Consider the following 72,089-nt stretch of genomic DNA (forward strand, 5'->3'; position numbering starts at 1 on the left):
TTGGATGTCACACAGTTCTAAAGAGGAAACCCGCTACATCTGTCCATTAGTAGCAAAGGATCTTTTATATGCACCATCCCACAAACAGGATAGCACATACTACGACCTTTGATATACCAGTTGTGGTGCAGTGGCTGGAACGGGCAATAGCCCAATGGGTTCACTGACTACATTAATATAAGACAAAAATAGTAGTGAATAGTACCGACATGATTTGTCGCTAATGCAGTCACAATATCAGGTATCTATCCCAGGTTTACAAGTTTTACACGTTTATTTATTGCCTTAAGTTTTAAAACTCATCAGCATACATAATAAATATATGTTTATATAAAATATGTACAGTATAATGGTGGGGTGTGATTTGGTATGATGGTAATGACAAAAACAACAACAACAAACATACAAATATAACTACATATACAATCTAAAACTAGATTAAACAAGTTATTTCTTAAATTATTTGTTCGAGTTAAATATTTTCCAAGCTTATTGATATTTTCAGTAGTTAGTACTTGGATTAGATTAAATACACTAAGTCGTCTGTAATAATACGCTTTAATAAATATTTGTCTTAGATCATTATATCGGTGACATTGGAGTATAACACGGAATTCATCTTCGATTTCATTGGAATTACAACTATACATAGTCTTTGTGTAATTATATACGCCTTGTTTTGACCATATGCCTCACTCATATTATTTTCGCACAGTTCTTTACACTGTGTTTTTATTTAACTTTTGAATTTTTATATTGATGTTTCTCATCACATTATTGTTGCATTTACCATAGTTTGACACCCAATAGCCGATGTATTTTTCGTGCTGGGGTGTCGTTATACATTCATTCATTCATTCATTCACTCACATTATAGCAAAAATGTGCCAAGGAGAAACATCAATTCACAAGCTAACAAGACTAGATTAAAATAATGATGATGATGATGATGATGATGATGATGATGATGATGATGATGATGATAATAATAATAATAGTAATATAAAATAATAATAGTAGTAATAATTATAGTAGTAATAATAACAACAATAATAATAAAGCAAGTCATTTCAATAATGGTGCATTACACAAAACAGCAACCCTTCATTTGAAACACGCTAGGAAAAGTTCTATAATACGTTTTACACACAGTTTCTCCTGTTTTCAATATTTTGATTTTTACAATTGAATACATAATTGTGTTCAGCTTTAATATCACTATTATAAAGTTCACATAGCATGTTTTCATTAGGAATGTTAAACCGACCACTGGCTATACTGTTTGTGTAACTGGCTTCTGGACATAACTTTCTTTCTGAATACTTGTAAATGTAAACGTAAAGTTACAATATTTCCTTCTAGACAGCAGTTTCTGCATGTAACAGATACAGATACTTGTAAATGTGGGATTGATAAACATAACATACTATTATGTTTTTTGAAACTGGCTCGAGGTCAAAATATGGCATTGCAGTCTTGTGCATGGCAGTCCTCCTTAAGGCGAGGGAGTAACAGCATATCAGCCTGGGAAATGACTGTCTTATAGATCAAACAATTGACCAAAACTCATTGAAGAATACCTTTACGACATTATGAAAACGTGGGGCGGGATTTAGCTCAGTCGGTTGAGTGCTCGATTGACGTGCTTGCGTCCCAGGATCGAACCGCCTCGGTGGATCCATTCAGCCAATTGTTTTTTCTCTTGTTCCAACCAGTGCACCACAACTGGACAGAGGACGTGGTATGTGCTTTTCTGTCTGTGAGAAAGTGTATATAAAAAAACGTTCTGCAGTAGGGAAAATGTAGCAGGCTTCCTGATGACTATGAATCAGAATTACCAAATATTTGTCATCCAATAGCCGATGATTAATTAATCAATGTGCTCCAGTGGTGTCGTTAAAAAACCCATTTATTTTTATTTTATCAAAACTTCATTTGGTATCTGCTTTGTTAATAGAAGTTTTATTTTATTTAACGACACCACTAAGCACATTGGTTTATTAATAATCGGCTATTGGATATCAAACATTTGGTAATTCTGACACGTAGTGTTAGATAGGAAACACTCTACATTTTGTTTTTAATAGTAGAAAGGGTATTTAATGTTATATGCACCATCCCACATACAGGATAGCACATACCATTGCCTTTTATATACCAGTCGCGATTCACTGGTTAGAACGATCCTAAAACGAGTGCGCATCAATCAAGTGATCGCTTTACCACTGGACTACATCCCGCCCGTTTTGTTCACAGACACGAGCATGTACATGTCCGAGTTAGATGTTTTAGTTCTCTCTCCTTTTTATGTTCTTTTTTAACACTAACATTTGCAGCTGTGCACCTCAGGTATCGAAACTCGGTAATAACCTACATGTTTCAAGTTTATGAGAGTAATGAAATTATCTGGACATACTTCATCATCATATCATCATCATCAGCTGCAGCAGCAGCATAACCGGCAGCAGCGGACGCAACTAGATCATCAGCGCTCGCAATTTTACTGTTCGCGAGATCACATGCTGTTTTCCCATCAATGTTTGGTACGTCAACAGAACCCGCATTTAACAGCATCTCCACAGTCGTCACCTGTGCTCGGGCCACAGCCTCATGCAGCACAGAGTTACCTTCCTTGTCTACAGCTGCTATATCAGCACCTCTCTCTAATAACATCTGTAGATTTTCTAGCTGATCATATTCAACACAAACATGCAATGCTGTCTGTCCTGCATTGTTATGGGCGTTGATGCAACACCCATTTTGTAGTAGCATATCCACGACGTTGGTTGTTGCTGGCTTGTTATCAGAAGGTGGGACGCTTATTGACCGTAATGATGGGATCCAGTCTGAAAGAGGATTCTTTATAAAGCATACATTCCCAGTTGTATGACTTCCAGTTACTGCTTCATTGGACAGTGATGATACATCACTGGATAAAGCACTAAGGGACTGCATCAGTGATAACAGTTTTGGATCTGTTGGACAAAACATTCTCCCGGTATCACGTTGCAAACTCTTACGAACAGCAGAATGAAGTGGAGTGTTTCCCAAACTCGAGACAACATTAGTGCTTCCTCCTTTGTCCAGAAGATGCTGTAAAATGTCTGGAAAATGAAGTCCTGCAGCGACATGAATTGCTGTAATTTCTCCATCTCCATGGTTAGGATTTGCACCATTTTCCAGTAAAATATTTACTCTCTCCAGCTTGCCAAGTGAAGAGGCAATAATCAAGGGTGTATTGTTTTTATTGTCTTCACTGTCAATATCTGCACCTGCCTCCAACAAAAGTTTTATCAAGCGCACTTGCCCACATACTGTTGCTGGATGAAGAGGAGTTTCTCCGGTCTTGTCTTTCCACGCCAGTGAAGCACCCCTCTCTAGTAAGAGACGAATATTTTGTTCTTGTCCCAATGAGCAAGCCTTGAAAATGGGAGTCTGATTGTTTGCATCAACACAGTTTGGATCCATGCCATTATCCAGTAAAACGCGGAGGGCATCATGCCTCTGAAATGTAGCTGCATGGTGCATGCATGTTAATCCATTACAGTCCAGAAGATACGGATCTGCTTTGAAATGTAGCATAAGTGGTATTGTGTTTGTCTGTCCAGTAATTGCTGCCAAATGCAGCGAAGTCTGCTGTGAGTTATCCTGTTTGTTAATGTCAGCACCAGCTGCAACCAACAGTTTTACCAGGGCTTCACGGCCACACAGTGATGCGTTCATCACTGCTGTTTGTCCATTCCTATCTGGTCTGTTTACATCTGCCTTTAGGCTGATCAAGACTTCTGCAGCATCAATAAATCCATTTAAAGCAGCTCTATATAAAACTGTAAATCCACCGTTGTCTTGGCTGTTAATGTCAGCACCTCCTTTTAAAAGTATCCAAAGCTTTTTTTTATCACACGACATTCCTGCATACTGGAGCGGAGTTAATCCACGTTTATTCTTTAGTTCAGTTTTAGCTCCATGATCCAACAAGACCTTTACTGTCAGAGAATCAGCAAAAAGACAGGCATCGTGTAACGGAGTTTGCATGTTTTTGTCTGAAATATTCACCGAAGCCTTGTATTTTAGCAATAACTTTATCACTGGTCCATCGCCTAGCCTCAAGGCTGAATGAAGTGGAGATTTACCTTCCATGTCTAAAGTGTCTGGCTTCACACCTTTCTCCAACAAAAACCTAATGGACATGATGTTGCCAACACGTGTAGCCCTGTGCAGCAGAATTGCAAACAAATCTGATGCTTGATCGACTCGTTTATTAAAAAGAAACTGTGCAACATCAAAACATCCCGGGAGAGGGTACCTGTTAAAGCTTTCATATGAAATAGGACATGGTCCTTTCAAATCTGATCTACACAGTACAAGATATTGTATAACATCAGCTTTGTTGTAATGTACTGCCATGTGAAATGGTGTCATACCTTTATTGTTTTTCAAATCTACTTTGGATTCCTCTTCTACCAGATATTTTATGAATGCCAAAGAATTGCATTTACAAGCAATATGAAGCGGGGAGTCCCCAGCCTCATTTACCATGTTCACTTTAGATCCCATTTCGACTAATTTTATAGCTGACTGTAAGGAATTGGCACGGCTGGCCAAATGTAGAGGAGTGTTCTCGTCTTCATCTAGAGAATTAGGATCTGCTCCTTCCAACAGAAGACATTCGACCACATTGGATGCATTGTGTTCTGCAGCCAAATGCAGTGCCGTTTTCTTCTTTATGTTGGTATCATTGATTTGAAGTCCAAGATCTATCAAATATTTCACTGAATCGGGGCATCCATAACGTGAAGCTGTATGCAAAAGAGTTTCATTTCCACTTAACACACTCAGACAGGTTGAATCTGTGTTGATGATTTCTTTAAGAATACCCACGTCATCAAACGCAGCTGCCAAGAATACACATAGTCTAGGATTCATTCCTGATATATATTTGGATGACTGCTTAAACAGACCTTCTGCTCCAACAGTAACGCTAGTCGGAAACTTATGATAGCGATATCTGCATAAATCTGAATGTCTCCATCCCCCATGACACTGCAGCAGCAGTTGTTTTAAAGCCCTTTCCAGGATAGGGTGACTGGAATCCATTTTGCTTATTTTATCAATCAACAGATTTGCTATGTTTCCATTTCCTTTCTCGAGTGCTACAGCCAACATGGATTCCAAATCCTGTATGCTCAGTTCTACGTTTGTATTGAACGTTAACAACTTTTCAAACATTGGGCTATCATCTAGGCTTGATGCTGCCACAGCAGTGAATGCCGCCATAGTTGGAATGACACCAGAATTTAGCAAAAGGTTAATGATTTCAGTATTTCCCATGAGACAAGAAGCATTGAATACCTCCTGCTTACGTTCAGCCACGCCGTCTTGTAACTGGCAGATGCCATTCACAAAGTATGTGGAGAGTGTGTGCAATCCTTCAGTGACAGCTACACATGACACTGTTGTTGATGAGAAGATAAACGTCTGCTGAACTGTTACTGACTCGTGTGCTTTGAAATCTGGGAAATATCCATTTTGCTTTTCAGCGTCTCTCCACATGTTGCTCAGGTTCAGCTCATTAAACACGACCTCAGTTACATGGTCATGATGGTCAAGTTTCTGAGACAGAATGTCAGTTGGTACGACAGATTTCCAGAATTTGTTTATCAGATACTCTACAAATTGTTCATCCTTGAATGACTGGTGTGAAAGAATACTTCTAGCCCTACTGGTCTTCAACAAGTCTGTAAACCTTTGTGCAAGAACTGAATAGTTGTTTTCATTTACCACCATCACCACATCACCTTTCTTCGGCACACCTGGTGTGGTGATGTACTGTAGAAGCATCGTAACAGAACATATCTTGATTCCTTGTTTAGGGTACTCTGACGAAAACTGCAGAAACAAAGTGTCAAACACCGACTGGTGAATAAAGGAATATGCCCTCGTCTTGTCATTGCGCTCCAAGTAAAGTCCACAGAGCGAGTTAGCAGATGATTTTATCTGCCCAAGTGAGACATCACAGTTTATTTTACAGACATGCTTAAGTTTATCCCTTAGATAAATTGTCTCAGTCTGATCTTCAAATGGATCGAGTGAGTCATATGTCAACATTCCCTGCTTAAACATCACGATCAAGAGAACGAGGTACTGATACTGGCATTGCTCTGATCTGTCTGATTTTAATTTATTAAAGTGATCCTTTAGATATTCAATAGGCCTTTTGAAGAATTCAACACCCCGTTTCTGTGCTTCCAAAGAATTTACATAGAACCTACAACACTGGGGGAATCCCAACTCGGTAAATGTATGATTTACAGCGGTCTCCTCATCTTCATCTGACATTGGTATCCATGCATGTTTAAGATGTCGCTTGAGAATATTTAACTTCTCGTCATTTGTCAAGCACAGGCCAGGACCATGTAAATCAATTTGGTGAACCTTACTAAAGGCTGCGTACGCATTCAAGCTTTCTTCACAGTCTAAAAACGTCTGTGTTCTAAATGTAATTATGAGCTTGATGAAGCCAGACTGAACTAGGGACCACACCTTATCAAATTTCGTTTCCCACGATCGTTGAAATTCAGTCACAAGATTGCTCTTTCCATAAATATCATCAAGCAGTACAACGAGTTTCTGCTCTCGCTTGACATTCACCGCATCCTTGGGAGTCACGATGTCTTCAAACTGTGAGTGATGAGTCAGGACAAGAGGCTGTCGCTTCTGAAGATCAACAATTCGTCCCATCAGACTCAGACCAATAGTCGTCTTCCCAGATCCTGGACTTCCTATCAAGACCACCACACCGAAGTTTAACAAAACTTCCTCAGCCAGCATACATGCTCTGGTTGGAACGTAGATATCAGGTTTAACTTCCCTTATTTGATCAGATGCAGTTCCTTTAAAAACAAAAAAACATTAGAAACGTGCATAAATAGAGAATACTAAATGAGTGACTATTAGGAATAATCTTCTCGAGAAATTGCTTCAAAATAGGCTAGTATCTAGTGAACAAGTGAGTTGCGTATGGTTTTCAACAACCAGTTGTAAGATAGATATAATCTAACTTACAGAGTGCAATATTATATTTCTTATATATCCTGGAACACAACATTGTGTTTGCTCTAACTAAAATGCTTCTTCTGACACAGTAACATATACATTATGCATAAAAACTGATTTCGATAAGTGTTAACTGCAGTGGGTGCTGTGGCGTTGACATCTAGGACATCATAATCGAGCAGCAAGTCAGGTGTGTTAAAATGGATCTATGATGATAATGTGATGTTGAATACTGTGTGACTTATATAATAAATCTGACACTTTGCACCCAAGCATCATGAGGCGAAGGGATGGGGTCCAAACACACTCGCTCACACACACACACACACACACACACACACACACACACACACACACACACACACACACACACACACACACACACACACACACGATTCCATCTGTTTCCTGTGGAACATATATACTCTTTAAAAAAAGTAGGGGAACTCTAATAAGAATTTACCATTGCCAAAATTGTAAGGTATTAGCTGTGAGGAATGGTTATATAATAGTAGTGAATTAATTGGGCAAACATTACAACCGGTAGTTCAGTATTACAGTAAGTTTTATGACCACCAAAGAACTTGAAGGGCGACTTGGGTCAGAAGTTAAATTTGAAAGATGACGTTTGTTTTACCAGCAAATTCAAACAATAAAAATAACTAAAAGAAAAGAAAAACAACTGTATGATCAACAGAATGAAAAGGAGATATATATATATATATATATATATATATATATATATATATATATATATATATATATATATATATATATATATGACTCCATCTGTTTCCTGTGGAATATATATATATATATATATATATATATATATATATATATATATATATATATATATATATATATATATATACTTTGTGATGTTTTGACGTCTTAATAACCTTTTCATGAAAATCTTAATTGTATTTCAACAAATAAGTGTTTGTATACAATGCATCATCTCAAAATTAAATATGTCTTTGGTTTCAATTTCTAAATAAATAATAATTTACAATGATAAAGACGTACGTTTCATGTTGGTGAACCTGTCTGACGTGGCTTCTGAAAGAGATAGGGAAAGCCTTTAACTCATCACCACAATAAAATTAAAAAAAAAATTAAAAAAATTAATTAGCCTACCACTATCATAAAATCATATTTAGAAGCCTATCACTACCATGCCACTATTATCGAATTATATTAATTAGGCTTATCACTACCATCAAATCATATTAACTAGCTCATAATTACAATATCCTTACAATAAAATCAGGTTAATTAGGCCATCACTCCTATCAATCAAATCAGATTAGTTAGCTGATCACTACAATATCATTACAATAAAAATCGGATTAATTAGTCCACCACATTCATTTTAACTTATTTTTGTGCTTATATCCAATTAAGGTTCAAGCACGCTGTCCAGGGCACACAACTCAGCTGTCTGGGATGTCTGTCCAGGACAGTGGGTTGTTCTTAGTTGGTTAGTGGTTAGTGAAAGAAGACGGTGTAGTGGGTGGGATGTCTACGTATGGCCAACGTCGTTTACAGTGTGGTCAAGACATCCTCCCATGGAAAATGTATTGAAAGAAATAGAACTTTTGCTAAGGACCCCTCAAACCCTCCCCATACACACGCGCCTGTTATTGCATAGCATGCTACATAACGACTATCTCACGACGTTCATTGGACTCATTTTGCACAGTCACAGATCTGAACCTAATGCTGTCGTCCAGATTTACAGGAAAAATATCACTTGATTTCCGATAACATTAAATACTTACTTGGCTGTTTGATTGAACGCATATCTGGTTGCATCCCCGTGTCACCGAGTGCTACAGCATTTCCCCCAAAGTTCAGTCCCCCAAACGACATCAGTCCAGGCTGGTTTTCAGCTACAAATTAATGACACAACAGTTTAATTGTTTAACGACACCACAAGAGCATTCTGATTAATTAATCACCGGCTACTGAATGCTAAACATTTGGTATGTTTGATACGTGGTCTTAGAGAAAACCCAGACAGGATAGCACATACCACAACATTTGATGTACCAGTCGTCATGCACTGGCTCGGACGAATGAACCGCAAGCACCTCAAGTGAACAATGGATGAAGATATAATTTATCAAGTGGGTTAATTTGAAGTGAAATAGTGGTGGTGGTTGTTGGTTTTTGTTGTTGTAGAATTGCAGCACTTGAAATTTGCGACGGTAATCAGTAGTGTCAAAGCAAAAAACAAAAATACCAAAAAAAAAAAAAACACCCCCGCAAAAAAACAAAACAACAAAGAAAAAAAAAGAAAAAAAAAAAGAAGACGTTTGCAAAAGGGATCCGAGATGGCATTTGTATCATTATCGGGTATGTACTTTGCTATAAGTGTACTAAATTACCCTCGCAAGATGATCTCAATTTTGAAGGCTGGAATAATGATCATCATTATTTGCAGTTTTGTGAACACTAATTACCATAAATAGCATACATATTTTATTCTAAGCTAAATTGTTATAAATTATCGCTTGGCGCATGCCGGGTAGTGCACTAACAAGTGGGTATATTGCGAGATGAAGTGATATTGAGAGTAATGGTAGTTTCTTGTTGTCACAATGAAACTATATTAATATCACACATACAAGGTGACAATAGAAGAAGAAACAAAACTACAAAACCCAACACAATTATGACTCACCAGATTCAAACTGTACTAATTTTTGTGTGTTATTGACTTCTTGAACTGTGTCCTGTTCTGTTATCATATATACTTGTCCAGCATCACCAGCATCACCAGCGCAGACATCATGATCTCTATGGACAGGCTTTGAGTCTCCAGAAGGAAAACTACTTTCAGATGGCACGTTACAATCCTCATTTTGTTTTACTGACGTTGAATAACATTCGGCACCTTCCTCGACAATATCAACACTACAGATAGTTCTTGGATCGATCCCGGAAAACTTTCCTTTGGTCTGGATGTCTAATTCCTTAATCGGTTGTTCAACCTTCTCTTTGTTGGTATCAAGATCCCTACGTTCTGCTTCTGTATCATCTGCTACTGAACTTCTTTGAGATTGACCGCTCAGTACCTGTACGTCTTTGTCTGGCTGAAGCAAATCAGTGCCAGTATTTACACCACAGATACTAACATTAACACCGTCGCCATCAATCTTAAACGCAGTTTCTTCTTCAGAAGGCGATGCCACCATGTTCTGCATTTGTTTTGACTCATCACTTTCTGAGCCACCAAGAACCTCACCGTCTAAATCGTCTCCCGCATTCATTCCATCTGTTAAATGCCTTGACGCAGCAGTAAATATGTTTGTTGAACGTTCATCTTTTAAGGTGTCTACATTTTGCTGATCTGACGTTGGACATAACACCATTTCGTCTTTCATTTCATCTTTTGGCAAACTTCCATCTGTCGCTTTAACACGACAATCCCCAGACGGAGAGTCATCACTGCCTTCTGTGTCGATATTTCCTTTTCGAGACAGAGGGTCATCATTGCCAGCGGTGTCGATATTTCCATTTCGAGACAGAGAGTCATCTTTGCCAGCGGTGTCGATATTTCCTTTTGGAGACAGAGGGTCATTATTGCCAGCGGTGTCAATATTTCCTTTTCGCTTCCTCAGCTCAAAAGTAGATCCAGCTGGTGACACTTTTTCTTTCCCGGTAGCTTCTTCAGAACTGACATCATGTTGAATGGCAGATTCGTGTTGACATGTATCAGTATTATCATACGAAGGTGCTTCTAGAGGTATAGTAGATCCTTGTCCTGTGAAAATTAAAACAGCAGACAAATGAAAACAAGACACAAACAGAAAAAACAAACAGTTTTGTTTTGGAATTTATTATTCAAACAGAAAAGCATACTACTACTCAGTAAAACAAAAACAAAACCCAATACTCTGTTTATTTATACCCAAATAAAAACAGTGGCCTATCGGTCTACATAGCTCCACTATTTAATTTCCAATCTTGTTAGTAGTAGATAAGTTATAAATTTGTAAAGACCACCTTAGAATATCCATGTGTCAAATTTATGAATTATCAAATTAAAACAGTACGAGACATATTGTGAGAATTGTAAAATAACGTTTTATTATAAAGTTTATTTTAACGACACCACTAGAGCACACTGATTTATTAATCATCGGCTATTGGATGTCAAACAGTTGGTAATTTTGACGGAGTCTTAAAGAGGAAACCCGATTTGTGTTTTCATTAGTAACAAGCGATCTTTTATATACACCATTCCAGTCAGGATAGCACATATCACGGCCTTTGATATACCAGTCGTAGCCGGAACGAGACGTTATAATAAACGTTTATGAAACTTGTTATCTTTGTTACTTTTTGGAGACTTTCCTTGATTATAATAACTTCTTTCAGAACTAATAAAAATGTTCAATGTTATATTTTTATTAAAATTAAAAACATATCTTAAAAAGGTGAAATTCCAAAAGATCTCAATATGAATTTGTGAATATTGACCTTGAGATTACGTACTACACAGCCAAATGTTAGGAGAAGATAAACTTTTAAACTTTCAAGTTAAATTTCTATTTAAAATCTTTAAATTTATTAAATATTCAAAAAGTTTAAATTTTCAAAATATTAGTTTGTGAAGACTGCCCCTGAGACTATTTATACTAAGTTTTAGATCTATCCAGTCAAAATTCTAAGAGATGATAAACTTTTACATTTTCAATTTCTACTTAAAATGTTTAAATATATTAAAAATTTACAAATTCAAAATTTCCAAAATATATCTCTATTTGTTTGTGACGACTGTAGGAGAAGATATATTTAAATTTCAATGTTTAAATTTCTATTTCAAAATATTTAAATTTAATAAAAAATCACAAATTCAAAATTTTCAAAATGTCCACCCCACAAAATATTCCTTGAATTCGTCCCTGTATATAACGGTTGATGAATCACTTACTATTCCTCCAGTATATAAGGAACACTATGGAGACGACTCCAAGCACTATAAACTGAAGAATGATGACCAATTCCAGAATCATGGTGCAAGGATATGTCTTCTTGTCCACATTACAAAAAGGAAAGATACTGAAAACAAAAAATGACATCAGATACACTATATATTTACCGGAACATATTTACCAATATCTATCTAGTAACAGGGACGTATTTACCAGTGTTAATCTAGTAAAAGGGACGTATTTACCAATATTAATCTTGTAACAGGGACGTATTTACTAATATTCATTTAGTAACAGGGACGTATTTACCAATGTTAATCTAGTAACAGGGACGTATTTACCAATATTAATCTAGTAACAGGGACGTATTTACCAATATTAATCTAGTAACAGGGACGTATTTACCAATATTCATTTAGTAACAGGGACGTATTTACCAATGTTAATCTAGTAACAGGGACGTATTTACCAATATTAATCTAGTAACAGGGACGTATTTACCAATATTAATCTAGTAACAGGTGCGTATTTACCAATATTAATCTAGTAACAGGGATGTATTTACCAATATTCATCTAGTAACAGGGACGTATTTACCAATGTTCATCTAATAACAGGGGCGTATTTACCAATATTCATCTTGTAACAGGGACGTATTTACCAATATTCAACTAGTAGCAGAGACATAGGCTATGGGTTTAGTGGTTCAGATGACACACCTGCCACCGCCACCACTAGGCTGAATCAATTTTTACCGGAAAATATTAGGCCTTTAATATAGGTGTTAAGGAAAATGTAGGCAAAACGGTCAACTATGTTCATATTCATATTCGCCTCATCCCTGATGTCCCGACCACACTACGCCCCTGAGTATAAACTTTTGACAGTAACTATAACTACAAATATAGCATTGAAAAAAAAAGATAAGCGGGGGTGGGGGTGACGCTGATTAAAATTTCAACAATCAAGTTTATAAGAAGCGAAATCTCCTGCGGAGAATATCGCAGGAGATATTGCAAATTATAATGCCAGCGATATGTCCTACAAAAGCCTTTAATGAATGATAAAATAAAATAGAATAAATAAATAAATAATAAATTTTAAATTAATTTGATAAAAGAAATAATATACGATCATGGATGTAAGATCATTAATATTAATAATTATCAAGTTCTGATAGTGTGTGTGTTTGTGTGTGTGTGTGTGTGTGTGTGTGTGGTTTTATATATTTATAAAATATAATTTATTTTCCATTAATTATTAAACAAAAATTATTAATTAATATGCTGTTGTCACGAGAGAACAATTATCACGTAAAGACTGAGTTTAAAGATGTAAAACAAAAACGGAACTAAATTTTTAATTCTTATTAAATCATAAATGTGTCGAACAATTGATAAATAATCCCCCCCCCCCCCCCCCCCCCCCCCCACAAAAGAAAAAAAAGAAAAAAAGAAGTTTCCATCATCCAATCATTTTGGTTTTGTTGAGTTTCTCATATGACATGTAGGATTTTTATAACCGGATAATCAAACAGGTCATGTTGACCTGATTATTAAAGGCGCGTTATCACCGTGTGACTTACAACGAAGCTCTAATAACAAAGTGAAAGTTTGTTTAAGTTTTTTGTTAAACGGTACCACTAGAGTATATCGATTTATTAGTTACTGACTATTGGATGCCAATGACAGGAAATGGAATATATGTGGGAATTGAATATTTTATTTGTAAGGTGCGTTCTCACTGTGCAACTTGGTATAACAATCTGCCGAGGGATTCCAGTGATTGACCACTGATGATAATTAGTAGGAAACAGAGCACAAATTAAATATAATTTTATTCTGTTAAGACCACTCTAAAATAAATACTAGATTTAAATCCCCTCTCGCACCAAGGGCGGCCCCATTTAAAAAAAAAAAAAATTAATTTTTTATTCTTACTTTTTTTGGTTTGGTCCCTTAAACATGATGTATGGTGTTCTATGTGCGACAATGTCCTGAAAATGTAGAATAAAATTTCACCCCCACCCCATTCCCCCTTCACCCCCCAAAAAAACCCCAACAAACAAACATACCCAAAACCCGGATCTAATTTGATATTTATTTTATTATGGCCCTGTATTCATAACATGAAATGCGATTACACTCATTACCATTTGAGTGTTTTCACGTAAACACTTGCTCGTATATGCAAATCGTTAGTATAAATTGTATGGTTTTGGCGCACCTTTAGTCACCAAGTTAACCTGACATAATATAAAAAGTATAATACTTAGTAAAGTAACTATTTAGATGGAACGGCGAGGTGGGTGTACAGAAAACAGGTGCTTCTCTATCGAGTTACCTAATAACATAATATGATATGGTAAATGGGAGAATGGCTAACAGTTACGCTTTTAAAGTCAACTTTCATTACTTCCGCGTTCCGACAATTCGTATCGAGCATATCATATGTCCTAAAAGTTAATATATCATAGCGTTGAATACAATAAGAAAATCTGTCATGTGACTACTCAATTGATTTTGTTATTTACATATTATCAAACTCATTGGATATATATTTTTTTTTACCTTGGTGCCTTTTTCGAGAATCTTTATTCCTACCAGTGACAGTTGTCGACAAGTACCTGTAACGATAATGATTATGCCCCTTTGCTAGAGAATGTGATCCGTGAACTCAGGCTTTATAATAGATTTGCGTTTATCAAATAAAAGCACGTCCAGTGTCCCAGTTTCAAATTCCTCCCGTATTCAAGTTACTCCCCGGTAATTTGAACCTAGTTTCAGATTACCGGGGGTTGTTTGAACCTAGTTTCAGATTACCGGGGGTTGTTTGAACCTAGGTTCAGATTACCCCCACCCCTTAGTTTCAAACGACCCCCGCGGGTAGCCTGACCACATCCATCCATCGCATCCATCCATCACATCCATCACATCCATCGACGACATCCATCCATCACATCTATCAAGCTATCTATCACATCTATCACTCATCGTGTACAATGTAAGATGTCACATTTGGGTTTGTATTCTCGAAATATTTGCTTAAACGTAAATTCTGATATCCACTCTATCTAGGTTTCCATACTTTTTATGCAAAATATGTGTTCGTGTAATATGAATTTTCATATTTTATAGGAATACTTAATATATATATCAACGTTTCGATGTAATTATTTTTACCCTATTTGTGAACATTTACTGGTTGTTGGGTGGGGGTAATTTGAAACTACGGGGGGGGGGGGGGGGGTGGGTAACCTGAACCGGCGGGTAATTTGAACCTATTACACGGTGTAAAAGGAACGCAAGTCCGTGGGAACCGAGGTCTGTAGGACCTCGCTTCCTAGGAACAGTAGTCCTATCGGATCTCCACAGCTTAGGAACCATAGTCCTACCCGGACCTTCATTTCTGGTTTATTTATAAGTTGTTCCTATCCTAGGACTTGTATTCCTACCGGACTTAAATTCCTTCTACAGCAGTGACAGAAATTAGATGTCCGTGTATTATAGTCTGCAATTTGCACGAGCTGCCAGAAAGACACGAGAAAAAAGTGAGTATTTGGCGGCCTTCCCTCGTAGTGTGATGGATAAATGTACGAGTCTCTTAAGTTTATTTTGGGTTCAAATCTCCATTTCAAAAAATATTTTTAAGTTTGAGTATCAACTTAATTTTTTTTTATGTCATAGACTTATGGATCAGACACGTGAGTGAATTTTTCTTAACATACTGAAGTAGGACGAAAGTGTATAATGCAACTACATATATAAAGTAGGCCATGTCCATGTCTTCAACACGAAGAAATATACCCCACCCCAGTATGTAGCCCAAAATTGTTTTTAAAATATGTACATGAAAACTGGTAACTCCAAAAAACTTAACATTTGGTGAACAGCAAAAGACAATTTCTATATACACCAACATAGTTTTTAATAACATGTTTTGTAAGTTTATATTTTGACGGTAAGTCACAATCTGATTAAGTGTGATTTTCTTAATCTTTGTCCGATCGGACTTCCATTCCTCGGAATCCTAGTCTGTGGGACTTGTATTCCTAGGCATTTAAGTCTGTGGGACGTACATTCCGAGGAATGTAAGTCCGTGGGACTTTTATTCCTGGTACTCCTAGTCTACAGAACTTTCAATCCTAGTGTACCTAGTTCTCTGGAATTTATTTCCGATATTTTGCTTATTACATATATATGATTCCTGAAAATCCCTTAAATAAAACTTTGAAAACTGTACTTAGTTCTAGTAGTTAGTACTTATAACTAGTACTATAATGACCAGTTACTTCAATATAAAATAACAGGAATAATAAGCATGAAAATGTGACTTTTATTGATGAACAATTAAAAATAGCATCAAAACACTTGAAATTAATTATCACTGACTGCCTTACGGCAATTTGCACCATAAAGAGCAAAAACGATGAGTTGGAGAAAGGGTCTGTATTATTATACCTGGCCGTTAGAAACATCATAAGCGTTCGAGACTGGGTGGAGTTGGTGGCGGGTAGGGATTGGTCACTCCCCCAGTGGTGGTGGTGGTGGTGGTGGTGGGGGGGGGGGGGGGGGCAATGGACACGTTCGGGCAACATGAGCTGGCCTAAAATCTCCACCATGCATTTCCATCATTTTCCTCACAATATTAGTTGTAATCCATGTAAAAATGCAGACTGATTTGTTTGGAATCCTATATAGCGTCTTGGTAGTAATGCGAATATAAATATACGTTGTGTTCCAGATTCGGACATTTTCGTTTCATTCGGGCAATAAAAATCAGCATGCATCCCCCACCCCTTCTCCCAAAAACAGGGAGCCTGAATGCCTATTGCAACCAAAACTGTCAGGTCTAAAAGTCTCATGAGTAGTTCGTCTGTTTAAAAGGATCTTTGTAAATTGTGTGTGCACATTATTGACAGTATGATAATTGTTCAGATGTTACTGTTTTGATTTAGTCGGTGTAGTAGCCCACTGAGCTGCTAAAACCCACTCTCAGTCATTAATATTTCTATTAATTAATAAACATTAATGAAAACCATTTAACATATTTTTTTTGTCGATGGTATGGTTTGTAGGGACAAAGATATCATAAAGACTAGAGTCTGATATGTCTTAAATGTTATGTTAGACCAAATTAATTTTTAAAAATTAGCAAAATTGACAAAGCAGGCACATGTTCAGTAAGTTATGCAGGTTGAGGTCTAAACTGTGGCAAGTAGAAATTTGCTTTGAAGAGGGGTGTTTAGAACACACCACCCCACCCCAAACCCTATGTACACATAATGTGCAGCATTATTAACAAAAAGGCACAAACTTAACATTATATAATAACAAGACAATTTATATAACGCAAATATCACATTTTTATAGTTAAATTATTATTATTATTATTATTATTATTATTATTATTATTATTATCAAATACCAGTGCATAATGTCTAACATATAATTGTGTTGGTATATCATATGGGCAAGTTATACTTATTTGCGAGGACAAAATTTTAATATACTTCGAATTATGGAAAATGTTTTTGAGTTACTTTTAAATGTTGAAAAATGTGTTAGTTGGAACAATACGCAATGAATAAATACCTAATTGGTTCTGCTCATGTAATAAGGTCAACACAATGTGTACAAACTCTTGCAAATGATATAAATGGAAAATATTGGATTACATAGAAAATACTTAAATAAAGAGAGGCGCTAGTATCCTAAGTTAATTAAATAAACCAAAAAGGAAATTGTTTTTCGTTTTGTTTACATTTATAATTTAATTTTTATGTGTACAACCGGACTTAAATTTTGATTGTCCAGGAATGCATGTCCGGCCCGGACTTGATATCTTAGCAGTCAGACCAGTATTCCTAAGGAACGTAAGTCCTAGGACTTGCATTCCTAGGTATATTAGACCTTGGACATGCATTCCTAGGAGATTAAGTCCGAGCCGACAACTGTTCCTATGGACTTGCATTCCGTTTACACCGGCAACGCTTGCTGGCACTTAGGAAGCGGCGGACGAGGGGAGGGTGGTGTGTGTATGTGTCGGTGTGTGTGTCTGCGTGTGTGTGTGTGTGTGTGTGTGTGTGTATGTCGGCGTGTGTTGTGTGTGTGCTGTGTGCGTATGTGTGCGTGTGCGCGTGTATGTGTCGGTGTGTGTTATGTGTCGTGTGTGTGTATGTGTGTGTGTCTGTATGTGTTTGTATGTCTGTGTGTGAGTGTGTATGTGTATGTGCGTGTCTCTGTGTGTTTGTGTGTGTGTCTGTTTGTGTGTGTGTGTTTGTGTGTATTGTGTGTATTGTGTGTGTCTCTCTGTCTGTGTGTTTGTGTGTGTTTGTGTATGCCTCTCTCTGTGTGTATGTATCTGTGTGTGTCTCTCTGTGTGTGCGTGTGTGTGTGTTTGTGTGTGTGTTTATGTCAGTGTGTCTGTATGTGTGTGTGTCGGTGCATGTATGTGTGTCTGTGTCTGTGCGTGTGTATATCTGTGTGTCTTTGTGTGTGTGTGTGTGTGTCTGTGTCTGTGTGTATGTATGTGTATCTATGTGTGTCTCTCCGTGTGTGTGTCTGTGTGTCTGTGTGTGTGTTTGTCTGTGTATGTCTCTCTCTGTGTGTATGTGTTTGTGTATGTGTCTCTCTGTGTGTGTTCGTGTTTCTGTGTATGTATGTGTGTGTGTTTGTGTGTGTGTTTGTGTCAGTGTGTCTGTAGGTGTGTGTTTGTGTCAATGTGTCTGTATGTGTGTGTGTTGGTGCATGTATGTGTGTCTGTGCGTGTGTGTATTTGTGTGTATGTGTGTGTGCGTCTGTGTGTGTGTGTCTTTGTGTATGTATGTATGTATGTGTGTGTATGTATGTGTGTGTCTATTTGTATGTGTGTCTGTGTGTGTGGTTGTGTTTATGTGTGAATTTGTCTGTGTGGTTGTGTGTGTGTCTGTGTGTTTGTGTGTATGTGTGTGTGTGTGTGTGTGTCTCTGTGTGTACGCACGCGCGTGTGTTTATCAATGTGTGTGTGTGTGTAAGTGTTTGTGTGTGTGTCTCTGTGCGTTTGTCTCTGTGCGAGTGTGTCAGTGCGAGTGTGTCAGTATGTGTGTGTGTCTGTGTGTGTGTCTCTATGTGTATGTGTCTGTGTATGTCTCTCTGTGTTTGCGCGTGTCTCTGTGTGTGTGTCTGTGTGTGTGTCTGTGTGTGCGTGTCTCTGTGCGAGTGTGTCTGTGTGTGTGTCTATCTGTGTTTGTGTGTGTGTGTGCGTGTGTCTGTGTGTGTGTGTGGGTCTGTCTGTGTGTGTCTGTGTCTGTGCCTGTGCTTGAACCAGTTATGGATCACTGGTCGGTGCAAGTGATTTACACCTACCCATTGAGCCTTGCGGAGCACTCACTCAGGGTTTGGAGTCGGTATTTGGATTAAAAATCCCATGCCTCGACTGGGATACGAACCCAGTACCTACCAGCCTGTAGACCGATGACCTAACCACGACGCCACCGAGGCCGGTAGACATGTTCAAAGTTATGACATATAAGAGTTGTAATTTTGTTGCCCAGGATTTCAACTACACGACCGGACTTTGAGAAATCACATTTATCCATAGGTGTATGAATAGCATCTTCTCCAATATAAGCGTACGATACAGGGGTCAGGGGGTCAACTACACTTCCCCCACCCCCAGTGCTGGAGCAAATCTTCGCATTTACCGCCCACCCCCCAAAAAAAATACAAACAAAAAAACAACCCCAAACAAAACAACAAAAAAGCCCCCAAAAAACAATGAAGACTTTCGAGCATCATAGGCTGACAAGAAAACCTCTGACTATGCATTTCCATCATCTGCTCGTAACAATAGATGTAATCCATGTAAAATACGTAGTTATTTGTTCGGAATCCTATATCTATATCGCAGACAATTTATAGTATTTTCCTTTAAGACGGCATTTTCTCGGTTTCTCTCCACTCAACCAATCGGATATCAACATTTCGATCGTCTTAATCGTGAAGACACACCAAAAAGCCGTCTTAATAACAAGTCACGTGATCCAAATTACTTCGACACAATTGGCCAGACATCATTGCCAAGAGCTGTACGAATGACGTCAACTGGCGCGAACACGCAATGACGCTTGCCCCACCCATATCAAGTAACGAACCTATGAAGTGCCGTCTAAATCGGTTAGAAGTTTCTTCTGAAGAAACGTCTTAATGCCTTCTAACTTGAGTCTAGCAATGTGTCAGCGTGTTTGATCGGCTGACAGCTAGTATGTTTTGTGCAACTGCACGTGCGTGTTGTGTTATATCAAAAATGAAAGAAAGGCACTAAGTAAATTAATAATGGATGATTCAATAGTCATAAAAAACCGACAAATGTTCCACCGTTAAAAGTATGGACAAAGACAGTTACAGATATACATACATTTTATTATAGTCTCAGCTAATATATACATAGTAAAATATACGAGTAACATTCTTAAGAAACAATATAAAGACCACTCCTTGTGGAGGTATGAGATAATAAAAAATAAAAAATCACATTTCCATAGTAAAATACAGGCATATATATATATATATATATATATATATATATATATATATATATATATATATATAATAATAATAATAATAATAATAATAAAATGACATAAAATACATAAGAAACATTCTTATTAAACAATATAAGGATCAGTCATCATGGAAGAAGTTAACAGACAGCTACCAGACAAGCGTTTCTACAAAAAATAACAAAACCCCCACCACACACACACACACAAAACAACAGCAACGGACTTAATCGAGGCTCATGTAAAAATGTTAGCAAACTGATACATCAAATGCGTAAAGATCACGAAATTATCGAGGAGATATTGAAATGTTTAAAGCACGAGAAACCTCAGGGTCCAAAAGTTTGCATTATTCCCAAAGTACATAAAACGGTTAATAAAGATCCCTCTCTTAGACATCAGCACAATCACATCCAGGTATAATTGTAATTATCTCGCGTCTCGTGTCTTTATAGATGACCTTACGAAGCCATATGTAGTAACATTAGACCCATAGGTACGTGTCGCATCGGGAATTTCTTACAATACCGTGAAATATACCAAACGTATCAAAAGAAACATTCCTCGTAACTATAGACATTTCAACTTTATACACAACGTTCCCCACAACGAAGGAATCGAAGCACTAGAATGGACACTAACTGGTGATAGTTTCAACTCCAAAATACCCATTAAAATAATGACTAGTTGTAACATTATTAGAACTGAATTATTTTTAACTTAATGGCCAAACTTACTTCAAATACAAGGCACTTTAATAAGAATGGACCCTAGGCATGCTAATGTATTTATGGGTTGTTTGTATACAGTCCTACTAGCAAATGTGTTAAATCGCCGCTTCTTTGGCTTAGATATATATAGATTACATATTTTTTATTTTGCACCATTCTAAACAAGATCTTAATAAATTCATCCAGTCAGCAAATCAACAGCAAATTATCTTTGTATCTACTACAGATCCTGAACATAATGTTAATTAAACAATCAATTTGTTTTTGTAATATATATAATATACATGCACATATACATATACAGAGGCTCGAATAATACCATTTGTATTTTATTATATATTTTATTGACGATAAAAAAACACACACTGTGGTGCAAATCGTCTAATAATGTTTATGGATGACAAAGAAATAATTTGTTGAAAACGATTTGATTTTTAATTAAATACCGTTAAATATATACATCGTGCAATAGAAGTTTGTTTTGTTTAACGACACCACTACGAGCACATTGATTTATTTGTGCAATAGATGCACATGAGTTTGTTTTCGGGAATATTTAAAGCAACAATTAGGTATTCTGTGCATAGAAACGTAGGTATATATATATATATATATATATATATATATATCTGTACATCAAATGTGTTTGAATAGCAGTATCTGTGTATCCAATGTGGTTTTGGTCGCGTGGTAATGTTTGTAGCAGTCACTTTTCATTTTTACTTCATAATATATTTTTTATTTGTACGTTCACAATTAGTGGGCCACTACAAACATCAGGACAACAACAAACACCTTGATAACCTGAGGATTCTGATCATAAGAGGGCAATACGGACATTTCGACAGTTGTGACGCTCTCATTACCTAATGAGAGCGTCACAACTGTTCACGTGTCAGCCGTGCTCTCTTACAGTCAGATTACTCGGGCTAACACCTTGGTTAAACAGATTCTGATATTCTAAACAGGGAAATATAATTAATATGTAATTTTAGTGATAAAAAACTTTGTTAGTCATGAACATCCAATGATATTAAACTCTGAATAGTCACTTTTAAACACTATTTCAAGTGCCTAGTTTCCATCAGTGGGGAGCGAACCCATGTTACTGAATCACTGTTACGTGTAAAAACACAACTTTTTTTTTATTAAATCCATGAAGGTGGGACACAATTAATCACAGTCAGAACCAGAGACGAAAGATGGTTACTACGTTTTAAAAGAAAACAAACACGTATTTTCTACCCTTCAATGGATAATCTGACTAAACACTACCAGTTTTCCATCAGGGAGATTTTAAGATAATACTAGGTATACTATTATCTAACAGAACAACTGAAAACCCCCACCCCTGCAAACAAACAATGAACGACAAATTGTTTTTTTTTCTAACCTCAAACGCCCATACTACAAATATTTACAAAGCTTATAAGCAAACAATCACTTTTAAACTTCAAGTGGCCATTTAAAAACAAAATGGCTACAAGGCGTTGGGTACGAAACATTGACTATTATACACTCGGGCACTAATATTACACAAAATACTAAGTTTTCAAACATCTTTATACATGTTCCATGAACTTCTACAACAGAATAATTTATATAATCGCCGCTGCAACACCATGGAGAATGTTACAGTCACATCAAGCATAAGTTATGGTTTCCATTGGCCGAGGAAGATAGGACTTCATAATACTAATAATTTATCATTATAATGTATAATTCTGGAAATGTAACTGGAATCACAGACATAACTTTGTAATTATCTTAATACAATAATGTTCCCTCGATATAGGGCGTTCTGTGCTTGTTTCCAATGTATATGATGTGATTTACGACCATATAAGGACAATAACTAATAAAAAAAAAAAAAAAAAATTCACATAGGACATTGCTATTCTCAGCCCTTCGATTTGTTTCATTGTACATACTGACACTACTGACCATATTGCTTTATTAAATGTTCATCCACTGATCACGGGCCAGTTCGATTAACGTTGGTTAATTCACATGTTGGCATACACGCCAGTGTACTCCAGATGAGCGAACGGAAGATCAGAGAAAAGTTTGAAGTCCTCCTGAAAAACGACAATAGAGGTAAAATGGTGATACGATATTAAAGGGACATTCCTGACTTTGCTGCAATTTTTAAGATGTTATTGACTAACAGAGACTTTTTAACGATTGTAATTACTTATCAAATATATTTTTCTGCACAAAATATTAGTGGCTGCACATTAAACGTGTTTCTGATCGTCCTAATATTTGTACTAGGTGAATTTCATTTTATTTCCTAAAATATTATTTTTCGTACGTACGAAATTATTTGAAGATAAATATTAAGACGACCAGAAACACATTAAATATACAGTTTAATCGCAGAAATATTTTATTAGTCGGAAACAGCTTACAATGCTTCAAATTCAGGAATGCCCCTTTAACATTATTATAAATGGTTTACGACAATAACCAGTTCTTCGTATACCCTAGCACCAACCAATTAGTATCAGTAAGTTAATATTTGACAGATTTATCTATATCTTAAAGAATAACCAGATACTCTCATTAAATCAAAGTATGATCTATTCTGAATAACCCATCAACATTAACCAGTAATAATTGATTCAAAGTAGATATTCCAACCATATGCATATAATCTGAAGGACGAAACGTAATACGTGATCAGACCGTATCTCTGCACAATGGGCATTTGGCAAAATGGTGGATTATTCTCTATCTTATACCTCATCTATAGAATGACAGCCACTCCTGAGAAGATCCTTTAATTGAGATTTTATCCAACTTGCACTACGCAAAGAAGACTACCACTCCCAAATATCCCTTTCTGATAATCGAAAATAGTAGGCCATGAAGTGGTGGTCGCGTGTTTTTCCTCTATAATTATATCTATGGTCCTAAACAATTATGCCCGAAGCCATATAACCGTTGTAAGATAAAAAAAATATTTCGTTCTCTATTTCAATTAAATATTCTCAATAATTTTTTTTAACGGTAAGCAGCTATTCTCAGTAATCGTTCCTGCCAGTGCACTACGACTGGTACACCAAAGGCCGTGGTATGTGTTATCCTGTCTATGGGATGGTGCATATAAAAGATCCCTTGCTGCTAATCGAAAAGAGTAGCCCATAAAGTGGCAACAGCGGTTTTCCTCCCTCAATATCTGTGTGGTCCTTAACCATATGTCCGACGCCATATATTCGTAAATAAAATGTGTTGAGTGTGTCGTTAAATAAACCATTTCCCTCCGTATTCTCAATAACATATAACAACCAGTTATTCTCAGTAACTGACATAAGTATCCGTTTGTTATTAATAACTTAAATAAGTAACTAGTCAAATGACCACTTATTATTAAATAACTTAGTAGCAGAACAGAACAGAACTTTATTACGCTCAGGCTGTTACACAACGGCATATGAGGAACACGATATATAAACTGTAGTGACAAGATAGGGTTTATAGGAGACAATAGTACAATAGTATTAATACAAAAGCAACAAAATAACAGAGACATTAGTGGGCTATAATACAAATACAATAAAACAATAAAGACAAATTCAAATGGAATAAAGTAATGTAATGTCACATTATTGTAATTACTACCAAATGTGCTAATAAGACATGCGCACACACACGCACACGCACATGAACACGCAGTAGTCAGTTATTCCAAATTATTAAAATCAGTAGTCCATTATCGTATGGCATGTGAACACTCAGTGAAAACGGAATACTTTACTACATACGAGTGATAAGTGAACACTTGATAGAATTGACTGTAAAATGTTACTACATACCACTGATAAGTGAACATAGAATACTTCACTACATATCACTGATGATTGAATATGGAGTACTTCACTACATACCACTGATAAGCGAACACGGAATACTTCACTATATACCACTGATAAGTGAACAAGGAATAATTCACTACATACCATTGATCAGTGAACATGGAATACGTCACTACATATCATTGATAAGTGAACATGGAATACGTCACTACACATCAGTGATAAGTGAACATGGAATGTCACTACATATCAGTGATACGTGAACATGGAATACGTCACTACATACCACTGATAAGTGAACATGGAATAATTCACTACATACCACTCATCAGTGAACATGGAATACGTCACTACATATTAGTGATAAGTAAACATGGAATACGTCACTACATATCAGTGATAAGTAAACATGGAATACGTCACTACATATCAGTGATAAGTAAACATGGAATACGTCACTACATATCAGTGATAAGTAAACATGGAATACGTCACTACATATCAGTGATAAGTAAACATGGAATACGTCACTACATATCAGTGATAAGTAAACATGGAATACGTCACTACATATCAGTGATAAGTGAACATGGAATACGTCACTACATATCAATAATAAGTGAACATGGAATACGTCACTACATACCACTGATAAGTGAACATGGAATAATTCACTACATACCACTGATCAGTGAACATGGAATACGTCACTACATATCAGTGATAAGTGAACATGGAATACGTCACTACATATCAGTGATAAGTGAACATGGAATACTTCACTACATACCACTGGTAAATGAACATGAGATTGTCCACTACATACCACTGATAAGTGAACATAGAATAATCCACTACATATCACTGATTTGATAACATGGACTACTCCACTACATACAACTAATAAGTGAACATCGAATACTTCACTACATACCACTGATAATTGAACACTTGGCAGCACTGACTGGAGTCTTCTGACGTTCTTAAATATCTCAACTCGCTTGTCAAGCGAAACTGCAGACATGATGTTGTTCATGATACACAGTGACAGACCTGCCTTTCTGTCAGATTCACTGAAACAAAATAGCAATATATTATGTAAAGTTCGAACAGACATATTTGTAAGAGGTATACTAATATAGCCAGAAGGATAATTTGTGGAACACTGAAAACACTGCTCTCGTGAAACCCCCGTTTTCCTGGCATCTATGCTATATCACCCCATCTGTGGGCCCATTGGGCTATTTCTCGTTCCAGCCAGTGCACCACGACTGGTATATAAAAGACCGCGGTTTGTACTACCCTGTCTGTGGGATGGTGCATATAAAAGATCCCTTACTGCTAATCGAAAAGAGTAGCCCATGAAGTGGCGACAGCGGGTTTCCTTTCTCAATATCTGTGTGGTCCTTAACCATATGTCTGACGCCATATAACCGTAAACAAAATGTGTTGAGTGCGTCGTTAAATAAAACATTTCCTTCCTTCCTATGCTATATCAAAATATAGAAACATAACAGGTTCTTCCACATAGTAAGCATTGTGCTACTCTGTCAACGACAAAACCACTATCATTGTGATTGTTTCCTCGAAGACTGTCACCCTCTAGACTGGTTTAACAAATATATTCATTTATGACTCGTCATTACACCATATAATCAGTAGTCATTGATCTATAGTTGCAAAGAATAAAGGAAAGAGGTGTTTTTTATATACATCTTTGATGAAACTCTTGCACATTTGTTTTCATCGTTTTAGATGTATTGACGGACAGCTGCGGTGGTAGTACTCATGGGGGGTGCCACTAGTGGGGCAGGATATGCTCACTTTTAATGAACACCTGGTATCATCACTGCCTTGACGGTGATTCAAGAATGAATGCCATCATAGATGTATTTATTTCAATTATCTCCGTCCTGTGATAGGTTTGATTTAAAAAAACCTAGTCTGGGAGTGGCAGTCCAGTAACGTATCTCCCCGGAAGTTAATGCCCTCCTATAGACGAGGCACTAGATAGAGATCCATGGACTCAACCACTATTCTGTCAAATACCCATTCGACTCTGCATTGTGTAGAGATAAGGACTTGATCGTGAATAATGTTGTTTTCCCTTTCAGAATTAGTAATACCCACAGCATTGTTAAGTCAGAGCCTAGTAGGCATCCAAGCTTTAACAGTGACTTACTCGAAGACGACCGTGACGGGGTGAAATTTCAGATTGTTCTGTCTGTCCAGGATTTGTTCTGTCAGAGTTGTTAGACAATTGATCACTGTGGACGAGTTAGAAGTGTTGGTCCAAGTCTGCACGGAGAAGTTGGCAATTTCTTTCTTTTCATCTGATCCCTGTAAAACACCACAGTCAGTATTTTAAGTATTTGATAGCTAATGGTCTAAAAACAAAACGGTGAAACGCTTGTTATATCCAGCATAGCTATGTGCTGAACATAGCAGATGTAGTATTTACACCAAATATTTACATAAAGCAAATTGTGTATAAATGTTATTATATGTAAGTGAAATATATGTTTCACAGTCAAATTGTTTTTATTGGAAATAATAAAATTTCAAAATATGAGTGAACAGTTGCGAACATCAAGTGTGTTTGTCCCTTTGTCCATCAACAAATGGTCCATTCGACTATTTGTCTATTAAAACTGGATGGTTTTGAATCTCTGTGTCTCAAATGTTGGCATAGTATGTCTTAATCATATCCTTATTATGCATATTTTACATATTTAAATTATTGATTTGTAGTCCCATAACTTAATAATGGGTGGCTTCTATTTGTGTTTTCATTTCAACTTATTTTCGTGTTTATATCCAATTAAGGTTCAAGCACGCTGCCCTGGGCACACACATCAGGACAGTGGGCTAGTTGTAAATTGTTAGTGGTTAGTGAGAGAGAAGAGGGTGTAGCGGCCTTACACCTACCCAATGAATTGTTAAAACGTGTTCTGAATGGAAGCCGGTAACGGGCTTCGAACCCTGTACTTACCAGCCTTATGGCCAAAGGCTTCACCACGACACCACCGAGGCCGGTGTGGCTTCTATATTGTTCTTCATGTATTGCTTTGTTTTTATTTGGTGATACTTTACTAAAATGCATGCCTGTATATATGTATGTATGCCTGTCAACATTATCTACATTAGGACAGCAGTCCTACTAGAATAACGTGTTTTAAAAAAAAATTCATAGAACCAATGCTTAATAAACCGAAATTTCCAACATTATGGATTATGCTTTAAATATGTTGGTTTTCTTTCTCCAGGTTTTTTTCTCTAAGATATCTCACCTTCATTTCAACACTAAGTATTCTTAATGTTATCTCTCTTGACACATGCGTTTCTGTCACTGTCGTCACAGTCACGTTTCTATAGTTACTGGAATGACTTGGGCGTGGGACGAATGATTCATTCTGAAATAAGATTTAATAAATTAATTGTCCAACATGCATCCTATATCATATATGTTGATGCGACTGGAATTATCAGCAATGGTAATGACCCAGAGGGGTCACAATGAAACTCAGAGGGGTCACAATGACCTTTTTGGAATTGTGTGACCCCTTTTCCAATCCTGGATCCGTAAGCTGTTACCACAGTTTGTCACCCAATAGCTATTAATTTGTTTTTGTGCTGGGGTGTCATTAAACATCTACTCTATTCTATTATATATTCCACAGAGAGGACAGCACGTATTACAACATTTAGGTATAAGTATTGGACAACTGGATGGGATGGGAAAAAGGAAATTCGATCCCACTTAACTGTCCAGTACCTAGGCCTATTAACAAAAGATAAAATAGGAAATACATATCACTTGGCTTGGCTTTCATTTAAACGCTCTCTGTGAGATTCGTTTCTGGAAAAGCTGGTACGTATTTAAGTCCAAGAGCTAGGTGTGTGTTTATTTAACGGAAAAGATCCAAAACGTCTGAGGGCATTTTTAAATACCCTGATATATGTAGTTTATGGAATGGGGTTTCTTAGTTGCCAAAATGTATTCCGATTTAAAAAAAATATTGATGTTTTTAATAACAGTGTTGAAATTGCGCCATGAAGAAATTGGGGTAGGGATAATTAAATGTCTGTAGATCAGTCAATATATAAGATAGAATAGAAAATGACCCTTATAGTAACGCTACTGGTCTCTACTATCTATTCATGGAATTTAAAACAATGTAAATATCTTAATTAGGTCAGCAGAGGTCAATAGGTCATCATTTTGGACACACGCTTAAAATCTGGGCCATGTTTTGGTCAAATTTCTCTCTCATTTCTGTAAAATGTGGTTTATAAAATCTTGTAAAACAATTTGTATACTTCTGTGTTCACAGAAGAGAAAAACAACAAATTTAGTTAACTGGTTCCGATATATCCTATATAATAGCATGATTTCATGATATGACAGTTTGTCGGAATGTTCAGTATGTAAGGGTAGGGGAAACATAACTCCGAAAGTGTTAACGGTAGGATTATATATTGCCACTCAAATTGAAGGTCATAACATAAGATAATCATTGATCTGCATTTCTACATGGTTGGTTGATTAATTAGGTCAACAGAGGACAAAAGGTTACAATGTTTTACCGACGCTTAAAATTGGTCAAAAGGTCACATACATTACTAAATACTTGAAAGGTGAAAATCATGCCATTACATAGGACATCGTTCATGTACACAGAAGTATATAAAAATACTTTAAAAAATTTGATAAACCACATTTTACAAAAATAACAGAGAAGTTTGACCAAAATATGGCCCAGATTTTAAGCATGTGTTGACCTCTTTTACCTCTGCTGACCTAATTAAAATATTTACATTGTTTCATAAATAGATAGTAGCGACCAGAAGCGTTAAAATAAGGAGTCATTTTCTATTTTATGTTGTATATTGACTGAACTATAGACATTTCAGTTATCCCTACCCCTAATTTCTTCATGGCACAGATTTTAACACTGTTATTAAAAACATTAACATTTAAAAAAAATGGAATAGATTTGGCAACTAAGAAACCCCATTCCATAAACTATATATATCAGGGTATTCAAAAATACCCTCAGACCTTTTGGACGTTTTCAGTTAAATAAACTCCCTACTAGCTCTTGGACTATTTGTTTATTTACTTATTTATTAACTTATTTCCTTAAATCCTGATTCAGTGAGAGTGTCTTATTTGTTTGTGTATGTATATGTATCCTGATTTTCTGATAGTAACGCACCTTGTTGCCCAGAGTGACAAGAGTCAGTGAATCATTCTCCATGATCAGTTTCCACAGCAGATTCTCCGTTCTTTGTGGAGTGTAAACCAACAGGTAGCCTTTACTTAGCATCTTCGACTTGGAAAAACAACAAGCAAACCAAACAATTAAGGATGCACTGTATGAAAATATTTTAGAAATAAAAAGAGGAATTTAAAGTATAAAATATAAAATACATTAAATATAATAATTTATTAAAAACCTTGGACTTTGAAATCTAAATTACAAACCCATATTCCGTGCTCAAAATTGTATCTCTGCACTAGGCGGAGTCGAAAGGTAAAAACCAGATGAACGCATATTTAAACACCTAAAACATACCCCAGTATATTTTATAGAAGACTTTACTTCTAAAAAATTAAATTGTTAAAATATAAAATACTTATATACATATATAACAATGTTTTGAAGTACACGTATAGCAATAGTTTTTATGAATATAACATTTGTGAAGGTTAGGAACATCTAACAAAGAAACAAGTACCCAAATCTAATTACATCTAATATTAAAACAGTAGAAAATTTCAATATACAATTCCAGTACCAAAATCTTACTTACTGGAGCTTGAACAGCAAAGAGATCATCCTTTCCACCAACCCAAAGTTTATTCTTCAGTGGAAGACCTAGACAATTAAATACAAACTAATTTGTACACAAGAAGACTGCATTATTAAATGCACCGCCTACTATAAACGTGTTCAGAGTTAATCATAGCTGCATTCAAATATGTTCATCCAAGTACACACATTCTTTAACACATTTTTCTCAAATAATAACATTTTAATTTACTAATCTCTACCTGTTTGTTTATATGTATTGAGATGACAGTTCATAGATGCAATTATAAACGAAGATTCATTGATCTAGATCTTAGAGTTTATGAAAATAGACCTAAACTCGAAACGTTAATTGAGTATTTTATATAAAAACAAAATTAACAAATGTATGAACATATACTCTTCAAAAGAAGAAACGCAAAACCACATTGTCGTAACATTTGGAGAATTGATTTAATTATTGAATGGTGAGTCCGATAATTGCCAAATGTTGCAGGATTGTTCACAATTCACTCTAGTCCATTGTGAGTAAGTGATAGGACACACCACCTAGGTCAAGGTCATCTGGAGTCAATACCGGGTGTGGCCTCCACGTGTGTTGACAACTGCCTGGCACCGCCTGCCCATTGAAGCAACCAGAGTACGGATGACGTCCCGGGGAATGGTGGCCCACTCGGCCTGCAAGGCTGCTGCCAGCTCGGGCAGGGTCTGGGGCTGTGGTTGTCGCTGTCGGAGGCATCGGTCCAACTCGTCCCATAGATGCTCAATTGGGTTCAAATCCGGTGATATCGATGGCCAAGGAAGGACATTAATGTTGTTGTTCTGTAGGAAAGCCGTTGTGAGACGTGCTGTGTGAGACCTGGCGTTGTCATGTTGGAACACTGCGTTGGCGTTGGCCATAACTGGAACGATGTGTGGCCGGAGGATCTGGTCAATGTAGCCCTGTGCATTCAGGTTGCCCTGCACGTGGACCAGGTCAGTTCTGCCAGTGTGTGAGATGGCTGCCCACACCATGACACTACCCCCGCCGAATCTGTCCACTTCCTGCACGCAGTTTGCCGCATAACGTTCACCACGACGCCTATACACGCGACATCTTCCATCATGACGTCGGAGCAGAAATCGGGACTCGTCACTGAACCACACCTGTCTCCATCGCAGTTGAGGCCATTGTCGATGAATCTGGCACCACTGCAGTCGGAGTCGACGGTGTTGTGGTGTTAAGATGACACCTCGAACTGGACGTCTGGCACGAATTCCTACCTCACGTAGGCGGTTCCGTACGGTCTGGTCGGATATCCTGCGCAAACCTGGTATTGCTGCGGCTGTGGAGGTGGCAGTAGTCAATCGTGCCCGGGGGTTGTGACCCGTGGTCGACCGGATCTAGGGAGGTCACGTGTTGATCCATGTTGCTGGTAACGGTCCCACAGTCTGGAGATGGTGCTTGGGGACACATGGAATGCCCTGGCAACGGCCGTTCTGGATTCGCCTGCGTCTAGTCGGCCGATGGCATTGTTTCTCTGCGGTTCACTGAGACGTGGCATGTCCTGGATTGTCAACTGTCGGCCAGATACAGAGGCCAGGCAAGCGAACACCCTGCACTTTTATACTGTCGGTGTTCATGTTGCACGTGCAGACAACGCACGTGCAGTGGTGACATGGTTTGCACGTGGCTGCGTTTTTGCGAATATTCACATTTTGGAACTTTATTGTACAGTAGCTGCGTTTTATCGAATGTAACCGTGGGAATGTGTTTGGGACATGCAATGACCTTATATTCACAAAGCATGAACCGGTAGGAAACATAAAATCGGAGTTATAACCCATTTGTACCCTTTTGCGTTTCTTTTTTTGAAGAGTATATATAGGTGTAATTCAGACACGTGTGCAGGGTAGGGGGTCGAACAAATGTTCTTTTTTAATATATTATTGAGGGCAGCATGTCTTGTGTCCCTAGAAACATCACCCACCACAGACAAGAACCTCCTCCATGTACTTGCATATATAAATAATATTTAATTGATCTAGGACTTGAACGTGCTCTCTCACAGATGGTTGACCTAATTACTGACCCAACAAGGTATTATATGACAATATATACATTTGATTTGTACCTAAAAGTACTTTATTCAATCATCTATATGACCACCAATAAAAAAAAAAATTGAATTATGGGTACGGTCCATAATTCTGAGAAAAATAACGGCTATTTGGAGTGCAGAGGTGTAACGTATTATTTTGAGTCACGTGACGGGCATTCCCTGAATAACCGCAGTGTCAAAACGATTTACCAAGCTCGTGTAACGAGAACGCTTGACCGTCCTCTGTGACGTAGGGTAAATAGAAAAACAACAACAATGAAAATAAGTTATTAAAAAATAATAAAAACATGTACTGAATGATAATCAGCTTAGGCCTATACATTAATTTATTTTAGTAACAGAAGCATGTTAAACGTCGACAATCCCGACTAGTTAGGCCTTTGCATCTATAGGTAAATTTATCGTTAGTCGTACGCGAAAAACTCTAAACATCTGAATCATGAACACCTTCATTTTTCACCTTGTCAAATTCATTATCATGCAAATTATGCCATAACAGCTGACTTGAGATAGGAATTGTTACATTTTTAAAGAATACTCTGAACTAGGCGGTGTTTATATACGGTGTGACTATATATACGAAGGCCGTGTATATAGCGTCCACTAACGAGGGCTGGCTATATTCACAGCAAAACTATATATAGGCGGTAAATAAATACATGTATTTGATTGATCCATATTACCGAACCATCTGGAACAGGAGGAATACATACTAAGTACTGTACGAACAATGCATTTTCTGAACAGGGGAGGGAGTGGGGAAGTATATGAATTTAGCAGACCCTTTTGTGTACGTTTTCCATAGATATATGAATAGCGTCATATTGTCCCTACAGTACAAACAAAATAATAATAATAATAATAAATAAATAAATAAATAAGTAAATAAATAAATAAATAAATAAATAAATAAATAAATAAAAATAACAATTACAAATTATCAGCTGCTGAGGTAGATTAACTGAAAGAGAAATTACTACGGACAGTACACAAACTAACCACAGGGTTTGAACTTAAAGGAGGGGACAATTAAGACATTTGGCCTAGTATGCATATTCAACGATATATAATGCACATTATTACTTAATATCAACAAGTATAATCGTATAGTTAATTAATAAAACGGTTAAATGTGACGGCTCAACCATTTTATACCATCCCAGTGAATACGCCCTCTGGCGAGCTGGTGGTTACGTAATACCTAACGTGTCACGTCAGGAATTAGTCTTCGAACTGAAGAAACAAAACATACCTGATTTTTGCGGATGCATCGCAATGTTCTATAATAATATCCATCCTAATAAGCTAGCACCAATTATATATTATTTTTCAATACAAAATATACCACCATTGTCAAAGTGTTGAAATAACTGTATTATGTTTCGTACATAAATTAACCCACGTACTGAAACAATAATCGGAGTGTTTTCTTTGTTAATTGGTCTTTTCTTTCCGTGGCCTGTACCTGTTGTTCCTGATTGGCAGGTGTATATTTAGACGGTTCCCAGACACTGTGTCTAGACACACTAAAAAGACGTTCCTCTTTTATGAAGATCACAGAGTATTGTGTGATAACAGCACGGATACACCTCAAATCGTAATGGACATTACCAACCGCCCTGCTTTATTACTGTAAGTAATTCTGTAAAACCCTTGATTAATTAGACTTTCCCATCTAAAATCACAAAACTGACCAATTATGTCGTCCCAAAGAAAAGAAAAGTATCATTTGGGTATCGTGAGTGGTCGTTTTTGCTCGAACGTGCCCTACCAATAGGCCTAATAGTATGCATTTTTTCTTTGGATTTTAAAAAAAATAAAAATACTACAACTCCATTTCGTTCTACTGAAATATTTAGTTAAATAGTTTATTATATTATCAAGTCATTTATGTTGTTTTACAAGTCAGGTTGACGAAAGCGAAGCGCCTTGTCGTAAATTAGAGCGTTTGTTTACACTATGCATAGAGGAGATGGACGGAGCTGACGTCACTTCGCCCCAAGCTATACCACCGGACGTCGTAAAAACGAAACAAAATGGCTGTCCCCAGTTAGCAGGAATAATCATGACTTTTTATTCACTCTACAATTATGCGTTTTTCATTTGTTAAAGTGTCAGTATGTGTTGGTGGTCCGGGTATGCATCTTTCCAACACACAAGGCTCTTGTTTGAGTTGACCCTACCTTTAATAATTTTTCACTGAGTGCAATTGTGAGGCTGCTTACGTAGATTAAAAAAAAACGAGTTAATTTTACAGCAAATAAATATGACTAAAAGGTTATTTTGATGTATTTAGTCACATCTCAAATGCTCAATTTTTTTATAGGTTACTAGTAAAGCTAAGACCACACCCGGGTCCCCCTCTAAATTTATGTAATATTTCTGTAACAAACGCCCCCACCCACCCCACCGCGACGTGATTTTACCAACATTATAATACATGTAATAATAATAATAATAATAATAATAATAATAATAATACACAATTACTACTACTACTACTACTACTACTACTACTACTATTATTATTATTAGCCTACTACTAACTTTTTGGGGTGGAGGGGAGGTGTTTTATCTGGAGGAGTTTTGGCTATAAAAATGCAATATTAACGTGCGTGCACACACACACAAACGGCAGACTGAACTTGTCCCTGCACGTAGAACTGGATTCAACTGGGTTAAGTAATAATTAGCCAACCTTTAGACGACAAAACATGCAACAGTACACTGGGTTGTTTTTACGCTATACATTAACACCGAAATAATAATAATAATAATAATAATAAATGGTGAATTCATGTTCCGACTGTTTATTATTTTATTTCAGCGTATTCACGGTTATTTTTGTCATGAAATAATATTTTTTTTAATTATTTGCCATGTATATAGCCGGCCCTCATTTCCCAAGTCTCTATACGCGCCGATCGTTTATATAAAATCCAAAAATACATTGTACGGTTGTCGTATATATAGGCTCATCACTACGAGTCTGTTTTTCCGTATTTTAAATGTCTCATTTAACGAAGAGTTCCAAATTTTAAAACTGAATCGTGTCGTGGAATTCCCTCAATCGTAGTTCAATTAAAATGTTTTGGATCATACAATAACTAGGTTTGGTATTCCAAATGAATGTAATTTCCATTTATAATGCATATTTAGAGAAATAAGGCCCACTAAATCCGTGATTGAGCTCCTTTAAAGGGACATTCCTGAGTTTGCTGCAATTTCTAAGATGCCATCGACAAACAGAGACTTTTTGACGACTGTAATTACATATCAAATATATTTTTCTGCATAAAATATTAGTGGCTGTATATTAAAAGTGTTTCTGATCGTTCTAATATTGGTACTAGGTTAAATGTCATTTTATTTCCTGAAAAAGATTTTTCATACGTACGAAATTATTGAAAGACAAAATCCAGTTTGGGCTTCTTACAAATATTAAGATAACCAGAAACACATTGAATATACAGACACTGATATTCTAAACAAGAAAATATATTTAATATGTAAGTTTAATCGTAGAAATATTTTATTAGTCGGAAACATCTTACAATGCAGCAAACTCAGGAATGTCCCTTTAAATTGCTAGCACGTAATGTTGGAGCTATTCACAAACGTTGATGTTGCCACTGCTTCTGTCATCGGAAATGTAAAACTTATATTTCAGCTTTTGACTTCGTTAAGGCAAGATAATAAAAAATATGACAGAAAATACCTAACGCTGAACATATTTTAATTTAGTTTTAGAATTAAGACCACACTATACAAAAATTTAACTAATAAATGCATGTTATGTTTTTTTTGTTGTAATTATGCTTTTCAAATAGTTATATCCCATTTCTTATGTGGAACAATCAACATTTAGCAACTTTAAAAAAATAAAAATAACAGATAATTGATAGCATACATTACCTTTATCAGATATGTCAGTAGATGCAATAACCTATAATAATAATTAATAATAATAATAATAACAACAACACAATAATAATAATTGAATTAATTAACTAATGTATAAATAAATAAATAAATAAATAAAGTTAATGATTTATCAGTAGACTTGGTGCATAAAATGCATTGCATTGATCAATTTCTAGTTGAAGGTAATAAACTTGGGGGGGGGGGGGGGGGTGTAATTAAAAATAACACGTTGTGTGCTTGTGAAAGTGAACGTTCTTGAAATATTCGAATACTGCTGACGGCAACATATTAAAATTACCCCACAGCTGACACAAGTAGGATTATGTACGTTTGACATGAACATATTACACGTGGTTGTGGTTTGCTAAGGACTATCGGTAATCAATTGAAGGTGGAATATATAAACATTATACATTCTTCAATATGTTGTATTGCACAGTGTGAAAAAAATGGCCGCAGGGGACTATAGAGGATGGATGAATGAATGAATGTTTAACGACACCCCAGCACGATGGGACTACAGAGATTCTTAAAGTAAACAAATTATGTGCTTTTCATTTGTTTATTAATATTCTCCACTAGCCATTATTTCGTAACGATTGTACATTGCTTCTACTAATAAACTAATGTCTTTATGGTAACAAAGAATTAAACGGTATTAACACAAATCTGCCTGCAAAATAATACCGTAAAATATATGTACATTTTTGTTTTACTAAACAGCAGGCAGAATTTGTATATCGAAACAAATATTTCATATTGTGAAAACAATGATAAACGACAATGGTGAGTGCATACCTCAGCTAGCTCGTCGAGTGTTTTGTGGCCCATTCTCACAGATCCTTTGAGTTTAGCATATTTCTGCGTGTAAGTAGATGTGGCCATACTTGTCTGTCCATATTTTACAACCTCGAGCATACTCGTAAAAAGGCATTCATACTGATTCTGAAAAAAAAAACCCAACAAATTATTAGTAAAAGATATTAGTCAGTACCCGTGTTAGGTCATATTAATATATATTATGTACATGTTCACTATTTAATTTAAATTGTAATTAATTGAATACTAACTAATGTCCGATCTTAGCTAACCTAGTAAGTAATATATGTTTACCCTTGGTCAACTACTAACCAATCTATCCATCTCATTCTGCTTAAATCTAAACCAATTAATAACTGATCTTTATTTGCTATTGGTGTCACTAATAACGAATGTGTATCTACTATTTGGTAAAGCAATAACCATCCTTTGTTTATTTTAATTATTAGTTATTAAATAATTTATGTCTGCTATATTTATCTCGGTGAGCTCTGTCCTGTTTTAGTTTTGACTTAGTAAACTGGTCTTGGAATGGTAGTCCTCTTTGTGGCGATACAAGAAGGATGTGTTGTCCGGTAGGGGATCTCCTCGGAAGTGGCTGTCTTCCTAGAGATACTAGATAGAAACTCATGGAATCAAACCACTATTATGCCACACGCCCATTCGCCTCTGCATTGTGCAGAGATATGGACTTGATTGCAATAACGGGTTTCTTGTACTGATTTAATTAGATTAATAACTGACCTTTGTCTGGATCATATTTTTTCTTTGATCTCTGATCTTGGTCATCATTTCCAGTACGTTCATTCTTCCAGCTTTCTTCACCTCGTCTGTCAGGATATGTAGAGCAATGTAAGTTCCAGTTCTACCAATCCCAGCACTGGTAAAAAAAATCAGTTCATTTTGCATAACTGATCAACACAGTTATGATCAAACTGTAGTGTTGCAAAGATCGATTATAAGAACAAAAACATAAAATGAATGAATGACTGTTTAACGACACCCCAGCACGAAAAATACATCGGCTATTGGGTGTCAAACTATTGTAATTCAAAACATGAAGTGATGATCAACATCAATATAAAAATTGAAAAGTCAAATAAAACACAGTGTTAAGAACTGTGCAAAAATACAAATATCACAGATATATGAATGTGTATTATACCTAAAATTTAGGTATTACATCCAAATGTGTCTATGTTGATGAACACCACAAACTTTGTCATAGTTCAAATATCATCTAAATTCATAAATAATCTAGCCAGTTGTATTATTAATAGTTGATATTTTGATGCAATCCATTTATATAACTGATGTTCGATGATGGAATTCCAACCAATCCTAAAACAAAGTTGGTAGGGTTGGGTAATTGATGATTCTAGTACTCAGCAGCTATTACCTGCAGTGCACCAGGACAGGACCAGGACGGGACGGAGGAGTCTCTCGTGTCAACCAGAAGAATTCTAGTAAATCCAACACTTTAGGTACTCCGTGGTCAGGCCATGATGTGAAGTGGTAATGGTCAAATGTCTTGCATTTCTTAGACTGGAAAATAATCACAAAACAAATATTTAACAAGGTCAAGGCTGCTACAATGAAAATGTACCTAGTGTGATTCTAATGAATATATCTAGTCATTTTTCAAAGTAGGTCTTCATGATTTATGGTTTCATATAACATGACCTAACAATATGCTTTCCGAGATCAATGTATTAATATTTTATTAGTTCTCCATAAATAACATAACAGAAAAACAGACGGTGATCAGTTGTCTTTCGCAGGACAGACCAGTTAGGCCACATAATAAATTACTTCGTGATCCCCACTTACCCCATGAAAAATAATAAAATTTTAAAGTTTGTTGATTTGAATATTAAAACGTTTTATCTTTCAACATCCTTATCTATTCAACTTTACAACACATTTTCCTAGCCGAATTTTGAGAAGAAAAAAGAAGACGATTACCAACTTTTCTTTTCAATTCTCCTGAGTTATAAACTTCAATCTATTTCATCTGCAACTCTGAAACTCACGCATGCACAATGTATATTGATTAGACATTATACATAAGCATTATTTTAAACAATATAAAGAACTAGTTTATCGATAGCAAACATTTTGAGTGTTTACGTAAGCTATGTTTACCTTCTTCTGGGTGACTTGTATCTTTCTGATGGTATAATCTGCTCGTTCAATGATATCTTTGACCACTACATCAAAAAGCCCAACATGCATCGAACCAGAATCCTTCCAATAGGGCTCACATTTATGCTGAAGGAGAACATGTAGCATTTGTAAAATGCTTCTGTGTAACATTTTTACTTTAGGTTATCCTATATCTTGGTGAATAAAAAAATAAAGCAAACTTTTATTTTTGCTTTTGACAGATACATATGCTTATAAAATTATTCAGTTAGGCGATATAATTCGAACTGTTCTGGTACTAAACTGTTCTGTAATGTATTATTCTGTAAACCGATTGTTTTTCTAGATTTGATTAATTTGAACGACAATACCGTTATCCACAGTCGAGACTGTATGTCTGCACATTGCAGACTTGAATGGACATTTGGCAAAATAGTGGTTTTGATTCGATGAATATCTATCTAGTGCCTCAACTATTGGAGAACAGTAACATGCAAAGCTATTCTATTCTGGACAATACATCCTTGCCTGGCACAAATATGATTTCCACTTCCAGACAAATCTACTATATCGCATCATCATACTTGTATCTATAAATCGATGAATGAAACATAATTATTTAAATGATATCGTTGAACTTGTCAAACTTTTACACCACGATACTCCAAGGTGGGGTGTATCTCTGTGGTACAGTGCTCGAATGAGGTATTATGGACTGTAAGGTTGATTTCCCTCGTGTATCTCCTTCTCATCCAGTGCATGATGGTGCATCAACAAAAGTGGTATGTGGCGACAGGGGGTTTAATGTCAAAATATCTGTTAGACATCACATAACTGTAGTTTAAACCTGAACTAAAAAACCGTAAAACATGATCAGATGCTGTCTCTGCACAATGCAGAGCCGAATTGGCAAAGTAGTTGTCGATTCCATGGATTTCTATCTAGTGCCTCCTCTATAGGACAGCCCCTCCCGTGCAGATTCCACACTTCTTGCACCAACACAAAGAGGATTGCGACTTTAACCCGAGTTAACTAAATCATGTGTCGTTAAACAAATATTGATTTTCTTTACTAAAATCATGTGTCGTTAAACAAATATTGATTTTCTTTACTAAAATATACAGAGGGAAAAGAGTACCACAGAACAGTCACGTAATACAAACCTTCCCACCCTCCACTAGGTTTGTCAACATGACGATGTGTCCACAGTCCTGTTCCCAGATCATCCTCCAGAAATCTGGTAAAGTCACATTATTTGGAGCTGAAATGTGATATGAATATTAATCTGTTAGCATATTTTGTTTTGGGTTCCTTACCTTAATGAATGAATAGAATAGAATCGAATAGACGTTTAACGACACCCCAGCACGAAAAATACATCGGCTATTGGGTGTCAAACTATGGTAAATAAATCTTAATTAACAAAATATATGTGGTACAACATATTAAAAAGAAAAACCACCAATCAATCAATGTATGAATGAATGTTTAAAGACACCCCAGCACGAAAAATACATCGGCTATTGGGTGTCAAACTATGGTAATGCAAACAAATAAGGTGATGATCAACATCAATATAAAAAATCAAGATTTAAATAAAAACAGTGTAAAGAACTTTGCATAAATACAAATATCACAGATAGATCACATTTATTTCAATATACATGACAACAAATACATACAACGTTTGAATCAAAATATTTACAAATACTAATTACCAGTGAGAAGCAGGGATTCAGTTTCATATGTTAAAGTTCATGTGTTAAGGCATTTTGTTAATAATGTATATATGGATGCATATTTCCATACCTTGCGATGCAATGAAATATTTCGTCTTTTCATACGCCTGAAAGAGTACGTTTAGAAATTCAATATGAATCAATATTTGCATATTACATAGCCGACATGTGATATGTGAGTTGCAATAATTCTCAAATATAACACACGTTTCAAATGCCTGGGCAATTGCAATTTTGAAACTATATAATATGTAATTTATTGATATACCATAAATTATGTATAATTTGTAAATACACCAGGATCTGTTTTGTTACTGAATGCTTGGAACCAAAAAAATGCAACTGACATACAATATTAGAATTATCCTATCGGTAATTGATAAATATTTTATTGACCAACTATTTTTATCTATAGTTTGTACCAGACTGAGGTCAAGTTATTAATTTCATTAACTAAACTAATTATATTTAACAACAACGTTAACTAAGCTAAGATTTTAAATACTTACATCGACGTAACTGGCGTTGATGTAATCAGAGTGCGGTAGGTTTGGCAAGGGAGATAATTTCACACGATTATTGTTATCTGTAATAAACAGAAAAATTATAATGGAATAATCGAAACATAATCTTGGACAAAGCGAAAATATAATTAAATATGAATTATTTTTAAATTATAAAATTAATATACACTCACGCACACACACACTCGTATGTGCATACTTACACATACATATACGTATGCAACACAAAACGCGAGCTGATAAAAATTATAAATATATTGCCAATTGTTTAATTAATAAACGGTGAAACATTATATGAACACAATGTTATGTACACTTTTGAAAGTTTCATGAACACTCGGTAGATATAAATAAAATGAATAAAAATAAAATAATTAATCAATCCTGAAATATATTTTCATTTACCACTTATACAATGCACAAGCACAATACAAATCTGTCATTTTAAAGGAACATTCCTTAGTTTGCTGAATTGTAAGATGTTTCCGACTAATAAAATATTCCTACGATTAAACGTACATATTAAATATATTTTCTTGCTTAGAATATCAGTGTCTGTATATGCAATGTGTTTCTGGTCGCCTTAATATTTGTAAGAAGCACAAACTGAATTTTGTCTTCAAATAATTTCGTACGTACGAACAAATATATTTGAGGAAATATATGAAATTTAATCTGGCACAGATATTAGAACGATCAGAAACACGTTTAATATACATCCACTAATATATATATATTATGCAGAAAAATATATTTGATATCTAATTACAATTGTTAAAAAGTCTCTGTTAGTGGATAACATCTTAAAAGTTGCAGCAAACTCAGGAATGTCCCTTTAAAGATGTTTAGTGTTTAACGACATCCTAGCACGAAAAATACATCCACTATTGTCAAACTAAGTATAGAAACGAAAGTCATGATATTTGCTTCACAAATTAAACACAAGTTTGATTTGTTTTTATTTCTGATAACAAAAAAAGAAGAAGAGACTCACATGGATAATAACCAGCAAATCTGTTCTTGCATCTGTTTTCTTGTATCTGTGAATCGGTGTATGGATGCTTGAACCCACTTGGTAGTTTCTGAAATCATAATTTGATGAAATTATTTAACAATGTTTCGTTTTACTTTATGGTGGGCTGATGCAGCCCGAGGATCAGACAATAGTAATAAAAGACGTACATACACATACATATACCGGGCAAGGTCATACACGTGTGCACACACCGATGTCATACACACACACACACCTTTATCCATATGAAAGCAATGTTTCGTTTTACTTTGTGATGAAATGTTACGGCCTGAGGAACAGACACTAGTCATAAAACACGTGCATACACATACAGATACCAGGCAAGGGCTTGTACAGACATTACACACACCTGGATAAACATGCATACACATGTGCATACACAGTCGACACACACCTTCATCCATATGAAAGGACAGTCTACTCAAAGAAACTCATATACATCATCGCACACGTAAAACTAGTATGCATAGACAAATTCACATTCTAGCAAATAAAACATACACTTGTTTTGTTGTTCTCAAATAATAGTTGAACATTTCTATGAGATAAATATCTGCATTCCTAACGTTCACATTGACCCGATAACTACTACTGATTGCTGATGTCAAGGACCTGTAAGTTTGTAATCTTAAGTACATGTCTTCAGAGCTATATGTATTGCAGTGAGCTCAGTCCAGTGTTAGTTATGATTTAGAACATTAGTCTGTGAGTGGCATTAAAGGCCACGACAGTCCTCCTGTAGACGAAACACTGGATAGAGATTCGTGGAATAAACCACTATTTTGACAAATGCCTATACAACTGTAGTTTGTGCCGAAATATGTGTTTGACCATGCATACTGGTTTTGTCATTCACACTGGTCATGTTCAACAAGTCTTGTTTGTTATTGTAGACATTTGTTATTTATTGCTATACAAATAATAGAACCATCCGCCCATTAAAATAAGCATATCAAAGCAACAGAATAAGACAACAAAACACCATTTCCTCCACCACCACTCACGAAAAAGAAGAAGGCAAAGTGACAAAGTTAAAATATTTTACCAGGAATTCTGCTTCAAATCCGCCAGGCTGTCTCCTGATGTTGTCTATGATATCTTCAAGTTCTGCGACGTCAAATCCTCCTTCTGGCACACTAAACGGAGTAGGAGCTGGTTGGACATCATTGTAATACGTGTCAGCATCCTTGACCTCCTCCTCCTCGTCAGTTTCCTGTTCTTCAGGTTCTCCTTCATCAACGTCACTGACGTCGGTATCATTTATTTCAACAGTTTTGGTTGAATATCTTGCAGGTGATTCAACGTTGATGTAGACATGTTCATAAGCTGCAACAGGTCTCCTTTCTGTAAATAATTTTGAAGGTTTTCACAAATACTATGTTTTGTAGTAACTTTTCTAAGATGCATAGTATAACTATTGTTCATTTTTAAAATGGACCCAAACTGAGAAATCAGAGATACTTCTATATCATATTAAAATCTGCTGGTATACGTTTATGTCTTTGCTTTTATCGGTCATCATAATCGGCCAATAGAAATAGTGGTTGCAGGATAAAATGATTGATAGAGTAGGGGTGGCACTCAACTTAATAATGGAACCGCGGGTTTCCCGGTGAACTCTGCAGTTAATATTTTACCATGTCAACCTTGAGATCAACAATGCATTGTTGTGATATAGACTCTATATCACAACAATGCATTGTTCATCTCAATTTGGATTTCAGTTTTTTTTTTCGGTTATGGTATATAAATTACTGCCTTCATAAACAATTATTCCCGCAGAAAGTGCCCTAATAATAAGTGAGCACCCTGCCCTCCTCAAATCCTAGCTAGAACACTGAATTAGAGTGGTTATCGTCAAAAACAAACAATGATTCATTTATGCAATGTGAAAGCATCTACGGATTTTCGAGTGTTGTGTAAGTGATTGTGCTGTTCTGAAATTTTAATGAATATTATTATCGACGAGACATACCCCTAGGGTTTTCAGTCTTTTCTGGAAGGGGTGTATGCTCAGAACGATCCTTATTGTTCGCTTGTCGTCTCCTGAAAATAAATACCACAAATAGACAACTCGATGAGATCCAGAATTGATGCCATCATGTCACGGGGGAATTCATATATACCTTCAGCAGAATTTATACACGGGAGACTTATACATTGTGAACAGTGAATGACTCAAGTTGCTACATCATGGTTACGAGTATTACGTTTCGCTATTTATGCATTTATTTGTAATAAATATCTACATATTAATCGACGACACACATTATATATTCTGTGCATATATAACTTAAGAATATCGAAATTGTAATGTACTTATACACCACTTTATTATTGTATTGTCACATCGTAATATATATGCAAAGGCCGTGGTATGTGCTATCCTGTTGGTGGGATGGTGCATTTAAAAGATCCCTCACTACTAATGGAAACATGTAACACGTTTCCTATCTAAGACTTAATGTCGAAATTACCATAAGTCTGACATCCAATAGCCGTGGATTAATAAAGCAATGTTCTCTAGTGGTGTCGTCAAATAAAACAAACGTCGTAACACATATGAAATTGGCGAATTCATAAAATCTGGCAAGTTGACTGCATAGGTCCGTTGGACACAGATGCATTGCACGAAGACAGAAAATTTGTCACTAACATCTGCTTAGCATGATGTTATGGAATAACTGAATACGCCCAGTTCCGTCAGTTATCCACTAAAATGTTTGCTGTAAATATAATATTCTTCTACTGGTAAATTCAGTTATTTAGTAGCAATGTTTAGGGGTATATAGTTGATGGTTTAATACTTACATATCAAAGCAAAAATGAATATATAATGCTAGTAGGGATCCACCGTCTGTCTCTCTCTCTCTCTCTCTCTCTCTCTCTCTCTCTCTCTCTCTCTCTCTCTCTCTCTCTCTCTCTCTCTCTCTCTCTCTCTCTTTTTTAATATGGATAATATCAACCGAGTCTATTTAATCGGTATTTGTCGAGGGTCTGCGAATTCTAGTTATCCTATAACACTTCTAAAATACACTTTTAATTCAAATTGTAGTAAATCACAGTCTAAAGTTGCTTCCATCGGAAATATGACGTCATCACGAGTTACACAAATTATATATATATATACCTGACAAATACAATAATAACGACGACTACAACTATGACAACCAATACAGCAGCAATGCCACCAACTGCAGGTCCGACTGGAAAATCAGTTGAGGCTGAAGACTCTGCAATACACGTAAATTGTAATTAAAACATATTGAATAACTAATACAAATATCTATTGAGCAAAGTAATGACCCCCAAACATCCACCCAAACCTCCACAAGAAACAATAAAACCCCACAAATAAAGCCTTTTGTAACATTATTTCCAACTGCACCAAACATTTTAACATGAACCAGGGACAGATTCTTTAAACAAGAAGCTACCTATTTGGAGTAAAATATATTTATAGCATTAAAATGTTTATCTGTGTTGGCGCCTGTTTATGGAGATGGCGAAAAACAACTCCCCTGGATCCACTTAGAGAGTAAATACTTGTATTCTTGTTATGATGACTGCTATAGTACAAGTTTTATATATAATATATCATCATCATCATCATCATCATTATTATCTATCTATCTATCTATCTATCTATCTATCTATCTATCTATCTATCTATCTATCTATATATATATATATATATATACACACACACACATACATACATACAGTCAGGCCTCGTTACAACGACCGTCGTTACTATGACATTTACACCATCTGACCCCAAATTGTCGGGAACAAACGTACATCAATGTTATGCTCATTACAGAGCAAATTAGGAACAAACATGCATCTGACATCTTAAAAAACCCACTTCTTTACAACGACATTACATAATCACAGATGCCGTAGCACGTTGGCAGTACACACAACCATTTGACATCCTTGATCTCGTCACGAGCTGTGTGTGTGTGTATATATATATATATATACAGTGATTAATGGACCTTCCTGGAAATTGTCAAATTCGACAATGACACCCCACGAACGTGTACGGGGCAACTGAGTGATGCATGTGCAAACTATGGAATGTGTTTTAGTGTGTTGATAAACAGACCTGAACGTTCTTTACTAGGATGTCTGTGGTCTAATAGTTAATATTAATATTTCAGCTTCTCCTACTTTTTTTGAAGAGTATATATAGAGAAATAGATATAGATATAGACGTACAAACAAAAGAAACATTAACACAGTAAAACGTAGTTATCTTGACCTCTAATATTTCTTGAACCAAAATTATTCTGAGGTGGGGATAAATAGTCCTATGAAAAGCGTTTCACCATAAACTACTATGTTCATCATGAAACATTGTTATATAATTGAATTACATAATATACACTGAATAATAAATGTATATACTGGTCTAACAGTTATGAACTTAAGTATTGTCACATATTATGTTTATTAAATGCATAATATATACTATATAGACTATACCTTCCTTGCAGGTAGTTCCTGTCCATCCAGATGCACATTCACCTTCACACTGACCAGTCTCAGGGATACAAGATGCCGTGTTACTACAGTGTCTATCTGAACACAGCATTGCACAGTTATCGCCATAGGTCGTATTACTGCACTCTGAATAAGATAACAATTTTTCTTTTAAGGAATACTAAAAAGAATAAACTAGAACAAAAAACAACAACAAATAAACAGAACAGAAAGCAACAACAAATCTCCAACACCCCCCACGAAAACACAAACAAAGAAGAAAAAACCTTACAGGAACAAAACAGGACATTCCAAAATAAATAACCCAAACTACAATGCTACACAAAGTTAATAACAAAACTGGTAACGTAGTTTTAGGCTTAAACATTAGATGAGATCCAGAGAAATGTGTGCATGATTGTATCTGGCAACACACTCATAACATTATATTTTGTTTCAACTAAACGACTTACTGTCGGTACATGTAGCACCTTGCCAACCAGGCAGACATTCTCCATCACAGGATCCGGTCATGTGATCACACGGTGCATTGTTGTTTTTACAGTGTCTGGCATCACATGATAATGAACAATCTGAGCCGTATTTCCCATCACATCCTGCATTGTAAAGTTATTATTTCTGTCATTCATTCATGCATTGATTGGTTGATTGATTGACTGATTGGTTCATTAATTTTATTGCTTAATAAGGTTGATCAACCTAAAACAAGGATATTAATGCTGACATATATACAAATAACATAAACATGTAGCATTTATAAGAACAAACACTTTTATATAATGCATGTATACGTAATAATATTATTTATATTAGTTAACTGATATTGTCTTTATACTGTCAATGCACTACTGCTGCAGGAACGATTGATTATACGTTACTTAAAATCTGTATGTATGATGTAAAACCTTCGGGTATTATATAATGTTCATACTAAACATGATGGATTAACTATAAAAACGGAGAAATAGACTACCTAAATACAACACACACGCATTATATTAGATTGCAATCTGAGCATTTATAGAATAATCAAATATGTGATTGGACGTTAAAGTATGGTATTATACACTACTCGCAAAAATTAGGGGATATTAAAATATGTTTAACATTAACATGTTATGGATATTTCATTAAAGCATGTATACCACCAAATCAAATCCCATAGACGACAATAATATTATAACTCCTACCTGCAGCATGTAAATAAATACTACAAACACTACAAACACTATAAATACTACAAGTCCTCACCCTTAGAGAGATAATGGGTAACGTCTATAACTACCCTAGTTCCACACATAATTTGAGTACTTATTTTTTTCAGGTACCCTATACAAGCACAAGGCTACTTGACACAGTGGTACTAGATGAAATAAAATTACACACATTTTTAGCCCAGATGAAACTAATTTTGTTTACAACCAACTCACACATTTATCACCAATTCCAGCACTTGTGGTATTAACTGCTCTATCAAACCTCGAAATTCGAAAGTTATTTGGTTTAGTACTACCTACAAGATGTTCCTCCAATGTCAGCCGGTGCATTGTTACAATTGTTACCAAGCTATTACAATCCTCACAGCACGTGCACGCGCAGCTTGTTTTAAGCAAATAAAGTACCAATTAAGATACTTGTAAAAGCCATTCCTTCCCCCTATTGCATTCGAGGGCGAAGGAAATAACACAATTGGGGAATTAAGACATCACATCACATGTTCGTGATCAATAATGACTTGGCTACACTGTGTTAAGACTAATTTTCTGATGTGACACGTTAAGTATTACGTAACCACCGGCTCGCCAGAGGGTGTATTCACTGGAATGGTACAAAATGGCTGCGCCCATTATATATAATAGCCGTCACATTTAACTGTTTTATTAATTGACTATAAGATTATACTTGTTGATATTAAGCAATAATGTGCATTATATATATCGTTGAATATGCATACCAGTCCAAAAGCCTTGCGCGAGCATTCTTTTAAATCCAGACTGCCTTGGCCAGCAATGCCCTCTGACATTTTGCCTATAGAACACACGTGTGATATCTTCATAGACATATTCAGCAATGTCAAAAACCAGCACGAACGCTGGTAGAATTAGGAAAGGCACTGCAGGAAGAGTGGCATCCAGTTCCACAAATGACAATAGGCCGCCTTATAAGAACCATGCAACAAAGGTGTAATGCATGTATTGACGCTATAGGAGGTCAAACACGATATTGATATCTTATGATTTTCATGACTCTATCACTGACTGGCATCACATTTATTGTGGGACTTAAAACATTTTTCATGCTATTAAAACCAATGAAACCCAGTGGACGTGTAAGCTATGGATATATTAATGTTGAAATACATGTCGAAATTATTTCAATGTTACAGTGGTTTGGTAGTATTTGGAAATATCCTCTACTTTTTGTGAGCAGTATACTATACAATTAAATATAGTGTCCACTGGAAATGAATAACCACTTTAGATTTTTTAAAAATTATTTATTGACCGAAAACAAAGATGGTAGTGATGCAGTGAATACATTTAGACGCAAACGTTTTTGCAAGCTTCCCACTATATATATCAGCAGCAATTGTTTGTTTTCATATTTTGTACATAGGATTTTGTTTACACAGTTCAAATAGCTATGTCGATAAATACCAGTGTACCTGTACAGTCTACTCCCTTCCAACCTTTCTGGCACAAACTTTCACAAGAACCATTGACATTGTTACAGCTCTTCGGACCATCTTGGCAGTGTCTTTTTAAACAACTGAATGCACAATTAACGCCATATAAGCCACTGGTGCATGCTGAAATAAGATATTATAGAAAAAAAGAAGACAAATTATAGGGTCGCATGCTGTACATAAATCACAGAATATAAATATATGTATATATACACAGGTATAAAAATGTACAGCATATGAGAGACTCCAAACATTTAAAATTCTAAACTATTTAAAAGTATATTGTGCTAACTTCTCAGTAAAAATAATGTATCAAATGTTTATTATAAAATGTCATACTGATGCCAAATCTCTATGGGGTTAGTCAGTGAAAGCAATCATACACTTGTTATACACTATGAATGTGTGTGCGTGCATGCGTGCATGCGTGCGTGCGTGTGTGTATGTGTGTGTGTTAAAGGATTATACAAAAATAATGTATATTGCTTTATTGCTTACGGGCATTACAACTTGAACTCTTCCATCCCGGCTGACAGCCATGTTGGCATGTTCCATTCTGAACATCACAAGATGAGCTGTCTCCTTTACAGTGTCGTTCACTACACTTTGATTTACATCCGCGTCCAAAAGTACCACCGTGACACTCTGCGATCAAATAAAAACACACTTATAATCGAAACAGAGAAAGAGAGAGAGAGAGCACTTCGACTTTGGAGGGGAGAGAGAGAGAGAGAGGGAGGAGAGGGAGAGAGAGGAGGAGAGAGAGCCGGAGAGAGAGAGAGAAGTCGAGAGATGTATGAGAGAGAGAGAGAGAGAGGAGAGGAGAGAGAGAGGAGAGAGAGATATCACCACACCACCACCACCACCACCACCACCCACCACCACCACCACCACTACTACCACTACTACTACTACTATTACTACTAATACCACCACTATTACTACATACTACTACTATTACTAATACCACCATTATTACTGCTACTACTACTATTACTAATACCACCATTATTACTGCTACTACTACTATTACTAATACCACCATTATTACTGCTACTACTACTATTACTACTAATACCACCACTATTACTACTACTACTACTACTACTACTACTAATAATAATAATACCACTACTACTACTACTACTACTACTACTACTACTACTACTACTACTACTACTACTACTACTACTACTACTACTACCACCACTATTACTACTAATACTCCTACTACTACCACCACCACTATTACTACTACTACTCCTACTACTAATATCACCACTATTACTACTACTACTACTACTACTAATACCACCACTATTACTACTACTACTAATACCACTATTACTACTACTACTACTACTACTACTACTACTACTATTACTACTACTACTACTACTACTACCACCATTATTACTACTACTACTACTACTAGTACTACTACTACTACTACCACCACTACTACTACTTCTACTACTACTACTATTAGTAATAATAGAGAGAGAGAGAGAGGGAGAGAGAGAGAGAGGGAAACTACTACTACTATTACTACTAATACCACCACCACTACTACTACTACTACTACTACTACTACTACCACCACTATTAATACTACTATTACTACTAATACCACCACCATTACTATTACTACTACTACTACTACCACCACTATTACTACTACTACTACTACTAGTACTACTACTACCACTACTGCTACTACTACTACTACTACTACTACTACTACTACTACTACTATTAATAATAATAATAACAACAACTATAACAGCAACAATATTATAAATTATTATAATAAAAACAGCAATACTTTTGAACCACTTACCAGTTGTGCAGTCAGGTAACTCCCAGCCAGCTTGACAACCACCTACACATCTTCCGTACTCCACGTCACAGTACGTACTACCAAGACAGTGTCTAACATCACAGGACATGTTACAGTTAAATCCATAGGTAGCTTGACATCCTAAATGGTATACAATAAAGCAATGGAGTATATTCTAGGAAATCAACTTAGGAAGGCTTCCCAATATGCAGGCAAGTAATTTTACAAGCATCCTATTATGCAATATCCATTAACATTTCACAAGCAGCTTACTATGTAATTTGTATTTGTCACGGGGATCCTATAATACCCGTAACTGAATAAAACACGATTATCCAAATATCTCTCCTAACTGTATATCTATTAGATCTCTCTGTATCGGGCAGTCCAATACCCGAGTGGCTCGGCTCTAGGTATATCAGAGATAAGATCTTATATAAAGTATATATATATAGCACGTTTAGTTCACTAGAAAACACAACAAAACACAATACACTTTGGAATCTGTATTAACACTACGCTGACAAATGTACTTGCCGCAGTAGTTAATTAACAACAACAAAATAATAACAACCCAGAACTAATCACTTAATTAGTTAATCACTAGGTGTCTAGTTTATACAATATTCTAATCACTTCACCGTGATACAACACGCACACGTGTGATAATTGAGAAACGCTGCCAGGGGAACTTAATTAATAAAGGAATTACAACTCTATTCCTAACTGATTAATTTTTAATTAACCTTTAACTACTCATTCAGTAACCTTGTAATACAGAATTAATACTGGTACATATCACAATAAAGACAATAACCTACAGTTTACCTAGGTCCTCTAGGATGACATGTAAGCTTTAATAATTTTAGAACAGTGAAGCCTACAATTTACTTCGTCAGATTACCGGAAACACTGTCTAAATAATATTGGTATAATACAGTATTAAAATATTTAAAGTCACATCAATCACATCACGGTTATACAACAGAGCAGAAATATATATTTACCAGTCCAAACGGACACGTTCCCCGGAAGCCTTCCAATATGTTTCTCCCCGATAAATCTAAAATCCTAGCTATTTATTACAAAAGCCGAATATCCCCTGGGGGCACATCGCGGTACTGCCCCTATCATGGGATATTTCCACAGCGACCAAGACGGCATATTTCCTTTGATGGTCAGACTAGATGTCGCCAAGTTCGCCAGAAACCACGGTCGTAAAACCGCACTATCGGAGGTATTACGTAACTACTGGCCACATGGCCTCCACATCTGGTCTAAGTGTGTATTAGGGGGTACGGTCGCGCGAAGGTATTACGTAACCAAGTGCACATGACCCTCTAAAACAATTAACATCGCCACAGGCGAAAAGATAAGAGCATGTTCCGTCACACACCCCCACCTGAAAAAGGATATTTCCTCTACTCTAGGATTAGGGAAATATACTACATTTAAACAAAACAAAATGTGCGTTAACCGACGCATCCAGGCATTTATAACACATGGTAATAAGGTGACTACCAGTAATCACACTGAGTCTGAGTCCCTGGTATACAATAAAATATATAAAAACAAAAACAGAAATCAAGAACGTCAACACATTATCACAACGTTCAACTTCGGGACAGGGAATCCGCGATTACATTGGATGTGCCCTTGATATGTTCAATGGTAATTGGGAATTCCTGCAGAAGAAGACTCCATCTCAAAACTCTCTGGTTGGTGGCTTTCATTCTGTGAATGAAGGTAAGCGGATTATGATCAGTAAAGACAACCACTTGATACAATGCCGATTTCACGTAGATCTGAAAATGCTTCAGAGCTTGTACCATGGCCAAAGCTTCCTTCTCTATCGTGGAATAGTTCACCTGGTGTTTGTCAAACGTTTTGGAGAAGAAACTTACAGGATGGTCCAGTCCATTTTCGTCGTATTGGAACAGCACAGCTCCAGCTTCCACGTCACTGGCATCCACAGCCAGCTTGAAAGGCATTCGGTAGTCTGGTGCTGCCATCACGGGAGACGAGGAGAGCATCTGGTTAAGACGGTTGAATGACTTCTCGCATTCATCTGACCACTGGAACTTCGTTTCCTTCTTTTTCAGTGTCGCACGTTTTACAGGGTTTCTCCGATAGGCATGCTGTCGACTCGGTGTAGCGTTGGGTTCCAAGCGCACATCCTGGCTTAAGGTATTAGTAAACGTAGGATAGTCCTGACAAATGGAAACATTGTCTTGTATCAACGTAGTCAACTTTGCTCGCTGGGGGCTCACGTCTGCTAGAATCTGGCTGTTGGTTAATTTGATCTCTGCAGTCTTGACGTCATCACAGGAAATTGAGTGACTCTCAATTTGGACAGGTAACTCTGGAACTATCGGCAGTCTGTCAAAATAACCTTTTAGCAAATTGATGTGACAATACCTACTTTTCCTAACCCTATCAGGAGTGTTTATCACATACCCTGTCTCATTAACCCGTTTGTGCACAACATAGGGACCGAAATACCTGTTCTGTAATGAACCCTGTTTAATGCGAAGGTACAGCAGCACCTTATCCCCTGGTTTAAATTCCCGACTCCTAGCCTTCCTATCAAACACTGATTTTATTTTGCTCTGAGCATAGCTCAGATGCTGCCTAGCTAGTTCGGTCGCCGGCCACCTCCTATCTCTAACTCTCTTATTCATTAATACTCCCTCAGTTAACAATGTAGTGCGAGCTGCCAACAAATTTGGATCAGCCCCCTGCTCTAGGATTAACTCTTGTCTATTACAAGGTAAGTCCCCTCTATCAAACACAACTGGTTCATTTACCCTTTGCGGGAGGTCAACAGGTTCCACCACATTTAGTTCCTCAGTTGACTTATCTACCATTTTACTGATAACCTCATCCACTCCAATTTCATGGCTCACACACGTATCAGCCAAATCACAATTTTCCTCTGGGTCTCGTGCTACCCTTCCGGCCATAGCCCTAGTCATTACACACGCAGGATAACTAATCTCATCAACCTCACACTCTTCTATGGGTAAAGGCCTGTCTTCAATTAACAATTTGTCACCTTGGGGCTGGCAACACTGACTAGTCAAATCGTTACCCAACAAAACTCCTGTTTTCAACAGGCAAGTCCTTCACAACACCCATAACGACTGGTCCCGTCACAAACTTCGAACACAAGAAAACGTTATGTAACCGGACAACCATATTTTCTCCAGTAACCGAGGTTAAGGCCGAACTACGTCCTGTATCTGAATTCTCTATACCAGCTAAACAATCTGACGTAATAAGAGATTGGGTACACCCTGTATCTCGATAGACTGATATTGCCTTAGGAAACTCTTGTTTCACATCACAAACCATACCAGTGGACACATACGGGTTGACTTTCTCTGCCATGGGACTAACCATTAACTCTCTCGCTAACGGAGCTGACCTCACTAAACCGACCACTTGCGCATTATCACGTTTCCTTTTAAAACAGTCCCCGACAAGATGGTTATCCTTTTTACAGTAACTGCAATGTGGACGAAAAGTTCGTGCATTGGTTGATAATGCAGGCTTATCCTTACTTTGCCCACCAGGTGCATTCCTTGCCTGACTAGCTGACCAACTAGATGACTCTCCCCGATAGTTACTTTCCCGGGAAAAACCTGGCTGAAATTTCTTCTTATCACCCTGTTGTGTAGAGCTACCCTGTACTGCCTGAGCTTTGTGTATTAACACGTAGTCATCTGCCACTATGCCTGCCTCCTCTATTTTTTTGATATCACGATCCTCTAAATGAATACGTAAGCTAACCGGTAATCCATTTTTAATGTCCTATAAAATCAAACTCCCGTAACTCGGTATATGACTCTACCTGATGAGAAACCACCCATTTATCAAACATCCCTGCCTTCTTAGCCACAAACTCATTATAAGACTGACCCTGCGTTTTTCTCAACTCGCTATACCGTAAACGATAATCCTCAGGTCGTAATTCATAAGCCCTCAACACCGCAGACTTAACTAGGTCGTACTGACTTGCTCGCTCATCACTCATTGAATTATAAGCTACGCTAGCCTTCCCCTTAAACTTAGACACGGCTAACAATGTCCACTTAGACTGCGGCCAATTTAGCTGCTTAGCGGCCCATTCAAAAAGTTGAAAGAACATATCTACCTCCTGGTCGTCAAATACAGGCACTGATCTATAAGCCTCCGACATGTTAAACCCATGTCCTGCTTCTCGTCTAACTTCTTCAGTATTCAACTTTAACTCATGTTCCACTTTTAATTTTGCTAACTGGAATTCTCTATCCCTATCTCTCTCTTCTTTCTCTCTCTATCTCTCTCTCTCTCTCTCTTCTCTCTCTCTCTCTCTACTCTATCTCTATCTTCTTTTTCTCTACCCCTCTTCTTTTTCTCTATCCCTATCTCTCTCTCTCTATATATCTCTCTCTTCTCTATCTTCCTTTTCTCTATCCTTCTCTTCCCTTTCTCTCTCTCTCTATATTCTTTTTCTCTATCCCTGTCTTCTCTTTCTCTCCCTCTCTCTCTCTCTCTATCTAATGCACGTTCTTCTCTTTCGTACTCAAGTTTTTTAAAAGCTAATTGTTGTTCCACACTTAACTCATTTATCTCTATCCCTAGAACAATCTCACTGTCTTCCATAACAGGACTATCACCAAAAACTTCCTGGATAATAATTGTCCTTATATCTCCTAATGTTTTAGCTGGTGTTAAATCAATTTCCCGCTCACTCGCGATTTCAACTAACTCGGCCTTACGTGCTCGCTTAATCTCCACTACACTGAGCGTAGGTCTATCCAGCAAATTCTTATCCATGTTTAGGTATGACGCACTTATTATTAATTAATTTTCTAGTGAACAACGTTGCTAATTCTGGTTAATTTGTAAAAATAATTTATAAAGCCCCCATTTACAAACAATACTTTTTAAATATGCATGTCCCGTTTCAGATCCTGGACGAGCACCCCAATTTTTACTCCTGTCACGGGGATCCTATAATACCCGTAACTGAATAAAACACGATTATCAAAATATCTCTCCTAACTGTATATCTATTAGATCTCTCTGTATCGGGCAGTCCAAAACCCGAGTGGCTCGGCTCTAGGTATATCAGAGATAAGATCTTATATAAAGTATATATATATAGCACGTTTAGTTCACTAGAAAACACAACAAAACACAATACACTTTGGAATCTGTATTAACACTACGCTGACAAATGTACTTGCCACAGTAGTTAATTAACAACAACAAAATAATAACAACTCTACAACTTACAAGTCTATTCCTAACTGGTTAATTTTTAATTAACCCTTAACTACTCATTCAGTAACCTTGTAATACAGAATTAATACTGGTACAAATCACAATAAAGATAATAACCTACAGTTTACCTAGGTCCTCTAGGATGACTGGTAAGCTTTAATAATTTTAGAACAGTGAAGCCTACAATTTACTTCGTCAGATTACCGGAAACACTGTCTAAATAATATTGGTATAATACAGTATTAAAATATTTAAAGTCACATCAATCACATCAAGGTTATACAACAGAGCAGAAATATATATTTACCAGTCCAAACGGACACGTTCCCCGGAAGCCTTCCAATATGTTTCTCCCCGATAAATCTAAAATCCTAGCTATTTATTACAAAAGCCGAATATCCCCTGGGGGCACATCGCGGTACTGCCCCTATCATGGGATATTTCCACAGCGACCAAGACGGCATATTTCCTTTGATGGTCAGACTAGATGTCGCCAAGTTCGCCAGAAACCACAGTCGTAAAACCGCACTATGGGAGGTATTACGTAACTACTGGCCACATGGCCTCCACACCTGGTCTAAGTGTGTAATAGGGGGTACGGACGCGCGGAGGTATTACGTAACCAAGTGCACATGGCCCTCTAAAACAATTAACATCGCCACAGGCGAAAAGATAAGAGCATGTCCCGTCTCAGTATTCTGGTTTAGTGAAAGAGAAACGAAGCACCGAACCACGAGACAGGCTAAAATCAAGGACTTGGAGATTTTCGACAATCAGAAAACTATTGTGATTCCTTTTTGCAAGTGTTCGTATTCTTTTATCTATGTATGTATTCTACTCCCGACACCCCCACCCCAGCAAATGCGCTTTTAAGCCAAATAGCGATATGGTTACAAACGAACAACTACGGATTCTTACATGGATTACAACTAAATTACAACTAATATTGTGCATAAAATGATGGAAAAACAAGGTAAAAAGGTTTCAGGCCAGCTCATTTTGTCTGAATATCTCAATAGATTTTACCTGAATATGAGTATTTGCTCGAGTACTGGGAGGGCAGTTGCTCCCCCTCCCCCGGCCCCTGTCTCAAATGCTTATCCTAAAAACCTTTTTTTCTTTTGTCTTGATTCCGTTTAATATTGGCTTTTTAAAGAGGTTTGGTTCCTAATAATTCTTGTTAGTTTGTTCGCTCTATATTGTTGTTTAAATCAGTAAGTTTAAAAACATATCCTGACGTCGACATGTTACAAAGGAGAACAGGTGTTTTTTAAACCACAGGGGATATGACGTCACCATGTTACAAAGGAGAACATTTTTTTTTAACCACATTTAAAGATAAATACCGTAAATGTTTAAAGTCCGCTAATTTATTTTATAGAAAATAGAACACCTACGTGTTGTACAGTCGAGTGAATGATATCCTCTATCACAGCCACCGACACACTCTCCATTCACGTGATCACAGTCTGGGTTACCGTGACAATGTCTGTTTGCACAGACACTTTTACACATTTGTCCATATTGACCATGGGAACATTCTGAAATGTATAAACAACAACAGCAACAACAATAATATCCCAGATCCAAAACGTCACACTTTTTGAAGTGGTATTGAAACGTACATGCATTGCAGACCAATGACATTTTATACAAAAGCACTTTCTTATATTGTGTATTAATGATACATTTTATATATATCTCGAATGGTTAGTGCCAGAACCACTTATCTCCTTTTCGCTTCAATCTGAAAAAACTGCACTGAAAACGTTTGAACGCACTTAAATATCGGACACTTATCTTTTGGTAAATATTTTGTTTTCAGATGGTAGCAGTGATTTGTTTTAGTATAAAAGTTAAACGTTTTTTCTGACATATTATCAGAAGCCCAAGCGGGTTTCAGAAAACAAATTATTCCACTAATGATCACGTCTTTTTACTGAATAATAACTGAACTGTTAAAAAGGAAAATTATACTGTGCTTTTATGGATCTCAAAAAGGCTTTTGATACCATTTGAAGAATAGGACTTAAGTCTAAACTATTAAAACAAATTGATAGGAAATATTTCAGAGTGATTCATAGCATGTACAGTGGAATTAAATCATGTATCAGAAATGACTGTGAACTATCAAAATATCTTTGTGCGACATGGGCATGAGACAAGGAGAAATTGTATCTCCCATTTTAGTTTCGTTGTTTTTAAATGATTTGGAGCACTATTGAAAGTCGCAACAGTGCAAAGGTATTATGAATAATATCTTTGATTTTGATATATATCTTGACATAGGTCTAACGATTTTTATTATATTATATGCTGGCTAGAAACGAAGATGATCTTCAACGTATGTTAAATGCTTACGACAAGTATTGTAAGACATGTAAATTAACAGTAAACGTATCAAAACTAAAGATAGTCATATTCGGAGGTTCGAAAAAGGACTACAAGGAAGTTTTGTATTTGGACAATTTTGAAATTGAGAATGTAAATGAATACAAATACTTGGGAATATGGTCTAAAAACTCTCCAATAAATTCAATTTATGCAACCCCCCAAAAAAACCCAACAACAAAAAAAAAAAAAAAAAAAAAACCCACTTAGCTCAACAGTCATGTTTTATATTATAAAATTATTTGATGCAATTGTTGTTCCTATATTACTCTATGGTTGTTAAATATGAGAGTTTGAAAATATTAATACATTAGAAAGTGTATATATCCCGATTTTACAATATTTAGCAAACGCTAGAAAAAGCACACCTATATATATGTTATATGGAGAGTTAGGAAGAAAACCTCCACTGCTTATAATACCCATGCATACTGTGTGTTTTGGGGCTCGTTTTCTGACAGATAATATTCCAAGCTATCAGTACGGAACTAAAATTATGATTTCATGACTATATACAATGTGAAAAAAACATAAATAGATGATCAGTGTTAGAGATATATTTGATAAGCTTGGCCTAGATAATATCTGAGACAAGCAGATGTTTAGCTCAGTAACATGTTTAAAGACTCTCAGACCAGTTTTTACAGAATTGGAAAAACGACATTTCGAAATCCAACAAAGGTTTAACTTACAGACTATTTAAAGAGAATTTAGTGTTTGAAACATATATCAATATACTTGATAACACTATGTGTAATACATTTCTTAGATTTCGTATAACTAACCACTTTTACCTATTGAAACAGGAAGATGGACCAATATTTTAGATGAAAACAGGAAATGTTTCTTTTGTACTGTTGGTGATGTTGGTGATGGTTATATGTACAACATTTACAGAAGATAGATGTAATTATATTCACAAATATTATTTTACAAGACCAAATGTAAACACATTAAGCAGCTTTTTATTGTAAAAATATAGGCACCCTTAAAAACTTGTGTAGATTAAGAACTATTATCAACAAACATTTCTGTTCCTCCCAAGACTCATTATTTACAGTTTATGAATTGATTTTTCAAATCCTGACATCTTGATGCTGTTATATTATATATGTATATTTGTGTTCCTCCAATACCATCGAATGATGACCCAGAGTGTAACAAAGTTATGTTCTGTTCTGTTGTTAATACTTTGAACATGTACTGAAGGCAGGAACTAATTGCAAACAATATCAGATTATATCTAGCTAGCAGACAATGGCAGTTGCCATTGGTGTGTCAAGCTGTGTGTACGGTAACCTTATCCGACACTGTGATAGCGAATTCGGCTCTCTGGTATTGTAGCACGTTGCCAGAGCACTTAACAACTTTAGAAAAATAATCAAAAAAAAAAAAAACCCTTTATACCAGTTATAACATATATATTTATTATACTAATTATTACAATAAACATTTAGTTATCTATTTAGTAAACTGCGCCATATTTGTAGTGTTTAGATATTGATTGAATTAATAATGTTATTCAGCAGTTGCGATGTGTTAATATATTTAATTACTTTTAATATACATTAATGATATTGAGTGATATACAGTCAAACTTCGATATCTCGATCTTGAAGTGGACGAGGATATAATTCGAGTTTTAGGGAGTACGACTGCAAATGTAAAATAAATAGGTTCAGTGTTCAACAATGAGATCATGATAGTTTGTACACATTTCGATTCATTATTACCTGAAATAAAGCTATATCTATCATAATTAGATTGACCTAAAATGGGGTATACCCCACAATTCATGTGTGCGTCAGTATCCCTACAATGTTGGTTATAAGGGCTCAAATCTCACACAACCACACATAAATGGTTATTGATTCATACACATTGGTAAGAGTAGGTACAACTAATACATACTACGAAAAAGGTGTGGATATTCACACTCCAAAAGGTAATTTGAGATGATAAACTTGAACAGAAATGGATAAAAATGTTTATCAGAAGGGTTCACTTTGACAAAACATGTCAGCCTTGGCTCCCTGGCTATTTGCTGAACTGCGTGTTTCTTCTATACAACTAAATGAACTCTACAAACATACTCGTTTTAAACATCACCAGCATTTATTCAGCAACTAGCTAACAACACACACATTATACCACATTCCAGATGTCCAAGCACTATTTAACTTCAAGCACTATATAATTCACTATATACATATACATAGTATACTCAGCATCTACGTACGTACCATTTTATTTGTTGTTGCAGGTTGGATTACACTTCTCTATTTTTAGATATCTATTTTTGCCACTAACATGTCATGATTTCCTTCTGAAGGACTTCTAAAGGTGAAACTGTGAGCACGACTGCTACCAAATGAATAACGAAATGGGCTCTATGAAAAGAAAAGGCTTCAACAATCGAACATCGTTGGTAAGACGTACAGTAGGTCTTGAGTAGATTTGTTACGGAAATATGTAAAATAGATCATGTAAATCGTGAAAGTAATTTTAGTAGTGAAATATTCACAACAGAAAAGGATTGGGAAGATATATTGTAGTTTGCCTTACTTGTCGTGCAATCTGCCCCAATCCATCCTGCTGTACATCCACTGTCACACCGCCCTGTGATCTTGTCACACGTTGACTCTCCATTACAGTGTCTAGCGGAACAGTTATTATTACACAGTTCACCATAGTGACTGGAATCACAGGCTGGAAATGAAACAAAGTATATGCTAACCAGTGCAGAATATTTTTTGTGTTTTAATATTTGGTAATCACCTGATTCAAATAATAGTGAATTAACGATATCATAATTGTATACGCCCTTAAACATTGTCAAACATGATTAGCCACGGATGTGGTACCAAGTCACGATTTTTGAAATTGATATGCTATACACATTTTCTGAACATGAGGATTGTAATCATGATTACTGGACAATGTATTTGCAATTGTAATCAATTACTTTCAGGGTTTTTTTTGTGATCGTAATCGTAATCGTGACATTCTTAAGTAATCGTACTTTCATTAAGTAATCTAAAGGCAGATTCTGCTGCCAAGTCTGCTTTGGATTTGCCTCATGCCAGGGTTAGTGTACTGTATACTGATTTTAAACATAATATCAACGAATTTATCTTTTCGACGTGGCAACATGATTGGGACGGTGCGATTGCGAACAAGCTTCATTCTATCAAGCCAGTCTTGGGAGAGTGGCAGTCCTCCTATAGACAGTGCAGGAAGGATGAACTAGTCTTGTGTCGTGCTCGCATTGGTCATACATATTTTACCCATTCATTTATCTTAAAGAAAGATCCTCCACCTCAGCGTGAGCACTGTCAGTGTACTCTGACGGTGCACCACATTTTGGTGGAGTGTAAGTATTTGAAAGAAACTCGAAAAGGTATATTTGGTCAGAGAAATATGATGGAATCATTTCGATTCCATCCAGAACTTATTTTACAGTTTCTACGTGATACTGACTTTTACTCTAAATTTTAATTTTATATATCTGTGATATTTGTATTCTTGCACAGTTCTTTACACTGTGTTTTAATATAACTGTTGAATTTTTATATTGATGTTGATCATCAATTATAAATTTTGTTTGCATTTACCATAGTTTGACACACAATAGCCGATGTATTTTTCGTGTTGGGGTGTCGTTAAACATTAATTAATTAATTAATTTCATTCATTCATTCATTCATTCATTCATTCATTCATTCATTCATTCATTAAGTAATCTCGCCATCTCTGTATATGTATACATGTGTATATATGCGTGTGTGTGGGCGTGTGCATGCGCATGCGCGCGCGTGTGTGTTGTATTATTATAAATCGTATTTATATACCATACCACTGCATGTCTTCCCAGTCCAGTTTGGCTTACATCCAACCATACAATCACCAGTTATGTAGTTACACGGTCCATTCTGACAGTGACAGAACTGGCTGCAGTCAACACCGAAAGTGCCAACATCACAGGCTAAAATACATAATTACATCTTGATATGCCATAATAATCCATGTGAATGAAGGCACCACGTGTTACCTACAGGTACAAAGCTGTAAACAAATCTATGTATTTATCATTGTTATATTGATTACATCTTGATATCCATAATAATCCATGTGAATGAAGGCACCATGTGTTACCTCCAGGTACAAAACTGTAAACAAATCTATGTATTGATCATTGTTATATTGATTACATCTTGACATCCATAATAATCCATGTGAATGAAGGCACCATGTGTTACCTCCAGGTACAAAACTGTAAACAAATATATTGATCATTGTTATATTGATTACATCTTGATATCCATAATAATCCATGTGAATGAAGGCACCACGTGTTACTACCAGGTACAAAACTGTAAACAAATCTATGTATTGATCATGGTTATATTGATTACATCTTGATATCCATAATAGTCCATGTGAATGAAGCCACCATGTTTTACCTCCAGGTACAGAACTGTAAACAAATCTATGTATTGATCATTGCTATATTGATTACATCTTGATATGCCATAATAATCCATGTGAATGAAGGAACCATTTGTTACCTCCAGGTACAAAACTGTAAACAAATCTATGTGTTGATCATTGTTATATTGATTACATCTTGATATCCATAATAATCCATGTGAATGAAGGTACCATGTGTTACCTCCAGGTACAAAACTAAACAAGTCTATGTATTAATCATTGTTACATTGATTACATCTTGATATCCCATAATAATCCATGTGAATGAAAGCACAACGTGTTACCTCCAGGTACAAAACTGTAAACACATCTATGTGTTGATCATTGTTATATTGATTACATCTTGATATGCCATAATAATCCATGTGAATGAAGGCACCATGTGTTACCTCCAGGTACAGAACTGTAAACAAATCTATGTATTGATCATTGTTATATTGATTACATCTTGATATGCCATAATAATCCATGTGAATGAAGGCACCACGTGTTACCTCCAGGTACAAAACTGTAAACACATCTATGTATTGATCATTGTTATACTGATTACATCTTGATATGCCATAATAATCCATGTGAATGAAGGCACCATGTTTTACCTCCAGGTAGAGAACTGTAAACAAATCTATGTGTTGATCATTGTTATATTTATTACATCTTGATATCCATAATAATCCATGTGAATGAAGGCACCACGTGTTACCTCCAGGTACAAAACTGTAAACAAATCTATGTATTGATCATTGTTATATTGATTACATCTTGATATCCATAATAATCCATGTGAATGAAGGCACCATGTGTTACCTCCAGGTACAAACCTGTAGACAAATCTATGTGTTGATCATTGGTATATTGATTACATCTTGATATCCATAATAATCCATGTGAATGAAGGCACCACGTGTTACCTCCAGGTACAAAACTGTAAACAAATCTATGTATTGATCATTGTTATATTGATTACATCTTGATATCCATAATAATCCATGTGAATGAAGGCACCATGTGTTACCTCCAGGTACAAACCTGTAGACAAATCTATGTGTTGATCATTGTTATATTGATTACATCTTGATATCCATAATAATCCATGTGAATGAAGGCACCATGTGTTACCTCCAGGTACAAAACTGTAAACAAATCTATGTATTGATCATTGTTATATTGATTACATCTTGATATGCCATAATAATCCATGTGAATGAAGGCACCATGTTTTACCTCCAGGTAGAGAACTGTAAACAAATCTATGTGTTAATCATTGTTATATTGATTACATCTTGATATCCATAATAATCCATGTGAATGAAGGCACCATGTGTTACCTCCAGGTACAAACCTGTAGACAAATCTATGTGTTGATCATTGTTATATTGATTACATCTTGATATCCATAATAATCCATGTGAATGAAGGCACCATGTGTTACCTCCAGGTACAAAACTGTAAACAAATCTATGTATTGATCATTGTTATATTGATTACATCTTGATATCCATAATATTCCATGTGAATGAATGAATGAATGAATGAATGAATGAATGTTTAACGACACCCCAGCACGAAAAATACATCGGCTATTGGGTGTCAGACTATGGTAATGGAAACAAACAAGGTGATGATCAACATCAACAGAACAATTCAAGATATAAATAAAATCAGTGTAAAGAACTGTACAAAAATAGAAATACAAATATCACAGATAAGATACTGACTTTTACTCTAAACTTCAGTTTGTGCTATATTGGCCATTCTCAAAGAGAATGTTACACCCTGCACCACGGTGAGGTTAAAGCACGTGCAGGGGACCATTTGAATGCAGGCACCATGTGTTACCTCCAGGTACAGAACTGTAAACAAATCTATGTATTGATCATTCTTATATTGATTACATCTTGATATCCATAATAATCCATGTGAATGAAGGCACCATGTGTTACCTCCAGGTACAGAACTGTAAACAAATCTATGTGTTGATCATTGTTATATTGATTGCGATTCTTAACAATGATTTTGTATTTAAATTAAATTCATTTTGTCAAAACGTGTGCACTGAGTTGTTTAGAATTTGTATTTAGCAATAGGAATTTTAATGATCACTTTTAAAAGTAACAAAGCAAATGAAAAGTCAAAATAGTCATGTAAATAAAGAAAGTTACAATGAATGAATGAATGTTTAATGACACTCCAGCACGGAAAATGCCTTGACTATTGGCTATGAAAAAGTATAAGCAATAACTGAAAAACCATCATGAATGGAAAATATTTAGTGTCTTTATGGTGAATAGTAAACAAATGTGTTCTGTTTTCAAGTGATGGTGCTAGCAATCCCCTCTAAGATATGGACATGGTATATCTGAGTTACAAAACCCTATGCACATATCCCTAGCACGGAGACCCCTCAAAAGCGGATATTTTCGCCTTGACAAATAAATTCAAAAGAGTATAAAATAACCGGAAATTAGTTTTAAAAACAGTATGGTGAGATACATAACGTCCATTAAAGAGTCTGGTTAAAGCAGTCCCAACACTTGAAGTGTTGTTTTTCAACTAAGTTTCAATGGGAGTACCTAAAACGTTTCACGAGAATTTGGATGGAAAAGTGATGAGTCGCAAGCATCTTGTCAAAAGTGTCTACTGGTTCCTTACTTAAATTGAGAGAAACGTGAAACAGGTCTTCAGATTAGTGAATGGTTGAATGATTTTAGGCCAATTAAAAAATTGATATATTCAAATATAATGTATCAGGTTTTGGTTTTATCGCGAAGAATCGAATGACTTACCACTGGCAAAACAAGTCAACTGCAATTTAGTTCGCAATGACTATACGAACAATAATGTAGTTGTTTAAAAAATATCCCTTAGTTTTGACCACAAACCGAGTTACTAGGTTTTTTTTTTTGGTTAACAAAAACAATTATTGTGGGACTATATTGTGAATTAATGCATTTGCTACCATCTGTGTATCAATGTAGAAAACTGAATATTTGGATACGTCATAATTTCCTAATTGGGGAACGAATGTCTAATATGTTAATTATTTGCTTCTGCTAAACTGGAGAGAAATATTTTCACTAGCTTTTAGGTATTGCTTGGAATGAGGAAGCTACCTTGCCTATGGCACAACATATGTCCTCGTGGTGCTCCGTAAGCTCAAACATATCGAAGGAAACAATTTTCGAAGCTGGCTCATCCACTGCCAAGAGAATAGTTACACCTATATCAACTATTAGTACAGTTAATGCAACAGCTGCTGGAATGATGGGGGCGACTTTGGTATGCGTGTAAGTTGTGTCAGGCAAGGTGGTTAAAGAGGTTATAGGCTATGACTTTTAAGATATTACAAGTCAAAGTAAAAGCAGCATCTATGCAGGATGATTTTGCTAAGTGTCCGAAGCACTCTGTAGCTTATATTCCGTTCAGACGAAAAATTATCCCTGAGATATCTTCATCTTTTGAATTCAAAATAAAAATGTCGGCAGAATGTGTCTTTGAATCTGACAAACCGTAATACGTGATCAAAACCGTATCTTTGAACTCTGTTTTGGTGATAAAAATAAAACTATATACAGCTTAATTGTTGTATCAAAGACGATCGATCGGTTCAAAGGTGGCGGTGAACTATTTTTAATACTAGTTTGCGACATTTCAGTTGGTGGAAAATGACGTAATTCATAATTTAAAAAACATTTTAAACATTCAAGTCAACAAAATAGCAAAATATTATAAAACGTAATTAGACCAGTAGAAAAATTGTTTTAAAACAGCCCGCAAATTAGATATCATTACAAACACATCAACAATGATATTTTGTAAGGAAAAAACTTATATATTGTTGGTACTTACAGGATGTTTGAAGAATGTTATTGAGCTGTTCCATTTCATTACTACTACGGCATGTTCACACACACACACACACACACACACACACACACACACACACACACACACACACACACACACACACATACACACACACACACACACACACACACTTTCAAACCCTTTGATAAAGATAATACGTATTGCTAGTAAATATAAACATTGGCCTTACCAAACACTTCGACTTCACAGAAGTCCATTATTCTGTCACCTGTACTTCTATAGAGAGTTATGTATCTAGCGGTGTCATCGCAGGTCAAGATTGTTATAACCTGGCTGTTGAAGGATGTGTTTCCACACCAGTGTCCTGCGTTACTCTGGTTCACTCTCAGAGAACTGTATACCTGTACACCAGTTTTACGAACCAGGTCTGTACAAATAAATATAAATTACAATTTCTTACAAGAGGAAAAGAAAGTACTCAGCCGTTTGATGTCTAACAAGTGATTTCGATTCGATATATCGTTAATAAAGGGGAATATTAAACCCGCTGCGGTCGCATAGGCTACTCGTATCAAGAACGCAGCAACGGTATTTTAAGTGTAATGTCCCATAAACAGGATAACACATACCTTTAATGTCCCAGTCGTGGGGTACTGGTTGTAACGGGAGAAAATCCGAGTTCAGTGAGAGGGGAAAAGCAAACATGGGAATTATTATTAAGGATTCCATCACATTTACGTACTTGAAGTGTTTTATTATTTAAAAAACAACATGTAAGTCATGTCAGAAAAATGTGTTTGTTTTATATAATGACACGTCATGAGCACATTGCTTAATTAATCATCAATGGATGTCAAACATTTGGTAATTGTTTACTTGTAGCTATTTTCCTGTTATCAACAAAGGATCTTTTATGTGCACATTGTGCACAAACGGGATAACACAGACCACGAACTTACATATACCAGTCGTAGATCAGTGGTCAGACAGGGAAAAAACCCAAACAGAGAATGGGACCACTAAAGTGTTTCGATCCTACGACGCAGGCATCTCAGGCAAGCGCTCTACCGACTGAGCTAGATTCCACCCCAGTCATGTCGGAAAGTTAATACAAGATTTATAAAGGTGAAAAAACCCCCCAGATACAGCGGCATCTGGCTGGCTATTTGTTTGATCCTGACATACGAAATAATAATCATCAATATTTTAATATTATCTAATTTATTTCAGAATAGGTGAACGTAATAAATATAACTACTGTAGATCATATTCACCACATTTAACTTTGAACTGGGAGGTCGTGGTGATGGAGGGTGGGGTGGGGGAGGGTGAAACGGAGGATAAGGAAAATACATGCAAATAATTATTAATAATTTTATACCGGATGTTGTCGGTGCACCTTTCATAAATGTTGTCATGGACATTTTGTTTTTATATACATTTTGAAATTGTAGGAAACATATGAATTGAATAGACATGCTACTGGTTATTCCATTACTGTGAAGTCTTAACAAGTACTTACAGTCAGTGCGGAAGTGAATAACTACATCGTGTATGTAGTAGTCTCTCTGCAAATCTACTTCACACCACGAGTTCGTCTGGCCGCCTCCAGTTAACATACATTTTTTTGCATAATCTCCTTGTTCAACTTTATATACATTTTGAAATTAGAACAAATAAGGGTCAAATAGGCATGTTACCGGTAATTCCATTACTGTGAAGTCTTAGCATATACTTACAGGAAGTACGGAAGTGAATACGTATATTGTGTATGTAGTAGTCTCTCTGCAAATCTACTTCCCACCAGGAGTCTGTCTGGTCGCCTCCAGTTAAAATACAATGTTTGGCATACATTCCTTCTTCAAGCATGCCATCTACTGCAAGTTGTGGACTGTGCGATGACTCGTGGCTATCAAACGAACTCTGGTAGGCAGTTTTCCCCAGACCTATATTTCCTGAAATATCAATTAACTTTTGTTATTTTTATTGCATACATTCTGTACAACGTGAGCAAATTATTATATTAAGGACCATGCGTTTTCCACGATATTAATAATATAGTTTAAATGACTAAAGTGATGTCTCAAAAGATGAACAATATGTATCAACAATAAAATTATTAGGTGTTTGGTATATACGGAAGCGCATTAGTGCCATCACACACAATAAAATAAATATATTTTCTAACATTTAAACGAATGAAGTTTAATTTTGAAAAAAATGAAGTTTAATTTAGGAAAAATCAAGTTTAATCTTGGAAAAATCAAGTTTAATCTTGGAAAAATCAACTTTAATTTTGTAAAGATCAACATATAATCTTGGAAAAATCAACTTTAATCTTGGAAAAATCAACTTTAATATATTGAATAACAATAGAAAAAAATATCACACTATTGTAACAGGGACACATACGTTTAATATATTAATTAACAAACTAAGTTTAGATTAAAATATCACAATATTGTATCATGGGTATGTACCGTTAATATATTAATATTGTTAATTAATACATTAAAGGTACGTGTCCTACTTCAATACTTCGTTTTTTCTGATTCACTTTGAGAGGTGGAAGTATTTATATCCGTGGTCTTTATGTCGATTGACATGCTGCAGGTAGGAGTTTTAGCCACACGTTACTGTTGTCGTCTATGGAATTTGATTTGGAGGTATACACCTTGTAGACTTTTACATCACTATTTGTCTTTGTAAACCGGCCTCGGTGGTGCAGTGGTTAAACCATCTGTCTTATGGCTGGTAGGTACCGGTAGGGTTCGCGTCCCGATACCGGCTCCCACCCATAGCGAGTTAAACATACGGGGTACTTTCGACAACAGTACAAGTACATGCACATTTAATTAAGGTTACTTCTTATATAGTTAATACTGCCACACCCGCCCCATTTACATATAGGTCAGGACACAGTTATGACAGTCATTCCTTTATTTATATGAGTAAAATTAGCATTTTATTCAAACTCAGTATAATGAATGAATATGTATTGTAAATTATCTTCGGCAAAAATTATTTTAAGTACTAACTTTCAGAAAGCCCTAGGTAGGTTAGCTTTGTTTCGACAACGTGACACATACCTTTAGAAAGTATAATCTCGACTGTAACAGATCAAACCCGTAGGTATGTTATGTGCTGTGGACTACACGATTCAGATATTTATTAATTAGTTTCTTTATTTTACAAGAACTGTTTTTGAAGTTTTACATATATACGCATGTACATGAAATTACTAATATTCCAACTCTCAATTCAATTATTTTCTTATGTCATAAACATACTTATAACATCACGTAATTGCTTTTCAACTACTATTCCTCAAAGGTTTGTCAAAAAGTAGGCTATTCTATTTTAAGATATGCACAACTTCCAGCCCGACACGAAAAACCCGCATATAAAAAACCCTTTGTAATTGTGGACACGTTTCGCCTGAGAGATTAAGGTGGACACCTGCCTAATGTACATAAAATTACTAATACGTGAACTCTTCCTCAATAGCTACACATTCTGGATATCTTTAATATAACACACACACACACACACGCGCACACGCACAAGCACACACACACACACACACACACACAAATACACACACACACACACACGCAACCCCGTTCATTATACGAAAGCAAATCAACACACAGCTCAACGAAAAAGAAACCCACCTTTCATTACATAAAACGAAAGAAATACAAACACCTTTCAGTACACAGAACGACAACAACTATTCTGGGAAACGTTTCATGGACCTTACAATATCTTCCTAATCCCTCGGTGAATCCGATCGCAAAAGGCATTTTACTGCATACGTCACATTATTTAATCAATCGATCAGTTTATTTATTTATGTTTTATTGATATATTTA

General features: G+C 36.0%; 2 protein-coding genes across 2 annotated transcripts; both read right to left on the minus strand.

The window, feature by feature from the left end:
- Positions 1–1,809: 1,809 nt before the first annotated feature.
- Positions 1,810–14,622, minus strand: LOC121387848. Its single transcript, XM_041519076.1, has 6 exons — positions 14,573–14,622; positions 12,002–12,129; positions 9,746–10,828; positions 8,841–8,951; positions 8,086–8,118; positions 1,810–6,893 (listed from the first exon to the last, which is right to left on the minus strand). The coding sequence occupies exons 2-6, from the start codon at positions 12,081–12,083 to the stop codon at positions 2,386–2,388; spliced, it is 5,817 nt and encodes a 1,938-aa protein (XP_041375010.1). The 5' UTR covers positions 12,084–12,129; positions 14,573–14,622; the 3' UTR covers positions 1,810–2,385.
- A 12,649-nt stretch (positions 14,623–27,271) lies between these two features.
- Positions 27,272–52,342, minus strand: LOC121387129 (receptor-type tyrosine-protein phosphatase T-like). Its single transcript, XM_041518152.1, has 19 exons — positions 52,234–52,342; positions 50,892–51,038; positions 47,690–47,833; positions 46,329–46,431; positions 45,174–45,244; positions 44,244–44,542; positions 43,157–43,244; positions 42,148–42,224; positions 41,709–41,745; positions 41,063–41,160; positions 39,900–40,025; positions 39,154–39,299; positions 38,499–38,634; positions 37,734–37,880; positions 36,927–36,957; positions 30,911–30,975; positions 30,313–30,429; positions 28,384–28,506; positions 27,272–27,433 (listed from the first exon to the last, which is right to left on the minus strand). The coding sequence occupies exons 1-19, from the start codon at positions 52,340–52,342 to the stop codon at positions 27,272–27,274; spliced, it is 2,226 nt and encodes a 741-aa protein (XP_041374086.1).
- Between the last annotated feature and the right edge of the window lie 19,747 nt (positions 52,343–72,089).

The sequence above is a fragment of the Gigantopelta aegis genome, chromosome 13, assembly GCF_016097555.1.
Source record: "Gigantopelta aegis isolate Gae_Host chromosome 13, Gae_host_genome, whole genome shotgun sequence".
NCBI lineage: Eukaryota > Metazoa > Mollusca > Gastropoda > Neomphalida > Peltospiridae > Gigantopelta > Gigantopelta aegis.

Excerpts from the sequence above, each read along its gene's own strand:
- LOC121387848 (XM_041519076.1), bottom strand. The coding sequence starts at position 12,083 with ATGATTCTGGAATTGGTCATCATTCTTCAGTTTATAGTGCTTGGAGTC. Across the intron at positions 10,829-12,001 it reads CCTTATATACTGGAGGAATA|GACAAGGATCTACTATACCT; the intron begins GTAAGTGATTCA and ends TAATTTTCACAG. Across the intron at positions 6,894-8,085 it reads CAGGTTCACCAACATGAAAC|GAACTGCATCTGATCAAATA; the intron begins GTACGTCTTTAT and ends TTGTTTTTAAAG.
- LOC121387129 (XM_041518152.1), bottom strand. The coding sequence starts at position 52,342 with ATGTCCTGTGATGTTAGACACTGTCTTGGTAGTACGTACTGTGACGTG. Across the intron at positions 43,245-44,243 it reads GATTTGAAGCAGAATTCCTG|AAACTACCAAGTGGGTTCAA; the intron begins GTAAAATATTTT and ends TTATGATTTCAG. Across the intron at positions 36,958-37,733 it reads CACTCGACGAGCTAGCTGAG|GTTATTGCATCTACTGACAT; the intron begins GTATGCACTCAC and ends TTATTATTATAG.